The sequence below is a fragment of the Corvus moneduloides genome, chromosome 6 (genome assembly GCF_009650955.1).
Source record: "Corvus moneduloides isolate bCorMon1 chromosome 6, bCorMon1.pri, whole genome shotgun sequence".
NCBI lineage: Eukaryota > Metazoa > Chordata > Aves > Passeriformes > Corvidae > Corvus > Corvus moneduloides.
The window spans coordinates 1-71,265 of record NC_045481.1 but is presented as its reverse complement, the minus strand read 5'-3'; the positions used below and the strand labels follow the sequence as shown (position 1 = coordinate 71,265).

The following is a 71,265-nucleotide window of genomic DNA, read 5'->3' as shown; positions in this document are numbered from 1 at the left end:
ATTGATTAGTTTAGCTCTAGTGATTCTTCACTGCCTGAAAAAGAAATCCCTCAAAAGGCTGGGAAAAGGCTCTTTATTAATGTTTTTCTGTGATTACGCAATATGTATCTGCAACCATCCTGTATTACTTGAGGAGCAATTATGCTAAAATGCCACTTCCTGAGATGGCAGTAAAATTGCCATGTAAAGTGCCAGTATAACTGTTCCAATAAGTCATATAATATATTTAGCTTTTTAAAAAGTGTTCAGCTTTATCTCTGCTTTATTAAAACGGGAGGACAGAGTCCCAACTGCAAAGGCTGTAACTGTGTGAGAATCCTCTGGAGTAATAATCACACAGAGATCCAAAGTACTGACTAAGAACAGAGGGTGGAGTGGTTCCCTGGAGTGCCCAGCCCATTAGTTTGTTTGCAGCATCACAGGGTCTAGACTCACAGAATACTCTGAGTTGGAAAGGACCCACAAGGATCATGGAGTCCAACTCTTAAGCAAATGGCCCATACGGGGATTGAACACACAACCTTGGTGTCAGCGCTGGGACACAGGAGGGTCCCTGGGGTGAGGGACGCCCAACATTGGCACTGGGGCACAGGAGGGTTCCCAGGGTCAGGGAACTGGTGCTAATGGGGCTGTGCTGGACTGCCACATCCACCATGTCCTCAGGAAGATGCTGCAGCTCAAGGATGACGTGGAGAGCAAAGGGCACTGTTGTTACCTGCAGTGTGACCAGCAGCTCTTATGGACATTTTGTAGTGATTTCAACGTCTCCCAAAAGACCTCTGAAAAAAACTTGTGGAATCTCTTAACATAGCTCTTGCATTTTCCCAGTAATAGCACTCGTTTTGTTCTCCACAGTTGAGGACAGCCAGACTTTTTGCTATTGGATCTCACAAGTTTACTTTTAATTTTTCATCTGCAGCTCTTTTGCTTCTGACAATATGTCAGTCATCCTGAATATGGGGGATGGATGTGGGAAGCCATTAGCATCAGTTCAAAATGCATCATGCCAAGGTTCTCAGCCTGGATTTGTAGAGCTTTCTCTCTATTTGTATCCTGTCTGTTGGTATTATGTCATACAGTAAATTACAGAAAATTTAGTAATTTTAATCCAAAAAATTTTAAAAATTTCTGAGTCAAAAAAGAAATAAATGGTTTCACCCTTTATACAGTGTCTATTTTCCTAACTTATTGAAAAATTAGGTATTTTTAAAGTTGTTTTCCAGGCCCACTGAATTCCCTTTCCACCAGGGAATTTAACAGACTTCTGAATGGTTTCCATATATCAATATTGCCCGTGTCAGTGGTATAGAGAATGTTAAGAAATTAATAGCATAGGAAACTTGTGATGCTGTAAATGTTAAATTCTGCCACTGAAATTGTATTTTTGGCAGTTTGAGATTGATGACATTTGCCATAAATGTCCTGCTTTTTAAATGTTATGTAAAATATGTTTCCAGGCATACAAAGAAAGAAGTCTAGGAATAAAGGTTGATTTATTTGGCTGTTGATACTGGATTATGCAGCAGGATTGCTTTTACCTTTCCTTTACAGTAAGAACACCTCTGATTATACAACATTCCTGTACATGGTTCCACAAATAGAGACACATATGTTGTACACAGAGTATATATTTTATATCCATGTAAAGAACATGTAATATTACATCATTATGAAATGAGTACATACAGTGTTCATTGTATATACATGTAAATGGAATTGTCAGTATTTATTAACTAAGTACCAAGATGTCCCCGAAAGGTGGGTCATGTTGGGAGAATAAATGTATTTTAAATACTAAGAACTAGGAAACAATTAAAATTTAATTAGAGAAGAGCATCGAAACTACCCATTTTTAATAGTATGTATAATCATGCAGAGCAACAAAAGGGATGCTGCACTGAAAAAACCACACCCTGATTTTCAGAGCTTAAATATTCTCGCAGATACTTGAGTAAAGGATACAGAGGCTTTTAAAAAACACATTTCAGTCATGTTTCCTAAACTAGGCAGGGTAACGCTTTAAGTCTAGTTAACCCAAATTATTTCTCCAAAATGAACATTGGCATTTAGGACAAGTATTACTGTGTGCAGTTTGGGACACCACAATATAAGAAAGATATAAAGCTATTAGAGAGTGTCTAAAGGCAGGACACAGACATGGTGAAGTATCTGAAGGCACCATAGGAGCAGAGGTTGAGGACACTTGGTTTGTTCAGCTGGAGAAGACGAGACTGAGGTCAGGAGGCTTCAGGCTTCTCCTAAAGGACAGCAGAGGGGCAGCTCTGATCTCTGCTCTCTGTGACCAGGAACACAACCCGAGGGAACGGCTGGAGCTGTGTCAGGGAGGGTCAGTCTGGAGATCAGGGAAAGATTCTTTGCCCAGAGGGTGCTGGGCACTGAAAGGGCTCCCCAGGGAATGGGCATGGCCCCAAGGCTGCCAGAGCTCCAGAAGCATTAGGACAACACTGTGGAATAGCTGGGGTGTCCTGTGCAGGGCCAGGAGTTGGACTTAATGATCCCTGTGGGTCTCTTTCTACTCAGGAGATTCTGGGTGACGCTATTATCTCATCAGCACTCAGTGCCACATCTCCACAAGGGAAAACACTAGTGTTACTTTTCTCCAGGAGGCTGAAAAGTACAATCAAACACTTGTGCAATGATCTAAACCAGAACCATACAACGATTTGTAACACCATAAATTGCAAATAAAAAGTAGCCAATTTTTAAGTCTGTTAATTCTAAATGAGCTGTTATTCTGCTATGTAGTCCCATACTCTTACAGGGAATTAGTCCTTGGCCATTTTTATCCCATGAGCTGCCTTTTCATATGACATTAAATTTTAAATTAATTGTACAGAAAGCTAAAGTTGGGGGAAAAATTTTTTTAAAACGTCTGATGGCTTGACACTTTTCTCCCCTGGGTGGCTCTCTGCTCTGCTGAGAGGCTGGACTTTCCAGGCTTTGTCTGCACACAGGGGTCTGCAGGACCCCATTCCCAGCACCCACAACCTAAATCCATCTGTTCTTCAGCACCTGGTAATCACTTAGTACCCCCCTTAACCTGGGTGTAGAAGCAACCGCCTAAACTGTGCTGAGCCCCCCATCCTTCACTTGTGTTGCTTTTCGCATGTTTGGTTCACACCAGCCAGTTCACACCCTGTGCACACAGAGTGCAGCTTCCCAGCTGCCATTCCTTTCACTGGCTTTTATACAATGTCTGCACAGCAAAGTGCTCATTGGAAACAGGATAAAAAAGGGGTTGGAGTGGCTTTTTATCCTAAAAGTGAATGCGGAAGCCAGCTCCATTTGCTTTCACAGAAAGCATCTTCCTTTGGTGCATTGGACAATAAAGTTCAACTACTTCCAAGTTCCACCTCTTCCCTAAAAGCAACTTCTCAGCTGAAGTAATTGTGTGAAAACATAAACAAACTGTTACACTCCCTCAAGAAGCCATTAAACATGGCATGGTGAGTCAGGAATTTGCATATGGCTGATTGTTTAGTAAACAAACTGTCTCCTGAGAGGACTGTAATTAATCTTTTGCATCAAATCTGTTGATTAGTCTTTCTGGGAATAATGCTAGACAATACAAGCAGGTGTGAGTCATGATATCACTTTCTTTGAAATTTAGGATTAAATATGGCAATAAACAAAATTTTAAGTGCATTTTTAAAGCTTTGGAATCTTTAGTAAGAGATTAATTCTGCTTTTTACATCAGAACTGAAGTTGATGTAACCCTAACCCTAACCCTAACCCTAACTCTTTGTTATTCTTTCTATTAGGAAAAAATTTTAAGAAATCTGAATTTAACTTCAGATTGTTTAACAACCGACAGGCTGTTGTATTTGTCAATGAGTGCAACACTGAAAGTGCAACATGAGATGCCTGTTTAGATGTACATTACTGCCTGTACCAGGTTTAAACTTTTTTTTGCTATTATTATCAGCACAGCTCAAAGGTAGCTGACACTGACCCTGTGGACCAGGACTAGTGGAGACTGCCCACACAGCATGGGGACCTTAGTGTCCCGCACCTGTCCCACATGCACCAGTGGCATCATGACACCTGTGGGCCTGGATCCAGAATTTCCCTCAGGAAGGTAATTCAGAAGAGGCAAACTGATAAACACCTCAGTAGCACAGGCTGAGACCAAGGTGTGCCTGTGGTCAGTCAGTTGAGCAGCTTTTATCAGAACAGGCAACTGTGGAGACAATCTTGGTCTCACAGGGTCATATCTGGGCTGATGACATCCCTGTCACCACTGCAGCACCAGCCCACACCACCCTACCGCCAGCTGGGGACCCACAGTGCTCTGAAAATACAGCAGAACAGCTCTCCTTGGCTTCAGCTGAGACCTATGCTGGACCTGGAATCACTCATGGTATTTGGCAAACTTATTGCTTTGCCTTGTTAAAGAGTATTTGTCAGTTTCTTTCCCTGGGTCAGTTATTTTCAGTGACAACCTGTCAAAGGACAAAATCAGGCAGATTATCATGCTCTTCCTTGCTTTAGGAGAGTCTTGCTGAATTTCTCTGAGTTCCCCAGAGCTGTATCTGGTGTGGATGGAAATCACCTCCCCGGCATCAGTGCTGTCCCATTTGGCAGATCCCAGCACCCTCCCTGCAGCAGCAGTGCCTGGATCCACACACTATCCCAGTGCAGCTATGAGGTTTTTCACATAAGAACCCAAGATAAGCAAAGGTTTCATTTTTGAATAAAGCACCAGGAGAAGGGCCAATGTTTTCACAACATTTGGTTTATCAGCTGTTGATTTCCATCACACTCTTGTTCACCTCTGTTTCCCAGAGGCAAAGCACAGGACAGCTCTGAGAATCTGCAGAGGGAAAGATGACAAAAATACAACCTATTGCAACCAAAGTCTTCAAGCTGCTAAGAAAGTCTGGAAGGTACCATGGAAAGGTTGTTATTTATAGAGACACAGCTGCCAGCTATCTTAGATTTTAGGCTGCAGATATTTATCACAAATTGTTGGAGTGGGTATTTGTGAAAATAACAAGGTCACATCAAATCTACCAAAGTAATTTGTTAATTAATAAACTTTAAAAACAGAAAGCACTTGAACATTAGGTTAGGAAAGTAAAAAGGAAACAGTGGACTAAAAGCTTTATCATCATGCAAATATACAGGAGCATTTCTTTTCTCCTGACAATATAGGACAGAAGGGTAAACGGCTGAGGAATAAGGTGTATAAAACCACATCATGCATCTGTGTCAGAATTGTATATGATGCAAACAAAAAAATCATGTTGGAGTGAACTGCAAAATTGCAGCGCAAGGAATCTATTTTCCCACAATAAATCTATCACACCTTTCTAAAAGCAGGAGCTCACAATGTCAGCCAAAGTATATACATTTTCCATGTCCCCAGAAAATCCCCAAAACAGCTCTTCTGTGCTCTGTAATTCAGATAAAAGAACAATCAGATAACAATGCCAGGCTCAGACCAGGCAGTCCCTGGCAGCTCTGTGGGCACTCCAGGGAATGTTTCTGGGGCTTGTTGCCTCTGCAGGGCTGGTAAACCCCACCAACCCATGAGCAGCAGCAAATCCTCCAGGACAGATGTTTCCATAAGGCATGTAGGGTTTAATCTATTGCTGTTTTGCATTCTGACCCAGGGCATTGAAAGGATAGCAGATTGCAGCCCCACTGGGGCAGAACGCAGAGCCATTGCTGTACACTTACACCCATCCCCTGGTAGCACAGCCTGACCTCTTGAGGGCCTAATGGCCAATTAGTGCTAATTACATAAATGAAGATTGCTATTTTAGACAGCCAGTGGTGCTGGGGTAATGGTAGGCAAGGTGCTTGCACCAGTCTAGGTTCTGTTGGGGGCAGCAGCATAGTCAGCCACCCACAGGACAGAATGGCCCAGCTCCACCGGTGCCATGGGGGAGCAGGGGCTGTGCCCAGGCACACAGACAGCTCGGGGCAGGACAGAGGGGATGCCGAAGCCCCAGGTGTGCCCCACTTTGGGTTTCTGTGGGTGCCACTGACCCCGGCAGGAGCCAACAGACACAGCAGAGATCTACCCATGCAGCAGGATGAGGGGATGGCAGGAGATCTTAGTCTGACCTGCTACAAACTGCCCTCTGCAAAGCTGTGCCAGGTGCCTTAGCTGGCCCTCGAGGCATTTCTCTGTTCCTGCTTTAGTGCTTGTGGCTGCCACAGTTCATCGAGAGCTTTGCCAAGAGAAGTCCTGCACGGTCTTGAGCACTGTGTGAGAAGAGGCTGCTTTTCCTCTACCTTGCCCACAGAAAGAGGATTATATCATGAAGTTGTGCGCAATAAGATGATATGGATTCAAGTTGCCTGTTCCATTCTCTTGGGGGGCCAGAGAACAGGAACGATATGAGAAATCCTATGTGAATCATGTATACAGTAGACAAGAAAAACAATCTGCTGCACCTCTGAAAAATACAGGTAAGACACAGTACTACCAGACAGTTGAGCTCCTACACAGAAGGACTATGTGGATAGTCATCAATCTCTGGGAGAATTCTCTCAAGAGAAGCAGCCACTTTTTTATGATGAAGGGGCAATTACAACAAAGAAAATGAGCTGTCTTCCCATATTTCTATGAGCTAGCTCCTCCCTTACCTGAGATAAAGGTAGTTTAGTCCCAGTGGTTCAGCCCTGAGGCTGCAAAGTTTAGTTGATCTTCTTGCTGCTGGGCCATAAGGCATCTCCAATAATAACTGAGAAATACCCCACCACTTTAGAAGGTGACAAGCTTCTTCCAGAGCACCTGCCAAGTTCTGCTGCTCTGCATGCCATGAGTCCATGAGCCAGCCCGAAGGCTTGACTCAGTGCAGCTCAAGCGGCTCTTTAAAGATCAAAGTAAAGGTGAACACAAAATGTGAGCAGTGATTAAACACTTGAAAATGGTGATGTTTAATTTCTTATTTGCTGGTCTCAGGTCACACACTGATGATCCCTTCTCACTTTTAGCAAGCCCTCATGTGATGGGCAGCTGGAATTGAGTTTTTTCAGGGCAAGAACCTGTGTTCCTCTTTTACAGACTGAGACTGTAGTCTCTTAACCACCTTGGGAACCCATTACACTTTGCCATACGCTGTACCTAGGGAGGATCTGAGATGTCTAGGCACCAGCCTCTCACCACACTGCTCTAGATGGCTAAACCTGCTGTGCCAGGTCCTCTGATGAGCTGTGCTTTCTGTTTCCCTGAGGAGACGTCAGAACTACATCACCTTCCCAGTACATCATCTGCCTACAGAGCTACTTTGGAGGGTATGTATAAGTTGAATTCGAGAGGTTTTTGGTTGACTTCGTTTAAAGAAAAAGGCTCAGAAAACTGGTCAAATCACATGGAATATCTTTTGCTGAAAGCAGAATTATATACAGTGGCTTTAAAGAAAATCTTCTGCATAAATATTCCTTTCCTATATAATTAATCTTTAGGGACTAAAGAAAATGGAAAAAGGTATATAGAAAACAGTTTTATTGTTCTAGCTGTTTCAGTTTTAGCTGAGAAGAAAATATTTCTGCATGTATTGTAGAACACGTTTGTCAGGTATTTCTTTGTTGTCACTAAACTGTGAATAGTGACGTTCTGGACCGGTGGAGGTCAGGATAAACTTTGGTACTGTTTTTTTCTGTACTCTAGAGAGTCCATCTGAGTGAGGCTGTGGAAGCTGAGAGGTCTTGTATGGCATGTCACTGTCTGACTGCTCAAATGCAACCATGGAAGGATGTCTCAAGGGTGCCAACATTGTCTTCCTAAATTTCAACCCCGTTGCATATTTAAAATTTGGCAATTAGTATAAGGAATCAAAGTAATCTTAATTTGAAGTATTTTAAGTTACCTCATTAGATTCAATATTAATTTCTTCATCATCTCCTCTCAATTACATTTCCATTTCAAATTATTTATCTCTGTTAATTCTAATCAATTTTATATTTTGCTAACAACAAGTATGATCTTGATGGGTGGCTGGAGCACTTGAAGGTCACTGCAGCAGGCAAGTGACCCTGTGACAGGCCATTGCAGTGCGTGTCCTGCACAAGGGAAGTTGCCTGTGGGAATGCACAAGCTGTCAGAAGATGTGGGTATTTTTATTGCTGCACTTTCCCCATCTTCTGGGGTTTGAAACAACTGTCACAAAATCAAAGGCTCTTCTTGCTGGATCAGATACTGAAGATGGCAGTAACTGGAGACAGTGCCTTCCCTGGCTCGGCAAGGCTCAGTGTGCAAGGTGGTTCAGCTGGCTGCACACGTGTAGTTTCATTTTTAATTCCTTTTCTACCACAGAAAAAGGATCCCTGAGTGCCAGGCAAATCTTGCGCTGTGTAATTCATGACCAAGGCTGGGCCAACATGAGAACCATCCTGCACCAGGGCAGCAGGTGTCCTGAGGTATTGACTATGTTTGCTGCAGCACTAGAGACCCCGGGGAAATCCACCTGCAAATTGTATTCAAAATAATAACCCACTGGGCATATTGTGCCTCAGGAAGAACTGTCTTGAGGGAGAGAGGACTGCAAGAGACAACCAAAGCCTGCTGGTTTGAGGACCAGCTGCTTCAGCAGAATCCCTGCAAATTGCTTCTGGTTTCTGGTGTCTCTTGCTGTCCCTTATCCTGAGGTTTTCCTTGTGTCACTGACCATCACCTGGCCAAGAGCTGTTGTAGGTTTCATTTGCATGCTCAAAGCACATTTAAAGTGATGCTGGCTTTTTTCCAAACAGAGAAAATTATCTGCTTATATACTGGATAATGTGTTACACTGTAACAAAATGTCAGAATGAGCAATTGTTCTGGAAAATCATTAAAAAGAAAAATTAAACTATAAAGTACAATCAGCCTTTGAATGTAAAATCACAATTTAAATTCACACTTTATGAAGATGTAGACATAAAGAGAATCAGAAATGTTTAAAATAATTACGTACTTTAACAGAACCTAAAGTATTCTTTGATGTCTGAAGTTTTAACAAGTGAAATAAAAGTGCAACGGATTATGAGACCGCATCTCCAGAAGCTGGGTTTTGAAAAGAAAATATGATCATGCGATTTCCCATCAGAATTACAAAAATGACAGCACTGAGAGTGCTTGCTTCCAGAACTGAAATGTTAGCCTTTTTTTGATGTGAAAATGACACTGTCAGAGAAAAACAATCTCTGTTCTATGTTTCTGATACATTGATAGACTCCTTCACTTTCAGATAGAGCTATCTAGCTAGGAAAGACAAAGGAAGATATTTTTTGTAAGGAAAGATGGATTCAAAGTGCTGTTATTTGTAGTTTATTACTGGCCTACCTATGTTTGTATCATTACAGTTATGTTGACTGTTAAAAAGTAGTGGATTACCCCATGAAAATTCCAGAGTGTATTATGAAAAGTAAGGACATAGAAATCCCCAATAAACGAAAAATAAACTTATGAAACCCCATCAGTCTTAGAGCTAAAAAGCATGACTGAATTTAAACTTTAAACTTTGAGTGAAATATGTAAAACGTAACATAAGATACTTGAAAAGCGATGAATGCCAAAGGATCTGAGTATTGGCTCTGTCCTCAAAGAGAATTTTTTTCCCTAACATCTGCATGCCAGGAGCTACAGTGGAGCACCAGGGAGACAAAGGAATCCACCAGTGCTGAAGAGCTTTTGTTTGTACTCGGTAGTGTTCAAAAGAGTGATCTGAACAACCTGTCTCGACAGACACTTGTTTCCTGTCTCAGCACCTGGGGACTGACTTTAAATCACCAATGTGTGAACAATTTGAACTCACCTGGTGTATGAGAAACCTCTCAAAAGCAGCAGAAGCCCCAAACTGTATCTTGCAGCCTCCACTGTGGCAACAAAATATGTAACTGCAGCAAAAGACAATACAAAAAAATTTTGAAAGAGTTATGCAAAGAATCTTTGCATAACTCTTTTAGAATCTTTGAAGAAGATACTTGTATGAGCTGAATTAAAGAACTGATGATCTATATCCAGCATAAACTACAGGAAAAACAGTGTATAAAATCAGTTTCTTTTCAACTCCTTGATAGAGCAACAAATTAAAGCCTCAAACCTTCCCTCTTGAACTTTAATTTTTAAGGCAAAAGGATAATCCTTTTCTTATCTATGGAGCACTTATTAGCCTCTGTCTTCAACAGGTGTCTCATCTTGACTTCATCACTTGATGGGTAATTCAAGAAATTTACTTCTTCCTGAGCCAGTTTACCACTTTTCGATGTATCACTATTTCTTAAGGGTTTTATAAAGAGCCATAATCACTTGTGACTCTAGTTAAAGAGAGTAAATATCCAACCCCTTTTGTTTTCTTCTAGCAGGAGAGGTTCTTAATTAGAGTGAGTCACATTCTAAATAGACTGTCTGTATAATTTGGGGGATAGAGTGACAAGCAGTGAATATTTGTCTAAGAAGTAAACGTGACTGACAAAACCTAATTCTTGTGAGCATCCTTTTGCAGGCTCAGAGCTGGAGTGATGCCGGAAAAACACCTCATGAGGTGGTTATGCCATGTTTCTGTTCTCTGGCTCTTGGGTACAGACAGGTTCCCTGCATGCACATCCTCTCTTCCAAAGTAGCTTTGCAACTCAATAATAATCAGAAAAAAAAATGTTTGGCACTAAGAAGCTTCTCTCCTCACCTTATTCTATGCCACTCCAGATTCCTAGGCAGGATCTAAATCTGCAGGAAAAAGTCCCACTAAATATCCTTCCATTCATTTGTTTTTTAATGAAACTAGGAACAGCTTTGCCTTCTTGAAAATCCATCACTCATAACTACAAAGCAGTTAGCAGCTTTATATCATCAAACATAAAACAAAAATGGAATTAATGTCACAGATAGTTTAATTCAGTCTTCCGTGGCAATCTGTTGCTCAAATTGATTAGAAGCAATATGAAGCAGAAAAACATGAACTGTTGTTAACACCTAGTAGGCTGGTTAATTGAAGATTCAAAGCAGAGTAGTATATTACAGCTTATACTACTGTAGTTCTTGTGAAAGTACAGCCATCCCAATGTGACTGAAAGCCTGCAGCTTGCGGTGTGGGGCACTGACATGGTTCCATCTGGGCTGCCCAGTATCACATCTGCAGAAATATGCTTTTCAGTTGCTCTAGCACTGAGAAGTGAAGAGGTCAGGGAGAAAGGTCCCAGCACAAAACCTCATGGAGGTGTTTGCATCAGCCTGCCTGCTGTGTGCCCTGGAACGACTGCTGCTGCTGCTATACCTTCTGTAAGGGTTTACGCACACTAGGAGAGTCATATTGCAAGAAAAAAAACCTAACACCTGTGTGGTTTAAGACCCCAGGTTTTATCAGCAACTGAAGAAGGGGTTCCCAGACTTTGATTTTGGCTGGAGGAAGCACTGACTGTGTGTCACTCCCACTTCAGACTTCCCTATCACCCTTCTCCATCAGCTCCTCAGCCCTTGCTTTGCTGAGCAGGGTTACAGCAACAGCATCTTCAACAGGTCCTGAGCTGTCGCCCTTTGCCTGCTGCTCCTCAGCACTGGGACACCTCACTGAACACAGCTGACCAGGAGTCAGATGAAACAGCAGACACAATGGAGTCTGTTGATGCCCAGGACATCGAGAGCACAAGAGGAAAGTGATTCCTGTTCTAGCAGCATCACCCCTAAAACAAGGGCCAGAGCCAGACCAAATCCAAGGGGAAGAGTGCACTCTCCACACTGATGGCTCTCAGCTCCTACCATGCTTGCTCATGACTTCTGCTGATATCTGCTGGATATCTGCTATCTCTAACACCTGTATGAGCTAGACAGAATCTGATCCTGCTGATTCTTGCCAAAAGAGAAGCATGGCTGTTTGATGATTACTTCAGCTGGAAGCTTATATTCTGCTTATAAATGAGATTTTGGAGCAAGGGCAAAATGAAATACTGTAGATACTAAACCAAACTAAACAAATCTAAAACCCTATCACAAAATAGCAATGAAAATTTATAAAGGTGACTACCTCTGTGTGAAATGCAGGTCACTTCTTCAGTGGTCTTACTGGCACATCAAAGGTGCTTGATAAATACTCTGTGTAAAGGGCGTTCCTACTGCTGAAGGTGAAACTGCAAACTAAATTAACCCCTATTACAAAAAACATCACAATAAATAAATACGTAATTTCTTTTTTTGTCACTTGGTCTGGAAAATGGTATGGCACAATTAAAGTCTTCCCTTGTGGCAGTGATTCAGTGAGAAGCTTAAGTTGCCAATACTATGATCAGTGGTAAATTCGTACAGTCATTTTAATTTCTGCCACATCAGTAAAAGAACCCATCTGCACTTGCTTTACCACAGTAATTACTTTATCCCATCACAAAGACTTACAAGATAAGTATTGCTGAATGTAAGCAGATGGCAAAAAGGTTTGTTCGAAGCACTGCCACAGTTATTCCCTGGCCACCACCAAGCTTCAGAGATGCCAGCTCTCCCAGTGTCTGTTTCTTTCTTACTTGCACTCACATTTGTTTATATTTTTCTCCCTGGTGTTTTCTTCAGTTGGGCTTTTGAGCCATGTAAGGCTCTTTGAAGGTGTGAAATGAAGGTCCATCAAATTCTTACTGCTGGAAGTTGAATGCCACCCAAAACAGCAAATAGGTTTTGACAGGCTCCAAGCAACAAGTCTTTGCATTACTTGTGATTTCATTTTGGCAGCCTGAGTTTTATAGATAGTATCCACTTTTTTGACCTATAGTAAAGAATACACTTTGTAGCTGAAGAAATCCACCTGTGTCTGTAGAATCTCAAATTTACACTTGGAAACACTCGTGTGGCAAATGAATGTGGGCCCTTGAAAACTGTGTAATGCCAACAGTCTAGCAAGGAAAAGGTGCCTTTGTCAGAAAAACAATCCCGCTTAGCAATCAGCTCTAACCCTGGCTATTTCCAAAGAACAAGAATATGCATCCCCCATGCACCTCCTGGGAGTGGGTGGGAGGGCACAAATCACTCTTCCAGGAGCTGACAGTGTGTGGGGCAGTAGGGTTGGGGCGCACTATGACAGGCCATGGCTTCGGCAGCAAAAGCCCACCCTGACGTGTGCTCTTGCACATGTTTGAAGGGGGTCATTATCTGGGGGCAGGGAGGTAGTATTTGATTTTATCATTCTCCACTGTTATTTTGAAGCAGTTATTCAGCACTGATATGAATTTTTATTCCCCAAAGTTACTGGGGAACTCATTAAATAAATAAGTGGATTTGTTCAGTGGAAAGATACTGGATAAAGACATATGGAATGACATTGCATCCAAATTTCCTGTCCTGTCAATTAATTGTTTCTAAAGTAAGTCCTATAAGATACACCCATTTGATTAATTCACCCATTTTCCTTTTTCTATGACAGTGCACAAGACAAAGAAAGGACAAATCTAAGGGATTACTGATTGATTCAGTCAGCCAAAGGAAGAAACAGCCTTTACACTGAGACTGGCTGTTTTTGTGTCAAAGTTAGGTTTCTCATTGGTACCACATATAGCAGTGGCATTTGTTCACAGACAAGTACCAGAGTAATCCCAACCTTACAGATGTCTAAGAGAGAGCAACAAGTAGAGAGATAGACAGGTATTTTCTTGGTATTGACACACCAAACTTCAGGAAAACAAACATACTGAAGATTTCATACTTGAGATAGTAGACATGACAGGAAGCTGGAATTTTCTATTTCTGAGCTTTAGGTTTAGCTGCTTTATCTGTTTTGGTGTAAATAAACAACAAAAATTGAAACCTGTGTTCACAAAACACCTGTGAACACTATGCGAGGAAATATGAAAGTAGCTTTGTTTGGCTGAGGTAGTTTAGAAGTACTCTGATAGTCTACACTGCAACTGCATTAGGGAACATAAAAAGACAAGACAAAGCAGGGAAAAATGCTACACAATTGTACAACAAAGTTCAGAAAAAAAGTCCCCATTAAGTCTTTATTCATCTCAAGGTAACACTACTTTCAATAACAGTTTATGCTCTAAAAGTCACTGAGAAAATGAAAACTTTTCTCCCCTCCTTGTTATAATAAAAAAAGTAGTAACCAAAGAAAGGATAACCATATCTCTGAGTTTCCTACTAGCGAACCTTCTGTGTCAAGGCAGAAATCTCAATCCCTGCTTAAAAGAGCATCTCCTTCACTGACCCATGACTAGCACACGTAAGGCATCTGTAGTTACCTGCTATGTGCCCAGGTAGCCTAAAAATCCATCCCAAAGCAGAAGGCACATGCTGAGGAAGATATTTTACCAAGATTAAGGATGGATTAATAGTTATGAAATGTACCAGCAGGAAAACCAAGGCCGTGTGTTAAACTTGGACCATCTGCTAAGGGGCAGCGAAGGATCAGCGCCTCATCCAGTCCCGACACTCACTCCTTGTGCAGGCAGGTCCCCTCTGTGTCAGCACATCAAAGCCACGGAGAGCTTCAGCTGGCTCTGAAGAGCCCAGTTAAACATGACTGGCACTGTCCTCAGGTGCTGCAGCTCAAAACCACCTCTTCTTCAATGCTGAATTTGCCTCATTCCAGGACAGCTGCTGCAGATGATACCTCCTGATCCATCTAATTCCCGAACCATGCCCAGGAGTTGCTTGGAACAATGCTGAATCTCACAGATGACAGCTGCACAAAAGGCCCGTGGCATTATGGCAGTGCAGAGGACTGAGTTCCTGCGAATGTTCCCTGGCATTTTTTAATTGACTTACACAGTCTACCCTGTGTGGTAGCCTGGCTGCCTAGAGGAACGGGACTTGAAAACTACACCTTCACATGAGCAGTATAACTTGCTAATACCAGGAAAGGCAGAAAATATTAAAATTTCAGTTTACTACAGCTTTGTCCCTTATTCTAAGAATATCCTTCTTGAACATATCTAGGAACAACACTTGAAGATTTTTTTAAGCTCTTGTCCCTGGATGTTTTTTGCTGAGAAGTACTTGACAGAGAAGCATCACAATCTAATTCTACAATCTAGCCAAAGATTATTCATACAAATTAATTGCAGAATCACTATCATTTATGTTTTACTTGAAAAGGTTCCCTAATAGAATAACCAGCTTCTTTTGGCGAAATAAAATTTGCAGTTTAGTTCTGTCTGTATGGGCACTTAAAATTTCCTGGAGTATAGTCTATGGCTTTACAGACAGGGGGTAATTGCTTTCCTAATGAGTAATACAGTTTGCAAAATAATCATTTTCGAACCTTCATGCAAGCTGATCTTGTTAGCTCCATTTCAAACATTGGAGTTTTATAAGTTTAAAAAATCGAAAGGCTTGACTTTTCTTTAAAACAAAAAAAAGTAAATCCCACTACTATTGCTGTGGAAATTTACTGCTCGTTTTGTGGTAATCAAGACTATTCTAATTATTAAGTTCATAGTTTCATTAAAGAAAATTCAAGCACATAAAGCAGGGATATTACAAGTTCCTGATGACAGCCATTTAGTCGTAAAACTATTTTGGTAACAGCCTTCTAGTCATAAAACTATTCTGAATTCATTTTTAAATTAATTAGAAAATACAAGTTATGGGTAACAACAAGGAGCTACAAAAAAAAATCCTAGAAAATATGCAAGTAGAAAGATGAGCTTCCACACTTTGTTTCATTCTTGCATTATGACATCATTTGTAATTAAGCACATATCAGATTTAAAGCCTGGTTCTCTAAAATTTTGAAGTAAGAAGATTATTCATTTTGTTGGGTATTTTTCTTGGTGATCTATCCATTGCACCCCTTCCAGTGCTAAAAATACTGTCATTCTACTGGTACACTGCAAACATCTCTAACTCAAACCAGAGATACCAGCCCTATTTCCCTCGCTGAAAAGTACTTCAGTCTCACTACAGCATTTTCTAGAGCAGCAATTTTGACGTGGTGCTTCACGGGCTATTTCAACATGTTCTTTGGAAGGTAGATATGTTTGGACAACACTCTCAAACACACGGTGGAATTCTTGGGGTGTCCTGCAGAGCGCCAAGAGTTGGGCTCAATGATCCTGATGGGTCCCTTCCAACCCAGTATATTCTATGATTCTATGATTCCATCATTCTACGATTCTTTGATTCTATGATTCTACACAGAAGCTCAGGCCTTCACTGGAAAGTCCATTGTATTAGTCCATAAATCTGAAATGGTGATGAAGTATCCAAGGAGGGCTCTTGTCCCTCCTTTTCCACAGTCCCCTATGTGCCACCCATGCTTGCTTTTTCAGTGTTTGTCCAAAGCAGCTACAAAATGTACTCTGTTCTTTGCTCCCTTGACATTTCCAGTAAGCGGTTTTTCTTTGCAGGGCTCTCACAAAGTGCCTACCAAGCAGCACAAACAGCCTAGACCTTTCTCAAACAGCCTTATAGGAAGACTGAGAATTCATGGGTAAGCATGTTAGTTTAGGATTCAAAGTGACTTGTTTCAGTTGTGAGGAAAGGCTGAAGTTCAAAGCACACTAAGCATTCCATTTGGCCATCAGCTCAATAGCTCTAAAACTGCTTCAAATAACAAGGAATTTGGGGTTCTGTGAGCAGAAAAAATTATTCTTCCAAACAGAAGGTCAACACACATACAGCTACCCAACTGATATGTTCATACTGCATGTTCTTACTTGCAAATATATTTAAAAATTCTCTCAGGTCATTGCATATATAAATTTTAAGAAGTCCTCTAATCACTACTCAGTTCTGAACAGAAGACTAGAGGGTGAGACTGGCCTCTTTGATTTAAAATGATCTAAAGATGTTAAACAAATGTAGCTGAGACAGTCTGTAAAAGTCAGGGAACTACTTTTAAAAATTCTGATCTGGTAGTAATTCATCAAACTTAATATGGTCTGCTCCTCCAGCACTTGCAAAATAATAGAATGAGAGTTTAAAATGTGTTTCTTGACTATTCTTCTGGTCTGAAGAAGCAGGAAAGCGTATAAACTTTCTCACTTGAAAGAAACTGTTGCTAATGCTATGCAAGACTTACAGTACTTGGACTATGATAGTAATTAAAGTCGATTTCCATGTCAGCCATGTGAGTAATTATGCTAATACCTCACTGTGAGTGATTTTGATTTCTATGTGTTGAATATGACTATTTAACTAATGTTTTCACTGAATAGTCATACTCTGTTCCTTTATTATGTTCTGTGGGAATGTAGAGGCAAAAAAAGATGAAAGAGTTTGCATGATACACTGTAGTTCTGTAATTAATTATTTATTCACCATAGATTTTTCTCACTTTTTCTTATGATAAAACAGTTGCTAGCATAACCTTAGCCAGTGTAATAATTCTTCATTATTTCTAAATGTCTTCAGTATTTTTGCTTCATTGTGAATTTATTGTTGCACTCAAACTGCTGGACTTAAGCAGTCTAGAACAGCACCATCACAACAACACTGCTGGTTTTGTGGCTTATCTGAAGGATATTCACAACACACAATGGTTCTGAATGTATATGATGCCAGAGATACAGGCCTAATAGTCCACCAAAACATTCTGTAGATGACAAGTAACAAGGGATTTGTCTCCTCCCTCTATAGCAGCTTGCTAGGACAAGTGAAGTTGGCCGTGTGGACACCATGAGGATTGACAAGCTGAAAGGAGGTGGCCTATAATTCACTCAACACAGCTTCTCCAGGAATAAAATAGACGCCTCAGAATCTGAGCAGAAGGTGGGTCAGATCTGCGAGTTGGAGTAAAGAGAAGGATCTGCCATGTTTTTCAGGGATTGGGTGGTTCCCACAGCCTGACCACCCCTTGCAGAACAAGTTATTGCTGGAAACCACCAAGGGAAGGATCCTGACCTGTCAAAGAGTGACTGGGGAGGGGGATCCTTTTTTTCCTGGGCTTAAGTTTATTTTCCTCCTTTCTTCAGCTGTTGGCAAAGACAAAACCAGACAGACAATACAGATATGGTTTATTTGCATTTCAAGGCACAAAAACATGTGAAGAATGTGCTAAAATAAACAAAACATACCAGCCTTCTCAGATGCAAAGGCTGGAGGGAACTCCCTCTCCACCTGAAGTTTTAGACGTCTCTAACTTGTAGGACTACAGGTAAGATTCAACATCCAGGGATGTGGCATTTGTGATGTCATGAAAGATTCTGCACATGTACTTAAGGAACCCAGAAAATGCTTTTTAAATGCAAATGCTTTTAAAAACGGCTTCAGGAAGCGAAGATTTAGCGATTCTGCCTCTTTTCTGAGCTATGGGCAAAACTGACAGTAGAGATGACACTTGGGGAAGGCAACTCCAAGAGGTCTTATCCAGAGCTCAAGAAAACATGTTAACAGTCTCATATTTCCGTAATGAAAAATGTTATTACATTCCTCATGAAAATAAAAGTTTTTTGGCAAAAGGAAAATTCATTAGAACTGTCACTGTTGTGCTGGGGATGGTGAGAATAATGACATAAGTTCAGTCCAGGAGGAATGGAATCATTTAATAAATTACAAACTCATTTATATAACTTGGTTCGCTTGAATGGCATGAGGCTGTTGGTCCTTTGACCATCCACCTCCCAGAGTGATTGGTTAAGACCTTACAACACCCATTTCAAAATATTTTCTCCAGTGTACCATAACAATACTGCATAACAACCTTGCACCTGTGAGATAAAGTCTTGGTTTACAAAACCCTCAAACTGTTTTCAGCTAGCCTGCATGAGAAAGCAAACCTTTTACAGGATGCTGGCAGAAAGCTGGAGAATTTCTCTGCTTCTAGCTTTTCAGCATCCACATAGAACTGCCAAAGGCAAGGGCAGTTTCAGGGAACTTCAGAAATTCAGATGGACACATGAAGGCTCTGTGGAAGGAACAATATAATCTTTGTAATACTTGTCAGGCTCACCATCACTGCTAGATCCTTCCTACTTTCTGTAAATTTGTGCATTGCCTTGCACATACCAAAACTTGCAGATGAATACAAATACACGTTTTAACTATACCTGGAGTTTAACTTTCAACTACTGTTACGTTAAGACTAGTTTTTATTACACTTAAATGATATTTGAAAACTCTAGTGTTTTTAAGATGTCTTTGATCAGTGCTTTGGCATTCACATCTGTTTAAACACGGAGCTGCATTATTCAGGATGAGCTTTGATGAGACAGAAGCACAGTCTGGAGGAACAGACTAGTTCTGAAGAGTCAGAAGAATGATGGCAAGCGAGGGCGCTGCGCAGATACTCTCTGTCAAAGCCAGTGCACAGGTCAGCTCTCTGGGTTTTTAACTACAAACAGGTTGCAAGGAACTACTGTGGTGGGGAAAGGCAGACACTGAATGAGCAGATACTCTTCAGTAAAAAAAAAGATGCAAGAGTGACCCTGCAGCAGCACCAAGCCAGGGCATGTGCTGAGAGGAGCTATTTTTTGTGGCATGGGCAGTAGGACAGTTGCAGGACTGCAAGACGTTCAGTGGCCATCATAACTGAGTTATGAGCACTCCCCACAAACGATGACTTTGACTGGTGGACACATAAGGGTGCTGCTGTATTTCGTTTGGTTTTGGGGTACTTTTTGCAACCATTTTAGTACTCATAGAAAAGTTGTTCATCAGTATGTCAGCAAAATCTACCAGGAGATCAAGTCTGGAGGCTGACACATGATGGTGCAATCTATGTGATCATGGGAGCACTTTCCAGCAGAATGCTGCCAGGTGAAACATGCATGCATTCTACCCAAAAACTTAGCAGAGCTGTTGAATAATTTATATGGTTTATAAGATTTAATGTGAACTACTGAAAAAAAAAGAAAGGAAGGGTCTTGTGCAATGTGTGCTTTCCACTGAGGACAGGGATGCCATAGGAAGAAGCAGAGAGAGCTACTGAGAGCTAAGATGGTTAACAACCACAGGAGGAGGGGAAGGACATGCAATATTCTGCCTGAAGAATGATGGGCAGGAAGAATGAGAACCACAGAGGCTGTATTTTAATTGCACTTTGTTAAATATATGCACAGAGGAATGATTCCTGGGACAGAGCGGATCACAGGCTCCACAGCTGCCCTCCCTCCTCCATGGATGCTACAGTAAGAGGTTTACCCTTCTGAGCAGACCACTTTGAGACACCAGCACTGCCCTGCACTGTCCTTTGCCAAGTTATGGCAAGAAGTGCTTGTGAGTTCATGCACATCACACCCTGTTCACAACTACATGAGTTTTGCTTCAGAACTCACAGACCTGCAGGTAGATCACTGCATGGATAGACAAAGACTCTTGCAAAAAAATGTGCAAACCACCTCTAAGGGAGAGAGCAAAAACCTTTTGCAGATCACAGTGTATCTGATGGACTCTTTGGAATGATCTGCAGGACCATTTTTTTCTACAGCTGAGCTATAGGATCCAAAACACACAACTTTGATGCTCGTGTATCATGCATCTTCCACTAGTTTTTCTGTGACCCTTTATTGAAAATATGTTAAAATATCAAGGTCTAAATTGGTTCTGACATGTTAGATATGGAAGCACTGCTTTAGGAAGAGGATTTTCCTAGATTATCATGAAGACTTCTTTCTGTTTACAAAGGAATGAGAAAAAAATGGGGAAAAAAATTTGGAATTTCACAGAGCAATTCCATCATAATAGTGACAGGAGAGGAAAATAGAATGACTTTGAAATCTCATTTGAAGTCATATTCTTAATGGATGAGTGATTAACTTACTCAGACTCTGAAGCAGATCACTTTCAGACCTGCTTTGATAGTGCTGCTCTTTTAAGGGGAGAAAGGCACTTTCCTTGGTTGGTTGGTTGGTTGGTTGGTTGGTTTTACCCTTGGGAAAAGAGCTTCTCTCTTTTCTCTGACTGCTGCATTTTTCCCCAGAGTGACTTAAAAGTTTAGGGAATTAATTTTGTATTTAATTTTAAAGCTCAATTAGCACATACATTGTTAAGAGACTGCAAATGACCTCGTTATTTTTATTTATTTTTACTTTCTCTCAGATAAATTAGCCTGGACCTCATTAAGAGGGGAATGTGCTGCACAAGGGATAGCCCAATTGTGCAAACTGAAGGATGAAATGAATAGTCACTAAGCAATGCACAGCTCTTCTCCTAAGCGTATCAGTAGTAGAAAGGATGGGGAATGGTCAGATAAGATGGTCTTGGGAGGAACTGGGAACTGTTACCACTTACCCCTAACCTTAACTTGCTCAACAGGCTGAAGGAAAACACAACTGTTAGAGCACTGCAAGGCACAGGAAACTGTGTGTGTCCTGAGAGGAGTAATAATATGCAAGACAGATCCCAATCCTGTGGTTATTTTAATATTTCAATGTTTGCAAACTAGGATTAGAAAACTTGGTGAAAAGGAATTATTTTTTCTAGAAAGACAAATTACTGTTTTATGCAAGACAAGGCCTACCCCATGCAGGATCTGCACTGGTGTTCATGTAAAAGCAGGCAGAGTGTTTGCTGTGTTTGTGAGGGCATTTCCATCCACTTGTGCCTATGCTCAGTGGAGATGCAGTTCACGGTGGGATGGGCACCTGTCAGCTTTGCATCCCAAAAGGCAGTTCCTGCAAAGGGGTTGGCCAAGTGCAGAGCAAGGCCCAGGTGGGAGTAAGAGCCCACAGGAGCTTCAAGCCACCGTAGGTGTCTGAGGAAGCAGAGGCCATGCAGCCAGGTGCTACCTGGAAGGACGGACATGTCCAGAAACAGAGCAGCTCTGGGGGCAACCGAGGGGCTGCTCTGTGGCCTTTGGGAAATGCCAGCAGTGCGTGCTGGGCTTGCTTGGCCACCCAAGGTACAGCTGCAGGAGACTCTGAGTTCCCCTGCATGGTCACAGACCCAGGCCAAAGGATCAGTCACTGATGCTGCCTTCCAGCTTTCCCCCTACTCCAGCAGCCACAGGGCCACAACATCATCTGTGTGTCCTGGCTGGGGCCTGTGCTGCAAGCACAGCTTGGGTGATGGCTGTCTGAACCCATGGGGGCTCGGAGGGAAAGGGAGCGTGGACACAGGCCATCCCTAGGATGCTGCATGCCATTTCAGTGTACTCCAAACAAATACTGCTCAAACTGCTTGCATTTGGCAGTAAATGTATCTCATGGAATCTGGTCTGTATGAATTGGTGGTCTGTAGACTCATGATCATTATTGATGAAAGCAATTTCCTTCTCGCACACTTCACCCTCCACTGCTTCTCACCCTCTTGCAATGCAGAGCACTGTGTCAGTCTGCACAGGACACTGCAAGCTGAAGTAAATCTGAGTAAAAACTCAAACTGTAATTTGGGCTGGTGTTAGCAGATTAAGTATCTGCTAACTCTGTTCATACCGAGATAGTTTTATGGTATATTAAGTGCTAGAAAATAAACTTCTACCTTGTTTCTGTTTATAAAGTGGGAAAAAAAAAAATCTATGAAAGGGCAACAATTTTCTCTTGAACTTCACCATCCTCACTTAGAATTTTATTTTGTACTGAATAAAGCTGGTAATCTGATTTAGTCACACTATACAGAGAAACTAAAAATGCATTATAAAGCTAATTTTCAACAGGTCAAAAGTTTTAGGAGAAAATTTAACCTTGAAACAGTGAGTGAGACAGTGAAACAGGAAACCTTAAAGAAGACAGAAACAAGAAAGTTAAAACCAATGCTGAATGTTTCATCTGTTTCATAGTAAACTGCTGTAGTGAAGAAGTAAAAAGTCAAGGATCTTTCCTTCCAATGTACTTTCTGGCATGAACCCAGATGGAAATAAAGTGATAAAATACCAACCCACTCCCAATCCTCGCCCCCCCCTCCAAATTAAAATCAGATATTTACACAGTTTGTATCACAGAATCATGATAAATTATCACATGGACAATCCAGTTCCTGCTAAGTTGGGTGAGGTCCTTACCACCCCTGGATTCATACCAACATCAATAAACTTTTCCCTCTGACTGCATCCTCAGCTCAGTAGCTCTTAATTTGGGGTTTTTCCTCCAGTACCCTCTGGAACTGCAGTCTTACAGAGGTCATGCTAATGGGCAAGCCACAACAGTCCTTTCTGCAAAAATGGAACCAAGATTTGTCTTTATGTGCAGAGCCCACAGTCTGGTTTCTGAAATCAGTTAAGCACTCTCACCCCCTATAATTGGCCAAGCATTCGGGACCATCCGTCCATCTCCTTGAGTACACCTCTAGCTCTGTCTCCTCTGAGAATCTTTTTCAGATTTCCAACCTGTTTGAGATTTTGAACCCTTTTCTTCCCGTCATCTCTTCTCATTTTTTATAGACCTCAGCTTTAATAGATGAAGTTTTCAACTGTCACAAGACAGGTTCACAAAATCTCTTTGCACTTCAAACAGTGACAGAGAGATAAAATGCAGCTATGAAGAGAGGTTATTTGCAAAGAAGAAGTTGCTAAGAATTACAGAAATCAGGTATGACTTGGGAAGAACAAGAGAATGGAAGTAACAAGCCATTGTTACGCTATGCTTGGGACTTACTGGTTCCAGCCCTTGTGATTTTAGACAGGTTTGGATTGTCTCTTCTAAAACTTGCACCCCTGTTTTATGCAGATCTTTAGCCTGGGTTAATAGAGAAGCACAACTGCTTGGTTTCATCAGGTTATAAAAATCTACAAATGAATGTCTCCTTCGGAGAAAGTTAGTTCTTAATTAGTTATGCTTAGTTCTCTAGCCAGCTATAAAAATCCTTTTTATTGGAAATCTTTAGGTATTGCTAAAACATGCTTTCAGAAAGAGATTGATGCTCTCAGGAATCATTGCTAGGGCTAATACCTGGTTAAAATCACTATTTCATGATAGATGTAGTCCCCAGCAACCTACAGGGGTGTTCAGAGCATGACACAGAGGTAGCATAGAGACTCAGGAGGCTGGGGCTATATGTCCTTCGTCTGAGCCACACTGGCTGCTGCATGTCAGCTTTCCCTCCTTCATGGGAACTTCTACCTCTAACAAAGTATTTCTAATACAGTTATTTGTCTGGATCCTTGTACTGGTGTTGTCTGGGACAGAGTTGGTTTTCTTCACAGTAGTTTGCATGGTGCTTTGGATCTGTGCTGGAACCAGTGTGGGTCCCATGGGGATGTGTCAGTCCCTGCTGAACAGCACTTGCACAGTGCCAGGGGTTGTTCTGCTCCTCACCCACCTCACCAGCGAGGTGGCTACAAGTAGCTGGGGGCACACAGCTGGGACAGCTGATCCTGACTTACCCAAGGGATGTCCCAGACCACAGGACATTGTGCTCAGCATATAAAGCTGGGGAAGAAGTCAGGGGGGACGTTCAGAGTGATGGGGTTTGTCTTCCCAAGTCACTGTCACGTGTGCTGGAGGCTGGCTGTCTTGGGGACAGCTGAGCACCTGCCTGGCATGGGAAGTCAGGAATGAATTCCTTGGTTCTCTCCTCTGGGGAGTGAAATTTTTGCTTGACGTGTTAAACCATCTTTATCTCAACCCACGAGTTTTCTCACTTGTACCCCCCCAGTTCTCATGCTGAAGGCTCACCTGCCATTTTGCTAAGCTCCCCTATTGGCTGAGGGAGTCTGCACAAGCAGAATCATAAAGCAAATACCATGGCCTATACACCCATTCTTTTGCAGTCATAAGATTCTTCCTTCTAACTTCATCAGAAGGGAATATTTGGCAGAAAAAAAGCCTCTTACTGGTTCAATAAAATGTGATTTATTTTTATACCAATAAATTATTGAATTCCCTTTTACTTATGTAATCTGTAGATGAATTAGTGTCCATTAACAATGAAATGGTACAAATATCTGAACATCAGATTTAAGTACAAGGCAGCTACCAGGCTAGTGTGAAGCTGACTGACTTTTATGCCCATACACAAAAGACTTTCCAGCCAGTTTTTAGGAGCATCGAGCCTGGAGCTTATCTTTATGACACACATTGCTCTTCTACAGGCGTTAAATTACTGACTTCAGACAACATGTAATAGCACATTTCCTCTTCTCCAGATGCTGATCATTGCTTTGAGAGAGCTAGTGGTAAGGCAGTGACGTTTTCTGTTTCTGTTTAGTCACTTAGGTGATGCCCTGTGTGCCTGAACATCCTTGGATAATTGAACTCAGGCCCCAGTGTTTCAGGAGAAAACACAAAATAGGAAAGGACGCCCTATTCTGCTCCACCTGGTAAAAATAATGAAAGTGGTTTTGGTTCTGGTCCCACCTAGTGGAGCCGGAGTGGTGTCTGCTTCTCCAGTGCCCCATGTCTCACTATGGTTGCACCTGGGAACTTCCTCAGAGGAGGTGTCAGCCTTTATGCACTGCCTGGTCAGATGGTCACAGTGGTCATTCTGGTCTTGGCCTCTGTGCTGTGTCTGAGCTCCCTTTTTCACCAGCTCCTGAGTCCTGCACAGCACAGAAGCACTTAATGGGCATGAGCATAACAGTTTCAGCTCTACATTGAGGCAATGGCTGCAGCCTTATGTCAAATTTGTCACTTCAGCAGGACAACTGCAATGCTCAGATTCCTTTGATGTACAATTAACCAAGCAATTAAGGTAGGAAGAGAGAAGAAAGACCTAATCCCTCTCCTTCTGCAGCAGAGGGATTTTCAGCACCTGGCTGCAGTGGGTGATGAGGTGTTAATGACGTGAGTATTTGTCCTGAGTGGTGTGAAGATCCCTCTTTTTCTCTCTCTGTGCTGTGCAGCGGGAGCTGGAAAGGAAGGGAGCCCCTGCAAAACCCCATCTCTAACCCTAGTCTGTTTGACAGGCGTCTTTGGGATTGTCACTTGTTCATTTATACGGTTCAGCAGCAAGGGATACTCAAGCCTTCACTTAATTTACTCCACAGCATTTTCACAGGCTTCAGACATTGCTGGAATTGACACCTTCCCTGATTTCAGTGGCTTACCATCTAGTGTCCCAAAGTCTGAAATGCTTTAGCCCAGTAAAGATTTCTGAGATACAAGGCACTAACTTTAGAATTTCATGTGCCATGGCTTATGATGACAAAATAATTCAATTTTGTCATCTGCCTTTCATTTATGAACTACGTTAACTGCTTTAACTCATCTCCACCTCCCATAAAGATTATGGCCTGATGCAAAAAAAAAAAAAAAAGAGTCCACTTTCAAGCATCTTTACAAATGTTTGATCATATTTAAAATATTCTTTATAGTAGTCAATCACATTTTGAATGCTTTTAGTTGCTTGACCTCTAGAACTTCCTAGAGCAGAAATTTCCTCAGTCTAATCGTATGTTGCATAATGAAGTCCCTTGTGTTCATTTCAAACTCTTGCCTCTGTTCAGTAAGTGTCCTTCATCTTTCTGATAGGAGATGCAGAGAATATATATTTCCTCATTATTACACCCAAGTGACTATTTTATATATAACCGCCACTTCTTCCTATTTCTCTTCCTCAGTAGTGCATCAAAGTCAGCATAGGCCATGTGCTGCAAAGATTTATGGCAGAGACAGATGGCACCGGTGTGAGTTTTGAATCCAGCCCTCCTTTTACGCTGTTTTCTTCCTGTATACGCAGATCATACGCTCTTCCTTTCTCTTGCAAGAGAGACAGGTCTGAAATCCAAGAGAGACAGGTCTGAAGCCAAGAGAGACAGCTGAAGGAAGATGTTAGAGAATGCATTAAGGAATGAAAAACATTGGTTTTATCTGTGTACTAAAGTGGAAAGCACTGTTCCTAGAGTAGCAGTTTCAGTCTCCCTGAGCTTTAGTCATCTCAACTTTCACTGCTAGTTTCAAGTGAACTGCCTAAAGTGCTATGGGCATACTACTTCTGCAGGGTGTATAATTTCTTTAAAGAAGAGAAATGCTGCCCTTGCCATCAGTTCTCCTATTAGGATAAAAACCCCTAAAGATCCATGTTTGTTTTGGGGTCCAAAACACTCCAAGGGACTCATGGCTATGGTTTTTTTATGTGTATTTTCCATTATTCTTTAAATGCCTTTCAATAGTGCCCGGTATAATTTACTTCATAATTTTTCCAGAAATTGAGATCAGATTAGCATGTCTGTAGTTTCCTAGGACCTCCTTCAAGCCCTTCTTATAAACTGAAATAAAATTGGCTAGCTTTCAGTCAGCAGGAATTTCCCCATACTCCCAAGACCTACAGTAGATTCATTTATCAATTTTTATTTGTAACTTATTCTTTTTTTTTTTTTTAATCCAGGAGTTTTTTCAGAGAAAAAAAGAATTCTTTCAATGTGATTTGTTCCAGAATCCTTCTACATTCGAGATGCTTCTGCTTTTACTGACCCTCAGGGTTGCTTTTGGTAGTGTTTTCAATTGACTCATGTCACCACTTACAAACTCACTTGATATGTTAGGACCATGTTTGAAGATTCTTTCTGAAACTTGGAATTAGATATTGGTCAGGAAAAGGTGATGGTTTTGTTTGCTTTAATTAATTTGAGGGAAAGAAACTAATGCTTTCTCTCATTTTGTAATATCATATTTTATTAGAAACTTTATATATTTGCCAGGACATGGAGTCAGGGCCCAAGCTCTCTGTGGCTGCCTGTTCTCTAGTACTGAGATGGCAGAGAAACACACAACATTACTTCACCATTTTCTCCTCCTAATAAATGTAAGCAAAGGGTCCATTTTTAAAGTGGTTTTATCTCTTTTGTCAGATAGACCCATTGGAGGCTTAGCCCATCCCTGACATTTTGTAGCAATTCCTCCCTTAACCTCTTGGTGACTCGATCCTTGAAATTGTTAAAACCATGTTGCCAGTCAGGTTGCATTTATGGTCTAAACAGGGTCTCTGTTCCCAAGACCAAGCATATTCAGGGGGTGAAGGAAGGATTCATCCAGGATTAGTTCATTTTTGCATGCTTAATCTGAAAACCTTTTCTCAAGGCTGAATAGAGCACTTGTGCAAATCTGCTCCAGAAGGTAATTTTCTGTCTCTATAAATTGGTGTGAAAGAAAGAAATCATTGTGTCAATTGACATGGAAAAAGAAATCACTGCACAAGTTCACAGGCCCAGCATTAGCCAGGACATGGCTTACACATCACAGCTCATTCGTGCTCATTTTTCCCTCTCAGACAGCTGCAGTTAATGAGCTGAATACAAGAGGCAGCAGCTCATGGCTTGTTTCTAGGTAACATGAAAATTCCCATCCTTTCCATTCTTTTTTCCTTCTTTGTGGTTATCTATACACAGTTACCTATACTGTGTGCAGACCAACTATTATTATTGCTGCCAGCTCTAATTGTATGATATCCAGGAAATTCGGGCATGAACTACAGCCCTGTTCTTCTACTTGCTGCACAAGTACAGACCAGAAAGGATTCTGCTCAGAAACATCAGCACAGATGCTCACTATGAGAATAAGGCAAGTGGAGCAGACAAATAAGGGGAAACAAGGAAACAATGAGTCAAGCAAAGGGGGAGTTTATGTATTTTCTATATTGTGCTCACTGGCTATCTAGGTCACAGAATCTTACCTCACTTTCAAGTACCCGTAGGCTTAGGTTGTCCATTAGCAGCCTTGTCACCCAGTTAATCAAACCCAGCTCCCTCCACTGCTCTTCATATTCCATGTGTTCAGCCCCACCTTGGAACCCATTTAGTACACTCTCCCCAGTTCCTTGGTAAGTTTTTCATACTGAGAGGCACACACCTGTGGACACACGTGAGATGCAGTGCTGGACAGAAGAGTGTGCTACCTGCCTTGGACCTGCTGACGGTAGTCCTGCTAAAGCAGCCTAGGGATGTGGCGACTGTCCCGCCCAGAGTTCCAGGTCTGTGAAAAATGATGGTTGTACAGATGCATGGTGACTTAGAAAAATTGCTGTCACAGCTCAACTGGACAAGAAGGAGCTGCAAGCAGGTCACGCCAAGTTTGGGCAGAGCAGGTGTGATGAGCCCTGGTGCTGAGGCCTGGCAAACTGCAGAGCTCAGGGCATGTTATTAGCAAAAGCAATACCATGTAACAGAGGTTATAATGGTTATAATATGGTTATAAGATGACACACGGATTGGTATGAAATTTTCTTTCTTCCTTCCCATCCATCTCCACCTTTCTCAGTCCCATGACTCTCCCCTAGTAGGATATTTTTTGAGGGAAAGATGTTAGAAAATCTTTAGACAAATATTTCAGAGAGAAAGCCGTATGTGTTTTTGTGACACTGATTTTCTTGCTCTTTGTTACCTGAACCAATGTGAAAGTAGGGGTGTAATGGCCACCAGGCAAAGCCTTTAGTCTGCAGGGTCTGAAAGGTGACCTGGTCACTGCCACAGTGTGTGCTTTGTGATGTATTTAAGACAAATTGAAACTAATGACCCTGCAATACAGTAAATCTGCACATTTGTTTTACAAAAGTAAATAACAGCTATGAATCTCCTTCTCTGGAGCATGTCGTACTGAAGCCATAAAATGCTGCGACACAGTCTGCTTCACAGCAAACCCAAGGTAATGCCAAATACCCCTCTACACTGTGGAGCCAGAGCCCTGAGCACCACTATGCCAGGCAGCCACAGCGCAGGATTGCCATCTGCAGGGCAGCCTGGCATCTGGCTCCCTGGAGGCTGGCAGGCTCCTGATCCCCGTGAATTTCTTTCAGAAATATTTCTCTTGCTCTTGCAGTTTCCAGATGTTCAGATGCCTGCAAGGATTCCCAGGTTTTGTGCCTGTACTGTACCTGTAAAAATGCTTGTTGTCTTTCACTGCCCTGGAGCTGCAAGTGACATAGAATCATAGAATCATTTGCATGGGAAGGGACCTTCCAGACCACCTAGTTCCAATTCCTCTGCCATGGGCAGGGAGACCTCCCACTAAACCAGGCTGCCCCAAGCCCCATCCAACCTGGCTTTGAACACTTCCAGAGATGGGGCAGCCACAGCTTCTCTGGACAACCTGTGCCAGGGCCTCACCACCCTCACAGGGGAGAATTTCTCCCCAATATTCCATAGGCCACATGCAGAAACACACATACAGTTTACTACCATAGATTTACATGACACTATTAGCATATCTAGCATGGAAAATAGACTTCTTATTTTTTAAGGTTTCAGTGACTTTTATTTGAGTGCACAGCCTTGTTTCAGCTGAAAATGCAGCAATGGAAGCATTAGGTAAAGACAGTAAATGCAAAGGAATCTGCAAAATCATGAGTGATCTGAAGAGCTGAGGTTCTCATTGTTGAAAAATAGATTGAGAAAATGAGGAATTATTATGGAATTTTTATGGGCCATTCTCCCCACTTGGTCCTTTCCATTAAATGCACTTACATGAGCACACCCAGCATCACAGGCCTGCACTGGTGAGAGACCAGCTGTTAGGAAAACAAAACCTCACAGAGGTGCTCCAGTTCCTCTCTGATGAAGTCAACAAGAAAAAGAACATGACATCAGTGGGTTTTGAAGTTTCTTTTACATTTAATTTTTATTAGCCCCTGCAGTGTGAAACAAGATGAGAGAAATGGGAACAGAATTTTTCAATGCTGGAAGGAGAAGATGGAAGTAAAAACCACTCTATGAAGAAATAGAGAAGAGCAGAGAGTGCTGGAATGGAGGACAAAACTTAAACAAGCAGTAGTTGCACTTGAGAGGTGGCAAAAAATGACCACGGATATGGTGTGCTGTCTTCATACAGAGGTCAGCATTCCACAAAAAAACATAAGGTATATTAATGCAGAAATCAATTCCAGGAACATATTACTTAGGAGCAACAGTGTATCCCTACAGAAAAACACACCCATTAAAACTGGTGAGTAACAGTAGCAGGGACTGACAGTGATTTTACTTTGCATCTCTCAACACATGAACTTCCCTGTTTTGTTCTAGATTTTTCAATATGAAGGTGCTGGGCATATGATTGCTCTGTACTGCACATATGTCCATCACATGCAGAAAGCCCAGCTTTACACAGTGTGATGGTCAAAAGCCACTGTGGTTGTCCAGCATCAACTACAACAGGCTGCTCCTTTTGCCATGATGGGTAAATTGCTCCCTGCTCAGGCGGACCTGCCTGCTTCAGCCTCCTAATTTTTACTCCACCTTGTTCCCCCATTTTTTTCCATGTGAAGAAGCCAGTTTGATCAGTTCCCTGGGGCAGATCTCTGTGTGGTTACAGTCAGAGCTGGCAGGTTGATGTCTGAGGAATCTGGTGAGAGGGACATTGGGAACTGCCTTCTGTCAGCGTGGGTGCCCAGCAGCCCGGCATCATGTTGCTCATCTACTGAGAACCCAGGGCATACCACAAAACAGGAGACATTCCTTGAGAGACAGCTGAAATAGGCTAACAGCAGTGCAAGGAACCTGAGTGCAGTCCTTTGAATCAGTGACAATCACACCAAAGATCAGGCGAACTGGACAGGCAGAGTGCCACGAACTGGAAAGTCCAAAGTGCTGCAGTGCACTGAGTTGCCAGACACATTTGTTCACTGTCAGATCACGTCAGAGCAGAGGCAAACTCCCCCTGACAACTATGAAAATGCATCTCTTCTTTTTCCAGCCTATTTTTTGAAAGGATGAGTGTCAAATCTACATAGTCTGACTCTGCTTAATCTTGCAGCATACCAGTGTACTGTATGTCTGTGGCACCTGTCTCAGCAAAAACCTGCCAGTTCTCTGCATACTGGCGAAGCTGGACCATGCTGAAGACAGGTTACAGGTGGCACCGGGCTGTGTTGTGTCACCTCACACTCTCTTTCCCCCTTGGACTGTTTCCTAATGTCTTGTGTCTCAGAGTTGCATAGCCTTATTAAACCATAAAGAACTGAAAATATTTATAAACTGTCCTATGGCAAAGTGAATGCTGGCCATACATTATTCTGCACCCCCTCAGCTAAACTGCATGCAAAACCTCACAGTGAGTTTTTCAAAAGCTGCAAGTGCTGGAAAATATCCATGTCCTTCTTGTTCAGGGGTCCCACAGTTGGATGCAGGACTCCAGGTGGGATCTCACATGAACAGAGGAGAGGGGCAGAATTCCCCCTTCATCTGCCCACACTGTGGGGATGCAGCACAAGACACGGTTGGTTTCTGGGTTGCCAACACACACAGCTGGGACATATGCAGCCTCAAATCCAGTAGCACCCTCAAGTCGTTCTCCTCCTTTGCAAACTTCTGGGGCAGCAGTCCGCATTACTCAGCACCCTGCTTCCTCCAGCACTACTCAAGCTGGCTGAGCACTGAGCCACATCCCGGGAGAAAAGCAGCACATCCTACTGCAGCTGAGCCTCTTGCTATTCCCCACAGCCTCCCAGAGGCTGCTGCAGGGTCTCTCCCTGTACATGTGTGGGATTTGGGTGCATCTGCAGGAAGCACAGTGGGGCTACATAGTGCCCATGAGGCAGTGGGAAACCGGGCTCTGGTTGTCTCCTGCTGATCATGTCAGTCCTTAAGGAGGGGTTGAGACATCGAGGGCTGGGACTCTGGTGAACTGCTCCAGGTTCTTTATTGCTTTCACCTTAATGAATACTGTCTCTCTTTTTCCTGTTTTGTACAGAGGGCAAAAATTTAATACTAGTAATAATATACAGCATTATATTTATGAATATATGAATTATGAAAAATAATTCATTTTTTCAGCCATTGTTAATTGAACAAGTATCATAAATACAGATAATGTACCTAGCTGAATTATTCAGAAATGCTTACCATTGTCATTGGTGGCAATCAAGGCGTGTGTCTATGAATATTCATACAATATCAAGATAAAATGCCCAATAATGAAAATGTTATACTTTGAATGTTAATACCAGAGTTTAATTCTTAGTTTCTAAGGCCTTTATAAGTGTGTTGTTAGCCTAGAAATGTCATCATATCTATAGTGCTTAATCTGATAATGCATATTTTCATTTTTACAATGCAATACCGGTCATAAGGTAGAACTTTCCAGTGATTTTTATTGTCTTTACTAAAGGCTTAAAGTACAGAGATGATTGTTTAAATGCTGACTTTTGGAATGTATAACTTACAAACAATATTTCTGTAAGATAAAGTCACTGTAATATGTTCAAAAATAAATATTTGCATTTCATTTTCAATTCTATTCAATCTAGGTAAGTTTACAGTGCCTTTTTCTCATCTCTGTGTCACGAGGGATAATGAAGTACTAACTTTGTACATTTTTTACTCCTTTTAATGAGCTGAAGTGTTTGTCTAGTCTGGTAAAAAGGAGGCTGAGGGGCAACCTCGTGGCTCCCTGCAGCTTCCTAAGAGGGACACATGGAGAGAGAGGGGCTGAGCTCTTCTGTCTGCGACCCAGGGACAGGATGCCTGGGAATGGCCCAAAGCTGCACTAAGGAGACCAGACATCAGGAAGCATTTCTTTACTGGGAGGGTGGTCAAACACTGGAACAGGCTTCCTAGAGAGGCAGTTGATGCCCCAAGCCTGCCCATGCTGAAGAAGTGTTGGACAATGTCCTTCACAGCATGCTTTAGCTTTTGGTCAGCCCTAAAGCGATCAGGTAGTTGGACCAGATGATCACTGTAGGTTCCTTTCAACTGACCTATCCTATCCTATCCTATCCTATCCTATCCTATCCTATCCTATCCTACTCTATTCTAACAAGGTACCACTTCCTGTCTACACAGGAGAACAGTGTTGGTTGGACTTCAGCAAAAGATTCAACACCATTTTCCATAGGCGTCTTCTGGACAAATGGGCAAGACACGGGTTGGATGCCTGGTCTCTGAGATGGGTAAGACATTGTCAAAGAGTCTGCACCCAGAGCACTGACCAATGTATTTTACTCAGGCTGGCAGCCTGTCAGAGGTGGGGTCCTCCAGGGATTGATACTGGGTCCCACATAGTTCAACATCTTCATAAATTATTTGGGATGGAAAACACTCTCACCAAGTGTGCTGACACCTAACTGGTTGGTGAGGAGGACACATCAGAAAGCAGAGACATCTCACACAGAGACCTGGACGGGCTGGAACACTGGGCTAGCAAGAACTGTGTAATGTCCAACAAAGTCAGGTGCAAAATTCTGCACCTGGGACTGGGTGCAGAATAACCCTAGAGCCCACTACAGATGAAGGTCTGGGAGGAGTCCTGCTGAAAGGGAGAACAATCATTCACTGGAACAACTTCCCCAGGGACAGGCCAAGTCCCCGTTGCTGGAGGGTTCCATACACAGCTGGACAGGGTGTGGGAAAAAGTCTCCAGGCTTCCTTTCCCACAAAAGGCTGGAGCAGATGATCTTTCAAGGTCCCTTCCAACCCAGGCTGCTCTATGATTCTACAATGCTCAAGTCTTGAATCCCTTTCCTGTTTTTCTGGGAAAATGATGGTAAATCTTGAAGAGCCCCAAAGCTGAAAGATGAGCACAGAGAGCCCAATGGCCATGGTTCTTTACATTGTGATTCTTTTCCATAATACAGTATTTCTTAATCTTTTTAACAGCTCTTGGTAGTAGAAATTAAACCATTAAAGACATCTGGCCTTTCTTGCATACTTTCTTCTATCAGTGCTAAGTTGTAATTATTGTATTTTTACTATATGGTAATTTGGGGGTTGATTCTTTAATGTATGATTTTCTATCTAGAAAAAGTGGACAGTAGTGGCACCACTTCCTCTCTAGCAAAACTTTTAGACTACAACTTTTGGAACATCTAGTGTTCTTGGAGTATGGCTTCTACTTATGATAAACATAGATAACAAAGCACATGAGTCACAGCAAATCTGCTCTTTGATTTTATGTCTTTGAGAGCAGGAAAATGGATTCACATGAGTAGGTTGAGCCAAAACACAAGTAAGTCAGAAGTTGATGAATTTGTCATCTGCCACAATGGTCCAAAGTTTAAGCACTCCTGCATTTAGAGGGAAAAACCCATTGGTCTTCCTGAAGTTCAGTGATTTCAAACTGAGTAGTGTCCCCTAAGTGAGGAGTGAGAATATCAAATTCTTCGCTTCAATGATGAAAGGTTGCCCAGAAATCCAATCAGAGATCTTTTCAGCAGAAGATCCTGAAATAATTCAAAAGAAAACATGTCAGCTTGTCCCCCTGCCGTGTTTTTCAACATCCCTATTTGACTTTGAAGGACTTGTAGGACTTGTAGTCCTTGCAGCTGTCCCTGAAACAATCAGAGTTCATTTTCAAACACAAACACAGTTTTCATGTCAGGCAGCAGTTTTTATGCTTTTTGCCGCTTCATATTAAGTTCACCCAAATGAAGCAAGATATAATCCAAAAATGCTCTGAAATCCATGATGGTTGATTAGTTCAGAATGTTCTGTGTTTGTCTTTAATTAATAGTTTTATGCATTTAACAGTTTTTAAAATAAGTCGATTTTTTAATGACATGACAGCTGTCATACAGTGAGTGCAGTGAAATACCACTTCACAGGAGCTCTTTGATAAGGTTTTCAGGTGGTCTGTGCATGCACCTGACAATTTCCTGGACAATTTTTCCAATGCAGTCTATATTCACATATTTCCATGTTAGCAACACATAATCTAATAGTGCAGTCAAGTGTCCAAAATTCAAGAAAACAAGGGTAAGCTATACAAAATGCCGCATTTTCACAACCACTTGGATACAGTGAAGCCCCTGGTCCTGGGCAACCCTGAGACGTGCTCTGCTGGTCCCTCCTCAGGAGCAGGCTGCAGGTGTTTCTGCAGAGACCCAACGCCCTTTGCCCTGCAGCCACAGTAGTTAGTGGACATTTAGTCCTTCGTTTTCTTTGCCAATCTTGTTCAACTTTGCAAGAAAAGGAGGTTCTTTGTAAGCAGATGTTACTGTTAGCCACTTTCAAAATAAGTAATCATATCTTACTTACATATTCTGTTCGAGGGAGAGAGTGTAGACATGTTCTGGCCCTGAAGGATGCTCAAGAACACATAAAGACATGCAGTATTTCCAGTGTGGTTACAAGAGCAATACTTTCTATCACCTTGAGCAATGTAATTTCCAAGTAAGATAGTATTTATGTCTTGAAATTTTTAAAATTGTGGTGCAACTGACCATAAAGAATAGGATAAAATGTCTGGTTTTTTAAATGAAAACAGCAGTATACTATGAGAGAGTGAGTACTGGTGGAAGAATGCCAACCGACCTTAACTGTAATTCATGCCCTGGGGCTGTTGGACAAAGCACTCCTCACAAAACCAGGCAGTCACTGAGGAAGGTGAGGCTGCACTCTGCTGTTACTGGAGTCACAGTGGGAGGGAATACTCACATGGAGGAAGGTCCCTCATTTGGGATATTCAAGAATATACGGGAGTGGGAAGAAGATTCTGTGGGTGGCACAGAGTTAGGGTTAATGCAATGTTGGTAATCATGAAATACTACCATCCTCCTGTGAACAATGACTGACGCATACTAGGTCAACATCTTCATAAACTCAGATGTGATATGCCTTTAATAGTTGTTTCTGTGAACAAAGTACATTTAAAAAGGAAACTACATTCTTTAAATACTTTTACTGGTGTTTCATTCTATTACACAAAGCCACATTTTTTTAAAGGTTTTATATATACCTGTGTATGCTTTATTTAAGTATAATATTTGGAGTTCTTCATCAGCCTTGATGTGCATACATAGCGTGTCATCCTTGAAAACGTTATAGCACTGAACACAAATATGGGACTTCACTGTGTATAAAGACATACTGAGCAGCCCTTGTTCAGAAGGAAGAGTTCCCTTACCAGTGCAGTGGGATTCAGTCCGCCCAGTGTCTGTTTTCTCCCTGAAAACAGCAAGAGTCTCTGTGAGAGTGGTGCAAAGGAACAGCAGGAGTCAGACAGTTCTTGTGGCTTTGCTTCAGTAGGATTTCCCATTCGATGATTCTGTGATTACATGATAGTTTGCAGAATAGGAATGACTGCTCTTTGGAGGTTTTTTCCCTGACATATACAGAAACATTTTAAGGGAGGGTAAGAGGAATAAGAACCATTTGTCATAGTTTTCTACAGGCCTGGATAATGAAAAAACTGTCAAGACACTATTATAAAATTATTATTCCATATATGCAAAAAAGAGAAGGACTGAGGGGTTTTGAGATGGTTATAAGAAAATGCATGCTTAAAATACACCCAAACATGTCCTTGATTTCCTATTCTGTGTACTCATGCCTCGAACACTAATAAAATGCTTTAAAACTTGGCATTGTTGGTCTTCTGAGCATTTGTAAAGAATCAACAACAGTGAGGAAAATAAGGGAAATAATGAAAGTATTGTAAAAGGGCAAACCACACATTCACGTAAGCATGTGACACACAAGACGGTCTCCAGGAGCTCCCACCACAATTACTGTGTTCAGCAATTAGGACAAATGAGAACTAGAATCATTTCCAGCAGCCTTTCAGATTGTTAAAATTGAATAAAGGATGATGAACAAGTATATACACAAGATGCAATTTAAACAGTCACATTCAATCTGTCAAGGACACAGTGAAAAAGAATTGCATAGCAGTATAGAACAATCAAAATATGTGTGGAAGCAAACCAAAATATTCAGGACTCATATGGCAAAAGACGACAGCTGTTTCTTTAGTAAAGAGAGTTAGAATATTAAGGCTTGGGTTTATTTTAAAGAAAAGTTATTTGATTGAAACAGAAATTCTCTGCAATGTAAGGAGTGGGAAGGTATGTATGACCAGGGAAGCAGGCAGTGATCTTCACTTAGGAAGACCATAGGAGCCACCACTTAGAGCCCAACATCAGATCTGCAGAAGCCTATCTTCAGTGAAACTTCAAAATTAAAGGGTCAGGAGGGAGATAAACTGTCCTTGAGTCCAGTTCTGCCTGCTGTAGCTTAGATGAGACTTCCAATTAGAGATCTTGCAACTTCTAGAGTGGAGATGACACAAAACATTGCAGATGTGTGGAGCTGAGTTCTGTACAGATCACACATCAAGGAGCCGGCTGCCAACCCAAACATTTCTTCCAAAGGTTTCCTGCCCAAGACGACAGGAATTGAAAGGAGGCATTGGCACTGGGCATCACAATCTCTGTACAGGCGTGGCAGCAGAACTCTTGTAGAGACTGCATGGCTTATGACATGAGCATGGGCCATCCCTGCTTCAGAAGGGCAGCAAAACCCGGCCAGGTGGCTGCAAGGGACTGCAACTTCTTCATCACACAGGGAGAATCTACCTGATTGGCAAAGATTAAAGGCCAGAATACAGAATATCCTGACATGAGTTTTCATATAAAATAAGTTCCTGCAAAGTTATTTTAAGTGAAAGATTCATGCAGACATGAACAACACCACCATAGTTCTTGAGAAAGCAACTGAGTGCAAATTCTGAAGCAGCCACTACAGTATATCTTGCTTAGACTTCAGCATTATGTAGAGTCTTTAAATGTAACTTTGTTGCTCCTGTGTTTGTATTTCTGGAGATACCCTTTGTTAAACGTGATTATTTTCTAATTCAAAGACATCCAAAATTGAAGAATCAAGCACTTCTCCCCAAAGTTGCTTCTGGTGCTTAGTTGTGGTTGGGATTAAATGCACAGACAAATAAGGTACACAAATTTGTGCGAGATGAACTGACCGTCTCTGAGCATTTTACACTTTCCCTCCCTGAGTTATTGATGCAGACAAAGGTGGTTGTGTGTCATCCCTTCTAGGAGGTACAGAATTTGGCCTCTATATTTATCATTCCACTAGAAGTAATGCAAACCTACTTTGACGGGCTTGTAGGTAAATATAAGAAGCTATTGCACTATAGCAGGGCATCTTACCCCCCACAAAAACTTATCTATTGTTTGTTAACCAGTCAGATAAGTCAAGCAGGACAAGCTGTCTTGTAGTGAGTCATTCTGGCACCATGGGGTTGACACTGCTCTGGCATCTCTCAACTGCCAATAAAAATCTTACTCTTGAAGTGAGAACTGGAAGATAAGCTGAATTTCTGAGTGACAGCTATTCGTTTTACAACTATAAAAGCCACAGCAAACTTCCACAAAGCAGAAATCTTCTATGCATTTTCCTGGAAACATGTATTGTTGCTGCCTGTTCCGAGCTTCCCTTCCCCCTCCCCAACACACTTGCCTCTGCCATGAGTTCTGAGCTCCTTTGTTCCAAGCACGGGCAAAACCCAATGTAACTCAAACGCTTTAGCAGCAGTGTCTGACTGGCCGGTCACCCCGGGTCCGCCCCCAGTCCTCCCCTTTCCCATGTGGAGTTTCTCCCATGAGCAGCCAGCAACTGCTTCACGGTCACTCACCAGGGGTTGAGTGAAAGAATCTGTGTACATTATCATCATTTCAGCAGGAGATTACATTCGACTCCTAATCAATATTACTTCTTTTCCTAGCTTTAATATAGGTACCTTGATATAGTGCACTGTTCTAAGTTACGCTATAATCTACTAGTAGTTCTTTTAGTTTTATACTGGACAGTAATTATGATTAAGAGCTTTTGCCTGTTATGGCTGTATTGCCGCAGGCCTGGTTCCTACAGTATATCACCGTGTCCCACAGCCATAGGGAGGAGGAGGAGAGAAGATCCAGCAGGCAGGAACTGTGCAGCAAGATTGATTTATTTAATTATTTTACAAACTCTTTTATAGACTTTTTTCTTTATAGTCTAATTGGACAAAGGACCAGCCACCCCTTGGGGGTGATTGGCCAAAATCCTAAAACATCCATTATCAAAATATTTTCTACTATACCATAAACAAGACTTTCCAAGGTTGCAGGTGGCTTGGTTGTTTACATTCCCTGCTACCTCTTCTGTGAGAGAGAAAAGTCTCTCATGGACTTAGAAAAATAACAAGAAAATCCTCGCTAGCAGCATTTTTGTACCTACATGGCTGTTCATTTGTCCTAATAAATAATTCATTCTTATGTAAATATATCTGATTTGCCATCATTAGAACTTGCGGGACAAAGTGCTTCCTTAAATTTAAACTGTTGCCAAAATCTGAGGCTAAGAAAGGATTTACCTTCATTTAAACCCATCTCCGTGAAGGAGGTTAAATACACAAAGGAATTCTTTCTGTCCCTCAGACAAACTTCACAGACAGCAAAGCTTCTTTAGTAAACTTTTTCAGAAGCTCCCACTCTCCCTGTGACATGCCCTCTTTCAAGTTTTCACATTTGCAGTATTCACCAAGACATAGTGTGGAAATAAGTCAAATATTCTCTCCACGTCATCAGTAAACTGTTCTGCACTGAATTTCTGAAGAGCTGCAAAATTGCAATTAGTCTGACACAAAATATTCTAGCATAAACAATGCACTTCTGAGATAGTCACAACTTGTTCTCACAGCACCAGTCAGAGAAAAAAACAAAAGCTCATGCAAAATGAATTCTTTGATGGAAAGGTCATTGAAGTGGAGTCTGGTCAGGATAAATCAAGGAATCTTAGTTCTATTTTTAATCTCATTTTTTTTAATGTAGATATATAAACAAAATCAGTGTCTTTGTATGCTATGTAAATAAAGCTGATAATGTAGTCTCAGTACACTCCACAATCCTGTTAAAATGCCCTCATATTCTATTACTTTATATTCTATTACTTTTTAAAGGAATACAGGAAAACTTGCACTAATATTTGAAACTAGCACTAATATTTAATGACACTCTGAGTATAAAATTACCCAGTGGGAAGCATTTTTGTCACCCTGGATTACTCAACAGAACAAGTAACACAGGTGTTCAATTAATCACTGTTGAGTTGTCACCTAACAGTTTCTCAGTGAGATATTTACACTCTGCTTGTTACCCTGAAATTGTTATGCAAATTTCTCCATTTATAAGAGTAAAATGAACACTAGCAGCGCTATCTCCTGCCAGCAGAAGGTTTAAACAGAATATAGCAAGACCACTCATGTTATATGTTATTCAGATTGACTTCTGTGCCAACAGTCACAGTATGAGCATTTCACATTACAAGGAATTTATATTATTATAGATTGTTATTACACATAATACATATAGATAGATAGATTATACATAATGTACATATAAATAATGGCTGTAATATATGATACAATATAATTAACATTATAATAATGCAATGATATCTGTAATGGATTCAATAAATTATAGATACTAATTATCATTATTAATTTTACAAATACAATTCAACCATATGCTCTCTGGATCTTTGCTGAGTGAGGGTTTATACTTAACAGACCAAGTCCATGGTGGGCTCATTGATTTCTGGAGATCTCTCCTGCCCTTTTTTGGATTTTTTCCTCAGAATTTTCTAATCTCTTCCTTTCACATGGTCCTGTGAAGCTTAGGGTGCTTCTCTTTTGGCTACAGCTGTATTACTCATTTCTAAATGAACAAATGACAGGAGTTATAACTGTATATTAAATTAAGATACAAAAAATCTTATTACATCATATTTTAGTTCCTTACTTTTCTCCCTTAGTAAGCTATCTCCTACTTTTTTCCAATTTCTGGTCTTCTCTTTTTGATGTTACAGATCTGGTTTTAATTCTAGCAAGGTCTGTAGCATGAAAACCAGTCCAAAATAGAGGCGCTTACTTTGCAAATGACACGGATCTATGAGTTATCAAAGGTGAATCACGCCTGAGCAGTTTGACTGCTCTCTGTGCTGAGGTCACTGGCTCTGTGCTGAGCAGCGGCTTTTGTTAGTTTTGATCTTAGCAAGTCGTTTGACATAGCTTCCCATGAAATCCAAATGGTCAAACTGGCAAGAAATGGAAACATGCTGTTTTCAGAAATTAGGGAAACACAGATTTATGGCCAGAATGATGAGAATAAAGAACATTTCAGATTCATCAACTGTACTAATCTAAGAAGGATGGCTCTATGTCACAGTTTGCAGAGCTGTTGTATGACTAGTTACAAGTCTGACCTCTTTTGGTAAGAAGCAGCTGCTATATAGGACTCTTAAAGAAGCAGATGTGGAAAGAGGAATTAAGGTCCAGAATGTCTGTTTTAAAATTTTGGGATTCAATTTACTAGGGAGAAGAGGGCAGGGTCCTGATAAAGTACTGAGCTGAAAGGTCTTTGCATTTCACCTTCCTGATTTGTCTCACATTCCTGACTGCTGATGGGGTGTGCTGGCATTAGTGCATGCAGCAATTTTTTTTTTACATTAAATATGATAAAGGAAAAAATGTATAGAATGCTTTATTAAGACTGAAAATGCTGTCTAGGAGTATGTGAAGACTGACAGAAAGAAACCTAATAAAATGTAGTTTGGCTTTGAAGTAACATCTGTGGATCAGCCTGCACATTTCTGTGCCAGAGTTTCAGTATTTACTGCTGACTCTTACAAAATCTTGAAAGAGATACAGAATTACATGAACAGAGAAGTAGATTTGTTCTTCAGGTCTCAGTTGAAACAAATTGAGTTGAACACAGACTTTGAAAGGAGTACTGAAAAGCAAATTATGTATTTAGGGATTGAGATATTTTAAGTAGATGGCAAGTAAACAGCAAGCCACCAAAGCAACATGTAGGACATCTGGCAAGAGAGCACTAGCCCCAAATTCCAAGTTTGCTGCAAGGCTGTTGTCACCACAAGCGGTAGAAATACCTGTAAATGGTCAGTAGCCTCTCACTAAATCTATTTTATGACTGATAGGAATCAGACACAGAAGGCAATCAAACATTAGGATTTCTTCTGTGAGTTACCTGGGTTTAAAAAGGTTTGACTTCATGAGAATGTACATTTTCTTCAAACCAGAGCCTTTTTTTTAACAGACACTGATTAATGTTCCAGCACTGACTTCATTTCACGTGGATTTGTGAAGTACTTTCATATAAATATTGGAATTCCCACAAGGATCCAAATGCAAGTTACAGATTGTAAAATAAGTAAAGTGACACATTTATCAATGACAGTTCAGCTTTTTTCTCTTCTTAGGCTTTTGTTTCCCATGAGTCTACCACCAGCCTCCCAAGGACCTTCCTTTGTTTCTCACTGAGTTCCTCCTGTTTGGACTTCCAGGATTTTGAAGTGCATTATCAAATGAAGCCCCTTTTTCCTTAGGTAGTGGCTCTTTCCCCAGACTGTAATAGAATTGTGAGATGTAGTTTCTCTGTAAAGGAAGCTTTGCTGCCTCCACTGCTTTATATTCTGTTCATCCTTGAGTCAGATGGTTCCATTATTTATTATAATCCCTCTTTACATGGAAGTTAGACTGTCAGGTTTTGACCCTCCCCCTTCAAAAATCTGAAACATAGCAAAATATCTGGACCCCTGTTATCTTTTGGTACTAGAAGAAATCATTGCACTGTCATTTCCAACAAAGCCCCAGGAGAAAGGAGACTTTTCCTTGTCCTACACTTGCAGCATCACAACTCATTGCTTTTTCTCTTTAAATTGTTCTACTGCAAGAACCTCATCTCTCTCCCCAAATACCTCTACTGCCTTTAATTCATGATCACAACCAGGGTAGCTAAAATCCCAAGAATTTCTGAAAGCACTAGCGTACTCGTGCCGCTACTCCAAAGCACAGACTCCTGTAAAGCCTCCATGACAGGAGCAGCAGGAGAGCTAGGGTTACTGTCTGGTACCAGCTGCTCTCCCCTGCTGTCCCTTGCTCCTTTCTTGCCCATCGATGCCTGCTGCTCACTGGCTGTTTGGAGCAGAGACAGCCGTGCTCCTTTTTCCTTCCTCTCTCCTTTCACAATGTGACTAGGCTGCATTTTAGGAAATAGAGGTAATTACTATTGGTGTGAATAGCATACAACAGTGCATCCAGAGAAGGGCAACACAAATTTCAGTTCCTTCAATGCTTTGCAATCAAGTTACCTTCCTGTAGCCTAGTTAGGAGATACTAAATGGTCTAACATAAACCATGAAGTCTTAGGCATTTTGCCACCAGTTTCCCCACAAACTACACAAGTTCATGCAAAATACACCAAGTTCTTCAACATCTTTTCTGTGGTACGGACAGCTTATCATTTTACAGTTTTGGTTTTTCTGTTGCATTTTTTGCTAAAATCATCTGTTCGTGGAGAAAAAAATCCGCTTGAAAGAACTAGATTTTTATTGTCCTGACAAATATTTATGTTGAGTTTTAAAAGTATTCTGATGAGTTTAAAGTATTTAGGACAAATCTTTAAAACTGTCAAAGGAAGAGTTGGAAGAAGAGAGGAAGAGAGGAAGAGACGGCTGAGGATGGACAATGCTTTGAGAGACAGGGTTTGACTTCTAGGTTGCCCTCTATGGAGTCAGGAGCAGGACTCAATGATCCTTGTAAGCCCTTCCCAACTCAGGATATTCTATGATGCAAAATGTTAGCTCACCTGGTAGTTCCCAGGACAGCATGCTCCAACAAGTACTGTGGGGAAAAGGGCCCAGGAAAGCCAGAGGGTACTTAAGTCAGTATATGAGGCGAGCACACGTCTTGACCCTACCTTTCCTTGGTTTCTGTATCAACTGAGACACTGCTACAACCCAGGAGTGGCAGCTATATTTGTCCTTTTCTATACCTTTTCTCTCTTTCTCTCTCTCTTCTTCCAATTACCTCTTCTCAGAGTTATGAGTAACTTACAATCAGGTAGGCTTGGAGTTTGTCAAGTTGACTGGACTAAATTAATGCTCCATTAAGTGTTTTATGTTGATTGAATGCTGCTCTAAACCTTTTGCCAAAGCTGTCTGATTTTCTGAAGTTGCCAGTAAAGTTTTTTGTTGTTTTGACTTCTCGAGAATACCTTGTCAGTATTTTTTTTTCCCATGTGTCTAACTCAGAGCATATAAAAAAACCCATAAGCCCTTTCAAGAGGTTCTTCGAGCCATGTTTCGGTTTTGGGGCCTTACACACTCCAGGTCCCTTTGTTGGACATGTTTGAGGCATATGCCATAGCATCAGGGGATGCTGAAGTGGACAGGGCTTGGACACGAGAAAAAGCTGTGAAAGAGGTGATAAGTGAATGTGAAAAGTGATCTCCCCTGTTTGAAAAAAAAGTTCTTTGGCCAGAGATCGCCCTTTGGAAGGGGCTACATAGCACACTGTATGTATGTCTGCTCTGGGACAACCAGGAGAAGGATCAGGTACCAGACCAAGCAGGACAAATCTGGCGAACACCAGCGGTGCTCTCTGCACCTGCAAGTACAAAGCTATCAAGAAAATTACCATCAGGGTCATCATTCAGGCCATTGCATTCAGAGTCATCCTGCACAACATGTACGCAGAGCTGCATGACAGCATCAGCTGCACTGTTTACAGCAGGATGCTGAGCAGCCCACCCTGGGATGTCAAGGGTAAACTTAAATAGTGTTTGAGATTTGTGTTTGGGACAGTTTGAATAAATGGTGTTGGAGAGGATGAAAGTTTGGTAAGAAAGTTTCACAGGTATGTAGGCTTGGCAGAAAGATCTGTTAATGTAGAAACTGGGGATGAGGTAGAAATGGAAGCAAGTTTTGGTATAGAGTAAAAGATGTTTTGCTGAAACAGTGATCGATGAGTAACTGAGAAGGCAAAGGTTGGAGATGAGTTGGAAGGAGATTTTTAGGAATAGGACAAAGGTATGTGACTACAAACAAAGACATGTTTTTCACCAAGTAAGTCTCAAGAAGAGCATAAGTAAATAGAAAACATGTCTTTACCAAAAAGAAAGATATGGCAGGCAAACAAGAAATGTTGATGTAGCAAGAAGAAGAAAGGTCTGAGAATTTTCCACTGTAAGCTTAAATTGTAACTTACTTACTCTTGTGATTGGATAATAATGACTATAATATGGTGATGGTAGTAGTTATGATAGGCTGTAGGCAAATGTAAAGGTATTGTGTTGTTATGTGTTAAGATACTCTGCAAAGAAAAGTATCTAATGCTTTGTAACTTGAACAGCGGGTGGCTTCAGGTATGCCTACAGCTGGAGCTGGCAGCTGTAGGGCTGGCTCTGGATACCCACTCCCTGAAATGCTGTAACTTCGCCTATGCAATAAACAGCTTTCAAGAGAGCTGCCTGAAGTCCAGACATCCTTCGTGAAACTTTCTCCTATAAATTGGCGCCCAGCGTTATAGAGGAGCAAAAAGGGATTTTTCTGCATATAGGAGACTTCTTGGTGAACGTGTGGTCGGTCGCTGAAACGAAGTGACCTGAGCATCTGCAAACGAGACGCTTGAAAGGAAAGCGTGTGCAGCTGCTAACGAGAGGAGATGCCTGAAAGGAAGGCGCGTGAAGGCCGGACGGACACTGCGATGGGTCAGAGCCTGGACCGGACCTCAACGAGAGACACCTGCCGCGACCGGCCGGCAAAGGTGAGCACCGAGTAATCCAGTCATGGGTCAGCATGTGTCTGCCCAACAGAAGGATGTCTATCAGCACCTAAAACCTCTCATTAAGTCCCGTCCAACTAAATTGGCAAAGGAAGAACTGAAGGATCTCATAGCATGGACTGTGACCCGTGTCCCAATCGCTGATTCTAAAGCAGTCTACACCAGAGACTTTTGGGACTCAGTGGGAATCAAATTATTTAATGCCATATCACGCCGGGACAAGAGAACCGCAAAACTCATCCCGGCTTGTGCAGCGTTAGTGGAACTATTCGCCGCGCCCCCCCCCCCCCACCCACCGCCGCGCAGCTCCGCTCCGCCACCTCGCCCGCCGCCGCCTCGATCGGCCGCACCGCAGCCACGGAGCCAGTCCCCCGCAGCTCCACCGCCTCCTCGCCCGCCGCCGCCTCAATCGGCCGTGCCGGAGTCACGGAGCCAGTCCCCCGCGGCCCCACCGCCTCCTCGCCCGCCACCACGGAGATCGGCCGTGCCATCGCCGCCCCCGCCGGGCCCCATCCCCGCGCCGCAGCCGCCCCCGCCGGAGTCCCCCGGCACCGTGCAGTCGTATCCCGGCACCGTGCAGTCGTATCCCTCCGCCGCCCAGCGACATCCCTCCACGCAGCGCAGCCTCGCCTCAGAAGCCGCGAGCAGGGGGGGAACGGATGGGAATGATGCAGCTCCAGTGGCAGGGGAGACGGAGAGCCGCTCTGCCAGAGCTGATGCTTTAAATCTAACACAAGGAAACCCTGAAAAGCAGCCAGATTTGTTTGCAAAGAGCCCCAGAGTCCCGCCAGCGAGCGGCGGGGATCTTGCGACCCAGAAAGAGAAAACGAGTTCCGAGAGTTTGTCAGCGCTACTTTCTGAATCAAAAAGTCCTCCAAAGTGCTCAGATTCTTCTCAATTAACAGATTGGCATGAAATAAGACGCCAAATCTGTAAAGATGAAAGTCTTAGTCTATTAGCTAAGCCTGTGATAGCTAGCCAACAGCATGACAGTCCTAAAACGTGGGTTCCCATCCCCACTCTCGAAATCAAAGAACTAAGAAGGGCTGTAAGATACAGTGGTATTTGCTCACCGTTATCTTAAACAACTGCTAAAAAGTACCTTAAAAAGAACACATCAAACTTTAAAACGCATTTTAGATCAACAGAAAGGGGGAGAAGCCCAGGCTACACCTCAAAGAAGGTTGAATAAAGCCTTGTATGTTTATAATTTCTTGAGCAGCTCTGCAGAAGAGCCTCACCCTCCCATTTACAGATATTTCTTGAACAACAAAAAAGCAAAATTGAAAGAACACCCCCCACTTTTAATTAAGAATTTAGAAGCAGGAAAAATAGAAAGACCATATGATCTTATAACGTGGGGAAAGGGATTTGCATGTCTCTCCACAGGTGAAGGAATCAAGTGGATTCCGGCAAAGAACATGAAGCCGTACATTGTACAGTGACATGGCTTAGCTCTGCATGCCATGCAGGAGTTCAGTGCAGGAAGTACATACTTGTACATACTTGTATTGCATAAGTGCAAGTGAAACCAAAATGTAGTGGCAGGATTGCAGTTAAGTTGCCGCTTTTTTAATTGAAAAACCCCTAGGAGCCTGCACAAGTCTGTGGTGTAGAATTGTCACCTTTGTACATTACCAGGAATGCAAAGATAGTAACAGAGCTGACCTGATGGTCACTGGAGCATGGGAGAAATTAAAGAATATCTGCTTTGGTTTTTTTCTGTCAGATTCATGAGACAATTGAGTCCATAAATCAGCTAAAAATACAACATGATTTTATGCTGAGTTTCTCCAAGGATCCTAAAGGATACATCCAAGACCTTCTCCGGTCCCAAAGTAGGGATCTTAAGGTGAGCTAAGGTTTGAAAAAGAATGAATAGTGGAACCAGAATGGAAGAATTTTATCTAAATGTACATACAGTGTATAGCCAAACATCGAGGATGGATAATTGGTGGAAGATAGACAATGAGTGGACTACGGCAATCCCTGAGTAGACAGTATGCAGGAAAGACAGTTTAGGTCGTATTCTGGTTCCAGTAGAACAGTGGTGCTTCATGGGAGTGGTAGGTCAGCTTGTGGCCAGACAGTAAGCTCAAAATGCAGGGCTTTGTTGTTGTATTCTGTAAATTGAAAGCTGTGTAAAACTCAGCAGGAGCATCCTATAGTACAAGAACACAATTTGGGTGTTTTGTTGATTCATAATTTAATCTATCAGCTGTTGTTGACCTTATCTTTGAGATATGCAAGAAATGGAATGCAAAGAAGTTCAGTTGTTTCTTTCACACCTTGCAGTAGAAATATCTGCTCACAAATAAAATATAGAGAATGGTCTGAGAAATAATAACAGCACCGCAGCAGGAGTAGCCGCTTCCTCAGGATAAAATGAGCTGCACCGAGGCGCAGCTGGGGCAGGGGGGCTGCTTCAAAGGTGTCACGGCAAAGGTCACATCTGTGAAGGGAATAAAACAGAATGGTCGAAAATGCTTTAATAGTACAGCAGAAGAAGTGGCCGCTGCCCCGTGTCACTAAGAGAGCTGCACCACGGGACCCATGGTGGTCCCGTGCTCCCAGTAAGGCCCCAGTGCCCTCCCAGTGCTACCAGTACGGCTCCAGTGCTCACAGTATGGCCCTGGTGCCCTTACAGCACTCCCAGTATGGCCTCAGTGCCCTCCCAGTGCTCCCAGTATGGCCCCAGTGCCCTCACTGCTTCGGCAAAGAACCAAAGGCGCACCTGTACATCCAAAAGATCCTCTTTAAAAGTACATCGCTTATTTTTATTCATCACCATCATGCATCACTCATTAATTCTTTGGAGTTGCTGAGTATCATCTTATCAGTCTTATCTTTTTCCTTGGCTCCATTCCGTCTGGTTTCGGGTTCTTTTCTTCTGATAAGATTTTCCAGGAATGCGAAGAACCCCCCCCCCCCATCCTTCCCAAACTGAGCACCCGAACTACAGACATTCTACAGCATTACATTACAGAACCCAGGCAAAGCTTCTCTCACATTAAGGACCATGAAAAAACCAACATCACAATCCATTCCTAACAATCATGGAACATGCAAAAAGCCAACATCACGATCCCGTTCAGAACAGAGGGATCGGCGATAATGCGGTCCTGCCCGCGGAGGGATCAGCGGTAATGCGTCCCCGCCCGCGCATGCGCACTGATCCGCGCACCCCCGGCCATCTGCGCATGCGCAAGGATCCGCGCACGCGCAGCTGCCAAAATGAGCTTCACTCTAGAATTTGAAGGAAAGTTGAAGAAAAGGGACAATTTAATAAAAGTTTAAGGAAATCAGGAGACAGCAGCGCAAAGGGCGCTACGGCCGGGTGCTTCACACAGAGACAAAGGCGCACCTTTACAGCCAAAAGATCGCCTTTAACAGCGAGCTCCCGCAGCCAGCTCACAATCCCAGCCCGCCTTCCCGGGCAGGGTTTCTTTCGGACCAGGGCTGCATTTCCATCCCCCGCTCTGGGAGTCACCAGGTGCGTTAGGAGCGAGCCGATCCTGCTCCCTGAAACACAAGGGCTTGCTCGAGGAGACTGTTCCTGTTCCTCTGTTCCAGCCACTCTGCTCTCCCCAAAACACCATTTCCTCGGAGCTCCTCTGAAACTGCATTTCCATTGGCCCAGGGCTCCAGAAGCTGCAGAGTCGTGCAGTGGGGTTTTTTTGGGAAGGGACCTTAAGCTCTTGCAGTTCCACCTCTGTCATGAGAATTTCAGGGCTCTAAGACTCACAGAACGATTTGGGCTTGGAAGGACCTTAAAGCTCATCCAGTGCCAGCGCTGCCACGGGCAGGGACACCTCCCACTGTCCCGGGCTGCTCCCAGCCCCAGTGTCCAGCCTGGCCTGGAACATTCCAGGGGATCCAGGAGCAAATCCCCCCTCTCTCGGCAGACAGAATGAGCTAAACCTGGCTATTCCTGAGGGAGTGATGGCAGCACAGCCGAGTCCTACATCCCTGATTCCCACTGGGAATCTCCATCTCCTTCCTGCTGTGGGATCCAGGAGTTGCAGTAGGATTTTTGTGTTTTGTGCTGCATTCCCAGCACGGCAGAACCTGTCACGCTCGGAAACACGGCCAGCGTGACAAGTTTTTGCTCTCTTTCTGCTTTGTTTTTGCTGTGTTTTGTTTCTCTCGACAGCTGGTTTAGAACTTCTGTGTTGCTGTTTAGACATCAAGCTTTGGGGCTGAGGTTTTTTTATTCCCAGGTGCTTGCTGGCAGTAAAAATACACTTCACATCTGCAGTGTGTGCACGTGGCTTGGGCTGTGGATTCTGGGGCAAAAAAAAATCAGGAATCAGGGAAAGAAAGAGATGGAAAAGAGAAAGAGAAAGGGAATGTGAAGGGAAAGGGAAAGGGAAAGAAAGAGGTGGAAGAGAGAAAGGGAAAGAAAAAAGTGAGGAAGAGGAAAAGGGAAGAGCAGGTGATAAAAAGTGATGCTTGAATGTTATAGAATCTCATTTAAATTAAATTCGAAGTTTCTGTTTGCTCTAGAGATGGAACCAAGGATAACAAATGGTGCCAGGTGACATGAGGGGAACAGGATTTTCTGAGTGATCCCAAATGAACTGGATCAAATAATGGAGCAGGGAGGCAGTTTAGGGGACCCCTGATACCCCCAGAAACTCCTCCAGGAGGAGGAAAAAATCCAGACTAAATCAGCCCTGGGATGTTCCGGGGCGTTCCTGCCTCAGCTCTGTCCCACTGCTCTGCTCTGGGCTGTGGGATTGGACACAACCAGCGCTGCAGCACCTGGGGGGACTCACTGAAAAAGGGGTTTTTTCACTAAAAACCAGTGAACCAGCAGTGAACGGCAAAAATGGACAATTTCCGTTCCTGTCTCCGGGAAAAGCAGCAGGGATCAGGCCGGAGAGGAGGTCGCTGGCTCCGGGAAGGGATTTTTCCAAGCCGGGAATGAGCGCGGGCAGCAGAAGGAAGAAGCTCTGCAGGAGCTGCCGCGCCGCCTCAGACACGGAGGGGCTGCGCTGCCCGAGCAGAAGCGGCGGGAACAACGGGAACAGCGCGGGCATGGGGAACAGCGGGAACAGCGCGGGCATGGGGAGCACCGGGAGCGGGGGGAGCAGCGGGAACACCGCGGGCACGGGGAGCACCGGGAGCGGCGGGAGCAGCGGGAACACCGCGGGCACGGGGAGCACCGGGAGCGGCGGGAGCAGCGGGAACAGCGCGGGCACGGGGAGCACCGGGAGCGGCGGGAGCAGCGGGAACAGCGCGGGCACGGGGAGCACCGGGAGCGGCGGGAGCAGCGGGAACACCGCGGGCACGGGGAGCACCGGGAGCGGCGGGAGCAGCGGGAACAGCGCGGGCACGGGGAGCACCGGGAGCGGCGGGAGCAGCGGGAACACCGCGGGCACGGGGAGCACCGGGAGCGGCGGGAGCAGCGCGGGCACGGGGAGCACCGGGAGCGGCGGGAGCAGCGCTGCTCCGGGCGCGCAGTGCGCAGGCGCGGGGCCAGAAGCGACCAAGGGCAGGCGGCGGCGCGGCGGTGACGTCACAGGGGCTGTGAGGGGGCCTCGGTCCGGGCAGAGGAGCCGCGGGAACCGGGAGCGCTTTTGGGGTCGGGACTTGGGCCGGGGGGGTCCCGGGGGCCACGCGGTGTCTTTGGTGGCCTTTAGGAGGGTCAAAGGAAAGAGTCTCCGGTTGTGGGTGAAAAATCTCCGTTGAGGGACACCCCGTGGAAGAGGCTGGCGCTGTGCTCGTGCCGGGTGAGTGTTCCAGGCTGGATCTGGTTGAGGGATGTGGGAGAGGCGGCCGCGATCCTGTCCGTGTCCTGGAGCTGGAGGTCCGGCCGCGGAGGTGTGAAAAACACTTACGGAGTTCTATTGGACTCAAGCTCCTGCCTTTCCGTGGCCATTCCTCTGTCATCAGAGGCCCTCCACAGACCCAGCAGTTGGTTACATTCGGCTCCTTATCTATCCTTTCCCCTAATTCCACAAACAGATTTTTTTTCTCAATTTTGAGATTTCATTTTTTTAATTGTTGTTTGAGTTTCAACTACATGTCTTGAACTGGGGTCGATACAGAGTTAGATTGTTGTGCTGGCTTTGCCTCTTTATTTACTAGTTGTTCTTTTACTAAGCTTGAGACTTTATTCCCAACAATAGATGCGAAACAAACCCATCTCTCCCCTTTTGGACATTTACTTCCCAACCTGCTCTCACTCGTTCCTAGGTTTTCTACAGTCCAGTGCTTTTTCCCATTTTGCATCCAGTTTTCTACTTTGGATGGGTTGTAACAGAGACTGTTGACATGGGTACGTGCAATGAAAAAGGAACCTGGGTGTTTTCCATGTACAGCTTTGGGTAACACCCATGGCATGGCTGTGTCGGTATCCCCAGAGGGCAGAGACAAAAGAGGAGTGACAGATAAAGGAATAACAGAGGTCCCATATGGCCGATACCTCCACCCCCCGTGCCTATGGGGCTGCTGCCCACAGCAGGGGTATGTGATCTTCTTGGTGGCAGCTACAGTGGTCATCGGGCCTTGCCCTCTATTTCCTCGTCACTTCCTTTTCGCTGATTTCCAGGCAAATTGCTTTTGACACTTCTTAATTGTAGCTTCCCACCGTTCCTCAGGTATCTCCCATTCAACAGGCACTAGTAATTCCCATCCACAAAGCAGGGTTACTGTTTCAGCTGTTCTTTGCTCTGCCTGGATTGGGGAATAGATTTGGCGTTCTACACTTCGTGCAGTGAGAGTGTCGTTTCTGTGAACTACAATAGCAATATTTTATCAGTCTAGACATTTACATTTAACCCAGCTAGCATGTCCAGTAATGGGATGAATTAGACAGGGTATGTGGTATGGCACTGTTGGAGGTAGCAATTCCTCCTCCTTTTTGAATAAATCACAGGCTAAGGGCAGAATATGAGAACCCTCAACCCAAAATAGTCCTGATCCTCCTGTTTGGAGTGGAAGGATTCCTCCTCAAGGAGGGTATCGGACGTGTCTCAGGACTTGTCCAGGCAACACTTGAAACCACTGCTATAAGCTTGGCCTTATTTCCCAGTCAGGTGTGATTCTTGGTGTATCTCTTGAATCATTTGGGTTTTCCCAGCGCATTAACCCCCAGTTCCCTCTTAAGAGTTACCTTGGTATCCCCAGGCTTAGATGTTCTAGTCCACTCCTTAGGTTCCTGCATGGGTCCTTTGATTCTGCTGCTGTGGATCCACCCTCGCTCCTTGGCCCGGATCGCTGCCTCAGTTGTCAGTAGCACCTGAAAAGGACCTTTCCCTTGTGCAGCTAAAGATTGCTCCTTCCATGTTTTTACTAACACCCACTCCCCTGGATGGATGTTACGGATTTTAAAGTCTAAAGGAGTGGTTTGAGGGATTATCCCTTTGAACCGCAAATCTTCAAGGGTCCTTGCAATTGTGTTGACATATTCTTTAACACTCATTCCCCTAATTCATAGGTAGCAGTTTCATGTTGGGTGTTCAAAAAGGGTAACCCAAACTATAGGAAAAGGGTTCATGAAGGATGTCTGGACTTCAGGCAGCTCTCTTGAAAGCTGTTTATTGCATAGGAAAAGTCACAAAAGCATTTCAGGGAGTGGGTATCCAGAGCCAGCCCCACAGCTGTCAGCCACAGCTTGTAGGCATAACTGAAGCCTCTTTCTGTTCAAGAGAGCATTGTACACCTTTCTTTGCTGAGTATCCCAAGACATAACAACCAACAAGCACCAGACACAACACCTTTACATTTGCCTATAGCCTATCTTAGGTACTACCACCACCGTACTGTACATATCCTATAGGACCCTAGAGTCACCACCATCCAATCACAAGAGCAAGCAAGCTACAATTCAAGCTCACAATGGAACACTCTCAGACCTCTCTTCTTCCTGCCACATCAACATTCCTTGTCTGCCTGCCATAGCTCTTCCTGGCAAAAACATGTTTTCTATTTACTTCAGCTCTTCCTGGGACCCACCCACCCGGTGAAAAACATGTCCTTGTTTGCAGTCACATACCTCTGTTCTAAGCACAAAAATCTCCTTCCAGCTCATCTCCAACCTTTGTCCTCTCACCCATTCAGTGATCAATGTTTCAGCAAACATCTTCCACTCTACATCAAAACCTGCTTCCATTTCTGTCCCATCCTCAGGCTCCACACTCAGAGATCTCTCAGCCGAGCCCACATATCTGCAAAACTTTCTTACCAAACTTTCATCTTCAACACCAACCATCATTTTGTAAGGTGACACTCTCACGTCTGACCTGGTTGTGTCTGAACTCTCAATAAAGCCAGAGGTTGGCATTTTACCCATGACACTTGAGTTTCAATTATTAATTCAGTTGTTAAGGTTCTCTTTAAAGTTTGTTTCATCCTCTCTACCCGTCCTGAGCTCTCTGGGTGCCATGGGCTATGTAGTTCTCGTTTGATTCTTAAGGCTTGAGTTAGTTGCTGTAAAACTTTTGATGTAAAGTGTGTCTATCTTAGTAATCATTCCATACCTGGGAATAATTTGTTCTAAGAGGGTTTTACATTCTACATTGGCTGTGGCTCTGACTCTGGGAACAGCTTCCACCCAATGGGGAAGATGGTCTGTTATTACTAACAAGAATTTCCACCTCTGCACGTGGGGGACTTCAGTAAAGTCCACGTGGATACTTTGAAATGGTCGGAGAGCCAACTCACGACCTCCTGAAGTTGTTTTTCTCATCACCTTCTTATTTACTTTCTGGCAAACCATACATCTTTCAGTTATTTGTTTAGCCAACCCATAGATTCCAATGCACCCATAATTCCTTAGAAAGTGATCACACAAAGCCTTAGTACCTCAATGAGTTTTTGATGCATGGTTTCTAATATTTTTCTGCTGAGTGACTTATGAAGTAACTGCCTTCCGTCAGGAAGTTTCCATTTTCCACATTCGTCTGGCCTTCCCCCCCTTCTTCCTTCATTCTTTTTCCTGTGTTTCACTGAATTTTGGAGTCTCCAATTTTTCGCTCTTCGAGGCCAAAATTAACACAACCCTTTTTATCCCATTCCCTGCAGCATCCTCAGCCCCCCCGATCTGCCACGCTCCCTCCTCCCATCTCTGAGGCCATCCCCCTGCTGTCCCCCCATATGTACCACAGCTCTCTCTTCAGGCAATTCCAATGCCTCTAAAACCTCCAAAACAAGTCTCCCATGCATCAGCCCCTCTCCCTCTGAACCAAGCAATCCCCTTTCTTCCCGGATTTTCCCAAAGGCGTGCACCCCTCCACAAGCGTACCTTGAATCAGTAGATGTATTTCCCTTCTTGTGTGCTAAATCTTCCAGTGTGCATAGTCCCCCCATCAACTAAAGCCTACCCTGACATTCTTTTTCCTTGGACACATCTGGAAGAACCGTCTCCAGATATTATTTCTTTCTGCAAGGGCTCGTTCCTCGAGCTGGAACTTTGGTGTTTTGCTTCTCCTTTCAGAGGAGCAGCAGAAGCGGTCGTTGCCAGGGGAACGGTGCAGGCGAGGGAGGGAGGGGGGGTAGGAGGTGGGAATCCTCTCGGAGGCCGATTCCTCCAGGAGCGGGGGAGCAAAGGCGGAGGCTGCTGCCGGCACCGCCAAGGGCACCAGCTCTTGGGGCCGGTACCAGAGGCTGGCGTGGAGCCTCTGCATGGGTCCGCAGCAGCCACGGCGACAGGAGGCCGAGCTGCCGGCGGGCCCAGCGCGGCCCGCGGGGCCGAAGCCGGGTTCAATGGAGCCGCGGCAGAGAACGCAGCGGGGGCAGGGGCTGCTGGAACGGCCGCGGACAGCGGGAGCGGGGCGGGGGCCGGGGCGGGGGCGGGGCCGGGGCGGGCCCCAAAAGCGGCGGGCTGGGCTGGTGTGGAGCGGAGAGCCGGGCTAGGGACGGGCACAGGGACACCGAAAGCGGCTTTTCCTGATGCTTCCAAGTCCAGTCTTAAGTGCACCATCCAGTTGAACTGTGTTGGTTTGTTACTGATCAATGTAGTGCTTGTCCTGCCCGCAGGCTCTGGGCTTTTCACTGCCCTGTGGCCTTGGTTCGTGTGTTGGAAGTGTTTGTTGAGACACAGAGTGCTGGTGTTGGGAAGCAGCAGCTCCGTGACTTGGGGCTGCTGCTGCTTTAGAAGTTTCATCTTTGTGCCTTTTTTTTGTCAATTCGGTGTGCCCCAGTGAGACAAGGGCTGCAGTGGGTGTTCTGCAGAGCTCCAGCACAATATTGCCACGCAGCAAAAGCAGAGAAATAATAACAGCCACAACTGGGCACTGTTCTCACTGGATGCTCAGTAAAAAAGAGACTCCTTGAAATAAAGGGCTCAAAGGAAAGTGTTTCCCTTTGGATGTGTTTCCTTTTGGATGTGTGAAATGCAGGATTGCCGAGTGACAGTCTGCAGAAATTCAGTCATTCTTTGTTTGTGGGAACTGCCCTGGAGAAGGAAGTGAGTGCAAAAGCCCCACAAGCCCTACAAAAGCAGATCCAGGCAGGCTGCAGAGCAGGGATTGCTGGATGCAGAGTGGGAATTCTTTGTTCTTCTGGTGCATTGAAGCAGTTGCCATTAGGATTTTATTTGGTGATGCAGTCTCCTGAATTTCATCTTGTCGGAGTGCCCTTTGTGGGGAGGGGGCATCACTTGTGGAAGAATTCTCAAGTATCTTGGTTTAGGTAAAATACAGTAACTAAAGTACTTTTTATAATTTTTATGGAAAAAGTAGTGCGTAGACTTCCTTTGGAATAAACTGTACTTCTTTAAATGTTTGCAAATCCCTGTGTTTTGTGTGTGTGTCTGTGAGCACTCCTGTGTTTTACAGAACACGCTGCAGACTGTAAATAAAACTACCAGAAAGGTGTTGAAGTCTTGTGCACTAAATGTACCATTTAATGGGAAAGTGAATAAATGATTAACCAGCAGTTGCTAAGTGGATGCTTCCTGCAAATATCTGAAATCTTTGTGGTGTTTGTGTGCAGGTTTCAGCTGGAGTTGCCCGGGCATTGCCTCCCAGAGGGGCAGGATTGCTACCCAGGAAGTTCTCCAGCCAGAAGTCCCTCTGGATCCGGATTATTTTTTTTTAAAAGTTTAGTTTGTCTTGGCTTTTTCTTTTTTTTTTCCTGCCCTTTCTGGTTTGTCTCTCCATGTTCTTATTTTACAGAGGAACCCCTCCCCAGCCTGGCCAGAGCCGCAGCCTCCTTCATGTGCCGCTGCCTCACTCGCTGCTGCCGTGCTGGCTCAGGAATGTGATCAAAGCCCGGCTAAGCAGGAATCGTTCCGGGCCTGCTCTGTTTAATCGCTGCCGCCGCGAGCAAAGCTGCCCCTGCTCCTTGAGGGGAGCGCTCGCTGCAGCCCGGCAGGAAAAGAGCCCAGGAAAAGCCGTGCTCTTTGCAGGAGAAGCGCTGGGAGCAGAGGGGAGAGCAGGAAAAGGGAGCGAGAGCAGCTGGGCGGGTGGGGCGGCATCAGCGCTGATTCCTCCGCGGGCAGGACCGCATCACAAATAGTCCCTCGGGCGGATCCCTCCGCGGGCGGGGTCGCATCACCGCTGATTCCTCCGCGGGCAGGACCGCATCACAAATAGTCCCTCGCGGATCACTCCGCGGCCAGGACCGCAGCACCCTGCGCGGGTGCCTCCGGCGGATCCCTCTGTTATAAATGGTATTGTGATGTTGGCTTTTCGCATGTTACATCATTGTTATGAATGTGAGGTAAAGAAATTCAGCCAAATTAAATTTAATAAAGAAATAGATTTTATTCTGCGGCCGAAAGATCGGTCACACAGAAAGCCACGATGGAGAAAAGCAGCCCGAGCCTGGGGTCGGAGCTGGGTGAACACGCATAGATCTGATCTCTATCCCACCAGAGCTCCCAAGTTCACGGGTGCTGCTTCGGCTGGTTCCTTCTTATACAGTTTTTGGGCAGAGTCCGAATTAATTCTATTTTTCTCGCAATTTAGCATATTCATGATGTTTTCTTGTCCCGGAGTTGGGCTGCACAAAGCCTTTCCTGGGTCTGATTAATTGTCCATCCTAGATGATGAATGGGCCATCTCTGAAGATGCTTAAGAGAGTTTTGTGTGCTCCCATTCAGGAAGCAGCGTGTTTTCAGCTGGAAATTTGGGGTGGTTTTGTTTCTTCAGGGTCTGGGGTCTTTCCTGAGAGAATCAGCCCTCCCATAAATCCCCCGGGTTGTTCTACACAGCTGCTTTGGCCGTGGGTCAGAGAGAGAGAAGGGGAATGACTTTTTACGGGGTTGAAATTTGTCCAGGCGGGAGTGGGACGTCGTTTTGCCCCTCCCCAGAGCCCTGCAGGCGCATGGGAGTAGCTCAGAGCCAGCCCAGCTCTCTGAGCAATAACAACGCTTGGGAGGTTCGAGTGTTGATAACAGCTCTCCTGTCTCCTGGGGCCAAAGGTCTCACGGTCCCAGACTGGTGAGGCAGAAAAGGAACTTGTGCTGTTCCTGGAAAAGCTTCTATTATTCCTTGTGCAGCCTTTTAATTCTGTGTTCTGATGGACTGTCCGCTGTCTTTCTAACAGGACTTGTCAGAGATTCAGATTTAGGAACTGAATTTGGGTCTGTTCCCTACTGGATCTTGCCAAGCCTGAAGGCCTGGGGTGATGACTGCTCTCAGCGAGGGCTCTTTATGAATCCTCTGTCAGATTTCCCTCAGTGCTGGACAGGAAAGGCGAGGGTTTGGATCAGGAATTCTGCAAGCGGGCCCTGTGTGACCATTGGCTTCTTGTGTGTGTGTGCATCAGTGAGCCAAAATCAAGGGCAAAGGCTGGTTTGGTTTTATGAACTTAGAGTAACTTTAAAAAAAAGAAATCAACTTTTTCTTCTTTTTAAATTTAGGTGCTGGAATTGCCTGTCTGGATGTGTGCTGAGCTCTCGCTGCTGTGGACTGTGCAGCCTCAGTTGCTGCAGGTTCCTGTTCTTCTCACCAGCTCAAAGTACACGTGGGGTTTTTTTGCCCTTCTATATAGAGCTGTTGAGTTTGGGTGATTTTCCTGTATTGAGGATATTGAAGGTCGAGAAGGAAGACTTGTCTCTTTTTGTGCTTTTCTGTTGTTTTTAGCACCTGCTCAGCATCTGAACGTGGTTGGAATATTGGAAACATAAAAGGTTTTGGATTCAGTGCTTATTTGTGCAAACCCATTTTTTTTATCTTTTCTTTTTTTTTTTTTTTTTTTTTTTTTTTTTTTTTTTTTGAAAGGTCTCCGCTGTTCCTGGTAGTTTTATGTAGAAAAGGTCATGTGAACAGCAGGGAGCAGTGAGCATTTGGAAGGGGGGGTGCAGGTAGTTCCTTCAGGGTGGGGGAGTGAATGTGGCCTAGGAACAGCTCTCTGGTCAAGTGAGCAGCAGAGGAACTGAAGGATGCTCTTCCCCAGCAGAGCTGCTGCTTTGTGCTCTGGGGCAGCGCTGCCGCTGCTGGGCTTCCTCGGGGAAAACAGCTCCTTTAGGATGTGCTTTGCTGCAAAGGTTTCCCTGAGCTGGGTGTCTGCAAGAGGCATCGGGATACCAGTGTCAAGAGTTTTCCATGGTTTCCAGGCTGTTGTACACAGCACGTTCCAGGCAATTTGCGAGCGTGAGGCAGAGCAAAATGGGTGCAATTGGACCCTGCAAATGCAGTTCAGGCAGACGTTGATCTTTTAACTTTTCCATTGTAGGTGCGAATTCTTGGGCATTTGTGAGTCTGCCTTGACTTGCAGGGATTGAAGGGTTTAGGTGTGGAGTTGTTTGGCCAGCTTGCTCCAAGGCATGGTGTACTTCTGGAAGTGCCACACACCTCGCAGGACCGAGGGGCTGCTGGCTGGGTGCTGGTTCTGCTCTGCCCTGGGAACTGGGAGCCCCTGGGAGGGCTGGGGGTGACACCTGGAGATGGGCTGGGGAAGCCTGGAATTGTATCTCAGCACTTTTCTATGCAGCTCTATGGACCGGTGTGTGCTGAATGAAGCGGCTCTTCAGCACAATAAATTCAGCAGTTTGGAAAAACCATGGAATATCTCCGAGTTAATGATGGGAGAGGGTTGGGGCTGCTCCCTGATAACGTGCAGGGCTCGGGGGTGCGAAACGAAGATGGGGAGATGAGTGGGGGCTGCTCCTCGTTGTCGGGGCGCCGCGGGCGCTGCGCAGCCTTCCCGTTTTACTTCCCAATTCCTCATTTTGTGCCTCCTTTTCCCTTGGGGATGCGCCCGGCCCGCATTCCAGCGGCCGCCGTGGGACAGCGCCTGCGGGCGGCGGGGTTTCCCGCGTGATTGACGGGCCCAGCGGCCAATGGGAAGGCGGGGCGGGCCGAGGCCTGGCCAATGGGGAGGCGGCTCGGGGCGGCGCGCGGCCAGTTGGAATCGGCGGGAGCGGTTGGGGCGGGCAGGCATGGACGGGCCCGGGCGGTGAGCGAGGAGCGGGAGAACGGGATGGGGAATGGGATGGGGAACGGGGAACGGGGAACGGGATGGGGAACGGGATGGGGAACGGGATGGGGGAGCGGGGGGAACGGGATGGGGGAGCGGGGGAACGGGATGGGGAACGGGGGGAACGGGATGGGGGAGCGGGGGAACGGTATGGGGAACGGGGAACGGGATGGGGGAACGGGGCAACGGGGGAGCGGGATGGGGAACGGGGGAGCGGGACGGGGGACCGGGGAACGGGATGGGGGAGCGGGGGAACGGCGTGGGATACGGGGAACGGGATGGGAGAGCGGGGGAATGGGATGGGGAACGGGGAACGGGGAACGGGATGGGGAACGGGATGGGGAACGGGATGGGGGAGCGGGGGAACGGGATGGGGGAGCGGGGGAACGGGATGGGGAACGGGGGGGAACGGGATGGGGGAGCGGGGGAACGGTATGGGGAACGGGGAACGGGATGGGGGAACGGGGCAACGGGGGAGCGGGATGGGGAACGGGGGAGCGGGACGGGGGACCGGGGAACGGGATGGGGGAGCGGGGCAACGGCGTGGGATACGGGGAACGGGATGGGAGAGCGGGGGAATGGGATGGGGAACGGGGGAGCGGGGGAACGGGATGGGGGAGCGGGGGAACGGGATGGGGAACGGGGGAACGGGATGGGGAGCGGCATCATATTTATTTTTATTTTTGGGTTTAATATTATTTTTATGTCTAATTTTTCCCTTCCCTTCCCTTCCCTTCCCTTCCCTTCTCTTCCCTTCCCTTCCCTTTCCCTCTTCCACCTTTCTTTCCCTTTCCCTTTCCCTTCACATTCCCTTTCTCTTTCTCTTTTCCATCTCTTTCTTTCCCTGATTCCTGATTTTTTTTTGCCCCAGAATCCACAGCCCAAGCCACGTGCACACACTGCAGATGTGAAGTGTATTTTTACTGCCAGCAAGCACCTGGGAATAAAAAAACCTCAGCCCCAAAGCTTGATGTCTAAACAGCAACACAGAAGTTCTAAACCAGCTGTCTGGATTTGAAAAGATTTGAAAAGACATATGTCTTTGGAAGTTAACATAGAGTTCAACTTGATGTAGTGATCGACTTAGGTTCAGCTTAAAAAAGGCCCTACCGACATTTTATTGTATCTAATCCCTGCTTTCCCCTGCGTTTTAGTTCTTGCCTCTCGGCCCACTCTGTTTCACGGGGCTGTACATGGTAAAACACTTCCCTGTGTGCTTTCTGGGTTTGAGCTGCCCTGCCCCGGCACGTAGGGTCACGGTTAAGTAGAAGAGTTATCAAACTTAGTGGTTCATCTCTTTTTCATGGGTTTTTGGGTAGAAGACTTACGGGCCCGGTGTGGGAATAACTCCCAGCCCTCGGCGTCTCATTGACTGCCTCCCGTTGTCTCGCAGGTCCCCGAGGCGGCTTCAGATCTCCGTGGTCGCCGACGCTGCCGATTTTCCTGGCGCGCGCCGTTCGACGTCGAGGAGCAGCATCCAGAAGCTGTGTCGGAGCATCTTCATGGCTGGAATGTTTTGAGTAAGGGCTGCAGTCAGGGTGTAAGCTGAAGGGTGTGTGACTGTGTGTGTGTGTGTGACTGTGTCTGTCTGCCTGCGAGAAGAGTGCGGGTGTGGAATGGTTCTGACCTTGTGTGTGGGAGTTTTGCCTTTCAGCTACTTTTTAAACTTAGAGTAAAAACAACCCAGCTGCGCTGGCTGGGGATTTTTTCCCTCCCAGCTGGGTTTTTTTATCTGGGACCCGGCCGGTCTGTGAGGTGCCGTTCATCGCCAGGGTTTGGGTGCCGACCGTGCCGGGGATTTGTCAGGCGGGATGATTTTGGGGCTCCCGGGAACCGCGCTCCCATGGGGTGCTCTTGAGACGAGAGCGAGGGTGGGTTTGTGTGTCAGCTGAAGGAGGTGTGTGGTGGATGAGTGTTTTCTTCTCCGTGTGCTGCTGTTGCTTTGGGTTCCTAGAACAATAAAATGTAATGAATTTTCCAGAAATAGAACAATTGTTACATTGTACTGATAGGGGGTTGGCTTGTGTTGCTCTGTGTTCGTGTTTGCTGCTGCACTTGCACATATTGCTCTGTATGTCAATTGGACTTTGACCAGTGTGCATATGGATTGTATTTGTGCTTGTGCTTGTGTGCATTGTTGTTTCCACTTGCTTTGCTGAAGTGTAAATAAAAAACCCTCGTTCAATAAAGTTGAATAAACCCTAATAAAGATACCCCCCCTCCCCCCTTTTGGTTGCTCTCTTCATTTGGTGTGGTTTAGTAATTTTTCTCGCCGTATTTCTTGCTTTGCTTTACTTTTCAGTCTATTCCTCACTTGACTTTTTCTAAGTCTTTATCTTTTTCTCACTGTTTAACTGTTTCTGGATGTCTCGGTCATTCTATTTCTCAGTTTCTCTTTTTCTCTTCAACACTAATTCTCTTTTAAACTCGATTTCTTTTTCTCTCAAACCCTATTCTTCTGTTTCTCTATTCCTTTTTCTCTCTATTTTTCTTTCTCTTTCTTTCTGACTCTTTCTCTCTGACTTTCTCTCTGACTTTCTTTCTTTCTCTCTGACTTTCTCTCTCCGACTTTGACTTTCTCTCTCCAACTTTGACTTTCTCTCTCTCTCTTTCTGACTTTGACTTTAGAACTACCTTTCTCACCTTCCCTTCTTTGTTCATTTTTACCTTTCTACCTTTGTTTCTGTAGCAGCTTGGAAAAAAACAGAGACCACTCTTTCTTCAGGCACGATCTGCCCCAGTCTTTGTGTTTCTATTTTGGGAAAGTTTTAAGAGAGTTTTGGCAATGGGCACAGGGAAAGACAAAACAGATCCATGCCCACACACTTGTCAGGGCAGACTTTCTGCCCCTTCTAGGCCACTGACTCAAACATGAAACCCCCCAGCTTTCTGAGAGGTGAAGGAAGAACAGTCACACCTGGTGCTTCTACCTGTAGTCATTTGCCTGCTCTGCATCTTTCCCAAGAAAGCAGAAGGCGCTTAGCAAAGTGAAGATCAGTGTAACAAGTTGCTCTTCCACTCAGGGCTCTCGTTAAGGCTGGAATGGCTGCTGCCAGCCTCTGCACTTTCTGCCTCTCCAACTTCCTACCTTTGTTCATTTCTACCTTTTTAACTTTCTACCTTTGTTTGGTTCTGACTCTCTACCTTTCTATCTTTCTACCTTTGTTGCTTTCTACCTTTCTAAATTTCTAACTTGACATGTTTGTTTGTTTCTACCATTTGAACTTTCTATCTTTCCATCTTTCTTCATTTCTAACTTTCTACATTTCTACCTTTGTTCATTTCTGCGTTTCTACCTTTCTGCATTTGTTCATTTCTACCCTTCTGACCTTCTGCCTTTCTACCTTTTTTGTTTCTACTTTTAAGACTTTGTACCACCTTTCTAAGTTTTCTCTCCTTTTACCTTTGTTCATTTTTACCTTCGGTAGTTTCTAACTTTCTACATCTCTGACTTTCTCTCTTTGTTTGTTTCTACCTTTCTGACTTTCTACATTTCCAACTTTATACTGCTTGTTTCTACCTTTCTACATTCCTACCATTTTTGTTGCTACCTTTCTAACTTTCTACCTTTGTTTGTTTCTAACTTTCTAGATTTGTCCCTTTCTCCTCTGTTTGTTTGTAACTTTGAAACTTTAAACCTTTGTTTTTCTCCCCATTTTTACCTTTCTAGCTTTGTTTGTTTCTAACACTCTACATTTCTAACTTTGTGCCTTTCTAAATTTGTTTTTTACTTTCTAACTTTTACCTTTCTGTTTCTAACCTTCTTGTTAGAGTGAAGGCTCCTCTGGCCTCGGGCCCAGAGGGAAGCCAAAGCACTAGGTTTGAATTAAAACCTTTGGACAAGCTGACATCCATGAAGCCACACCAAAGTGAAATAGAAATACAGATTTTTAACTTTTAGTAGAAATAGATGCTAAGTGCCTTAAACCTGAAAAAGCTGTAGCAGAGATCTTAAACACAGCTCTTGCTGCAGCAGTGTTACCTTTTCACAGAATTCTTTACTTTAGACAAAATATAGATAGAATTACACTGTTCATATTTTTTAGATGGAGTGTTCACATAAACAATAAGAGCTGATCGAAACTGTATGTGCAAATCTGTGTAATACAGATGTAACACTTGTGTGAGGCTTACGAGTGTTAGAATTAGACCAGGATGGGTTAAGAAAAAGAAAACTAGAATGGTGTGTTAATCTTACTGGTCAATTAACAAATAGAATCCACACTTCTGTAAGAAAAAATACAGTGTATGGAGCATATAGAAGAAGCTGGTTTTGCCTGCTGCTGCTGCTTGGCTTTATCATGTAACCCCATTCGAACTCTGCCTTCAAGACAGCTGTGAGACTGTGAAATAAGAACTCAGCAGAACAGCAGCCTCCTCTGCTCTTTCACCCTGGTCCGAGAAGGAAGGGTACCCTGTCAAAGGCTCAACACTTGCCTTTCTGAGTTTGTTTCTAAATTTCTACCTTTCTAATTTTGTTTCTAATTTTTTTTTTTGTTTCTAACTTTGTTTGTTTTTAACTTTGGACCTTTGGAAATTTGTTTGTTTGTTGTATTTGACCTCTTTGTTTGTTTCTAAATTTCTGCTGTTGTAACTTTGTTTCTAACTTTCTACTTTTTACATTTCATTCGTTTTTAACTTTTTACCATTCCTCCCAGCGAGGGATGTGTGCAGAATACTAAAACCTGTTAAGTTCTTCACTTTTACATCTATAGGCAAGTGCTACTGATTTAGATGTAAATTCATTTTGAAATGAGCCAGCCCTCTCTCTCTGCTCTGCCGCATACAGGAATATAAGAAGCTGGGAATAGAGATCAGCAAGTTTTGCGAATAACGAGCCGGCGTTTTTCTGTAGGAAGGAAAGAAGCAAGCGCCTGGCCCCAGGAGCCGAGACGCTCGGGCTGCAGGAGCTGCAGAGCGCCCAGAGCCGGCTTTTCCCTCTGCTCTGTCCCTGCCCCCGGGCTGAGCTGGGCGGCGCTGCTGCCGCCTGGTGGCGAAAGCGCGGCACTGCCCGCCCCCGACACGGCGCCCCGGCGCTGCTGCCGCCCGGTGCCGGCTGAGCCGAGAGGGCGGGCGGCGGCCTCGGTGGCTGCCGAGCGTGGCAAGGGCAAGGAGCGGGAGCGAGCGGGGCTGGGTCTGTCAGCGGAGGGGAGGGGCGAAGGACGGTTCGGAGCGCCGAGGGACACGGCCGTGCATGAGTGGGGCCACAGCTATGGAAAGGAGTGGGCGCCCGTGCGGGGCGGTGACCGCGAGGAATGACAGCGCGGGGGGCGGGCGGCCTGTTTTGCGGGCAGCAGAGGCCCGCGGTCGCAGCGCGACCCGGGCGGGGAGCACCAGGCGGGCACGGTCGGAATCGAGCCGCCCGCGTGTCGCTCTCAAGGAGGCGGCTCGGAAAGGAAGGCGCAGTTCCGCGCTCTCGGGACGGCGTTAAGTGACGTTTTTATTAGAACCTGCCAGGACCTTGCAGAGGGTGGTTTACACTTCCGCCACACTCAAGATGGCGGACGCACTAGGCCCCTTTGAGAGGTGTCCCTGCCGATGCCTGCCGCCGGTCGCGGAGCAGTCGCCCGCCTCCGGCGCCGCTGACCCCACCAGCCGTGTCCTCGCACCGGGAAGCACCGCGGAAAATCGCGCGGAAAGCGCGGGGCCGGCGTCGGAGTCCGGGCCGGATTCAGGCAGCCGAATAGACGCCCTTGTGAGGGGCGGCGGGGGCCCTTAAGTGTACCACACTAAAGATGGCGGCTCGACCGGAAGTGGCTTCTGCCAGCACCCAAGATGGCGGCGAAGGGCGGAAGTTGCATCACCGCCACACTAAAGATGGCGGCCGTGTACGCTGCTTTCTGACCTTCTCAATATGGCGGCAAGGAAGGCCCCCCCCCCCAGGTGCGTCTATTCGGCTGCCTGAACGCAACGCCGACGCCGACGCCAGCCCAGCGCTTGCACGCAGATTTCTGAGGCGTTTCCCGCTATGCGGACACCGACTGTGGGGTCAGCGGCGCCTGGGGCAGGCGGGAGCATTCAGGCAGTCGAATAGACGGAGCGGGGTCCTTCCGGCCGCCATCTTGAGAAGGTCGAATAGCCACATTGGTGCGGTCCCGGTGACTTCCGCCCTTCTTCGCCGGGAGCGGCAATGGCGGAGAGCCCGGGGAGCAGCGCTGCCGGGCCGGGGGCACCGGGGCGGGTGCTCCGGGCTCGGAGGTGAGCGGGGAACGGGGACAGCCCCGAGCGGACGGTGGGGGCCGCGGGGGATCGGTATTCCGGCCCAGGGATGGGTGTCCCGGCACAGGGATGGGTGTCCAGGCACAGGGATGGGTTCCTGGACTATCTAATAATATTATATAACGATCGTACAAGGAGATCTATATAAAAAAAATTCTCCATTGTCATCCTTCTCCCAGCCCCGCTGTGTTTTCAGGATCTTGGGGGAAGAGTTGGGGTCTGGACAAGGCTCTCGGGCACAGGGTGGGATTCTTGGGGTGCAGGGCCAGGATTTGGACTCGATGCTCCCTGCGGGTCCCTTCCAGCCCAGGAAATGCTGCGATCCTGTGCCTTTGAGGGTGAAATAAAGGGGATCGGTGGGGTTTTGTGCCCGCTGTGTTCACGGCCCCGCCGGCTCAGGGCGGGTTCAAGGCGCAGCTGCCCCGAGCCAGCGGGACCGGCCGGGGCTGCTCGCTCCCGGTGCTGCCGCCTTGTGGGGAGAGCCCGGCACTGCAGCCCGCACAGGCGCTGGACCACGGGATCGGCGTGGAACAGCAGCGCAGGGAGTGCTGAGGCAGCGCAGGGAATGCTGCGGTCCCAGGGAATGCTGCGGTCCCAGGGAAGGCTGAGGCGTCCCCTGCTCGGGGCACTCGGCAGCAAATCCCTGATGTTGAGCAGAAAAAGGAAAGTTCTGGGTTAGTGGGAGGAGGTTTCTGGAATGGAGCTGGGACAGGTGCTGATCCACGCATGGAATCACGGGCTGGTTTGGCTTGGAAGGGACCACCAAGATCCTTTACACTCTGTTTGTTGTCTGATTCCACAGCAAAGAACATCCAGAACTGCCACCTCACCCTCACGGACAGCAGGAATGTCTTCCACAGCTCTTGTTTTGGAATGGGAATGGCTGTTGGGAGCTCTGGCAGGACCAGGTAAGAAGAGAAATGGGATCATTCTGGCTGCTGCTGGAGGTGGTTTTCTGCTTTCAGGCTGTTCTTCTCATTGATCCTCTCACAGCAGTGTTCTAGGGCACATTTGAGGGTAATTCCAGGAATTTCAAACCAGATAAAAACTGGTGGGGCAGAAATGTGAACCTGATCCATTTCTGGTAGTTCCAAGCTTCTCCCACAGCACCGTTCCAGGGGAAACCTGATAAAAGGGTAAAGATGCAGAGGAACAAGTGCTGTAAACCCTCCATGCGCTCTGACAGAGCAAACCTTCCAGTACTCCCAGCAGATCTCTTGGAGAAAGTGTGGGATCGCAAGGTTTTCCAGGAAAGCAAAACAAGGGCGGAGATGAGGGAATAGGCTTCCAGTTCTTCCTTTAGCTGAAAGCCTGGGGGAATTGAGAGGGGCCACAAGAACTGTTTGTGTAGGAAGATGGGAGTTTGGGGGCTGAATCTGAGTTTCCCTCTGGGGCATTTTTGAGGGAAAAGCTGAGGTGCTGTTTAAGGGAGAGAATGCACATTTTTGGGGTGGAAAAGGTTTGATCAATATTGTAGAGGAAGTAAAATGTTGGGGGTAAAAGTGGATGCAATCTGGAGGGGACAGAAGGAATATTTTGGAGGCAAAATGGGGAACTCAGTAGTGGACAGAAGGGGAACATTTTGGAGGCAACACTTGACAAACTCTCTGGGGTGGAGAACGAACACACTGAGGGAAAAATGAGGTGATGAGCAGTGGGCACGTAGGGAAGGTCGTGGGGGTAAATGTTGAGAAAAGCCCCGTGGTATTCAAGAAATCCTTGGAAGCAGGACTGAGGAATTCAGTGGTGGAAAGATAGGGGAATTTTGCGGGGGTAAAACTTTAAAAGATCTAAGAGTTGAGAGTGTGTGTTTTTAGGTAAAAAGGATGTCTTGTTGAAGTTGGGCGTCTGGATTGTGGCATTTATGGATCACAGGGTGTTTTTCCTGAAGTAGAAGATAAAGAAGACTCCCAAAGCCTCGGTAGCTGTGTTAAGAAATCCCTCGCAGGGAAGAAAGGTGCCTAAACCTCCTAGAAGTAGGGACTAATTAGCATGGGAAGGGGAAAACCCACCCCCAGTGGGAGAGAGCCCGCCGGGTAAGGGAAGAGAAGGATGCCCTTAAGAAGAAGCAGGGAAGGTGAATTTCTCGGTTTGCTGAAATGTATCAAAAAGTTTGGAATCTGGGTCTGTGTGGAGGCCGGGATTTTCTCGGCCATATGCAGAGCCCAGCACTAGGAATAGAGTAATTCCAGGCTTTCCAACGCCAAAAATGCAGTACCAGAGAGTTCTGTTATCCCGAGGACTTGGGGGATAGTTGGCAAAAATTTCCGGGGGCCCAGGCTGGACCGAGCTTTTAACGCTCCCCGGATTCACGGGATCGGGGATTCCAGCGTGCCCTGCACGGGTTTTTTTCAGGGAAGTCCCAAATCCGTGTGAGCACAAAGCAGAATCCCCTGGGAGCTGTGAAGGCAACAGGATATTTCTTGGGAATTTTGAAGGATTGGGTGAGTCCTCAGTGTTAGGTTGGAATGAACGCAAATTGTCCGGGAGTTGCTGGTTTAGGGATGGCCGGGTCTGGGTTTGGATTTGTGGGCACCGAGTGTTCCTTGTGTCAGTTTTAGGTCTGGATTGGTGGGAATTGTCAGAGAAAAGAGAAGGCAATTGAAATGTGGAGCTCCATTCTTGGAGAAATGATCAGGATGGGAGAGGAAAGGCTGTGGAGCTGCTGGGAGCTCCTGTAGAACGAAAGGATCTGAGGTCTGGAGGCAAAAGCTGTGGAACAAAGCCTGAATAGGGTGCGGGTGGGGCAGGGAGGGGGAGGAGGGCACCGTGGGGGGGTGAAAGAGGGAAAGAATCCCTGCTCCGGGAATCCAGCAGGGACCAGGAGAGGATCATTTTCCATCCACTGCTCTCAGTGTAATCCTACTGAGGACGGTCAAAGGGAAGTGATTCATTTGTTCTTAGGTTTGGAATGAAAGGTGCTCTTGCAGAGGGGAATATTCACCTGTTAAAATTCTGTTGGATACAGGAAAAGAGGGAGGAAGCAAGCAGCTGGGGAATGAACGGGTGGATTTTTTGGTGGATACAGGGAAAGACACGGGAAGGGGCTGTTAAGTAAAATACACCTCACGGGCAGCACCAGGAGAAGCCTCAACTGCCCTTTTTTTCCAAGCTCTGACATTCCAGAGGAGTAAGCAGTGGTCAGCCCCATCACTTTCTGTATTCCTTGGATGCCCAGTGCTTTGTTGGGAAGAGATAGTATTTGGAAGTGAACAAATCCGGGGATGTAATTTCCTGATAGTAAAGCCCCAGAGACCCTGGTTTTGATATCCTTCCAGCACCCAAAAGCGCAACAGAGGGAATCCGGGCGGAGCTGGACAATCGCTGTCGCTCCGTCGGTGGAATTCCTGGGAAATGGAAAGCAGCAGAAGCAGCAAGAACAGAGTTGGAAGCGGGCTCCAGCCGGGTAAGGCAGACACCAAATCCTTTGGAACTGGGCAGGGGTGGGAAGAATGAATTCTTACATTCGTAGCCCATGGATTCCTGAGCAGGATCCCGGCAGGGAAGAGTGCAGGGATCAGACTGGGGACTGATCCCAGCTGGGGGCAGCGAGCCTTGGAATTGGCTGAAGGAAGAAAGAGGGATCCTTGAGCACAAGGATCAGCTGTCAAATGCGGAGATGGCATCAGACATTCCTCGGGAGGGTTTAGTTTCCTGGGCCAAATCGATCTCCTGCCTTGTGAAGGAGCTCAGAGACCTGGGAAGAGGCCCAAGCAACAGCAGGGAATGCAGTGGCAGATAAACTGCCGGGGAACGGTGGGGAAAGCATCCGAACAGGGGGCCTCGTTTTGTACAGGAACGGTACAAAAAATTGTCCGAAAGAATAGGAATGGAACGGGATTTACGTATTCCTCGGAGGCCACAATCCAGTGGGAAGGCTGAGAGAAGGAAGCAAAGCCTAAAAAGGCAAATGAGCCAAAGCTGCCCAAAGCCTCCAATGGCCACATTCCCTGGCATTGCTGAGGACTTCAGCCAAGCTCCAGGCAAAAGGTGAGCCCCTATGGAATCCTTTCTGGGAGACCATATCCAGCTGGGACCCTTCCTGGAGAAGGCCATGGGATATGGGTTATCCCAGGTCCAGAGAATATGTCATTTCCTTGGAAAAACACTTGGATCACTGCATCACTTTCTTGTTTTAGGCTCACCAGTCACCCGGGCTATCCAAGTCCATCCTCCCCAGCGGGGAGAGTGGGAGCACGTCCGGCCATGGAGAATTTCTGGGAGAGCCCGGGAGAAGAAAGAAGGCTCCAGCTTCACAGATCTGTGTCATAACCCATCGTGTCGGCCGCTCCTGTTTGATCCCGGTGCATTTGTCCTCTTGGATTCAACCTGAGCAGCGCTAATTGCTGGGAATGAAGCAGCCTTTGGTACTTCTTTTCCATGAAAGCTCTCCATGCTGCCCTTCAATCCTGTTGCAAACACGGGGAAAACCCAAAACTCCGTTTTTTCCCCTCTCCCCTTCACTTTGCCTCCTCTTTTCTTGCAGGCTTTGGGCTATCCAGGCTTGCATGTGGATTAGGCAGAGCACCCTGTAAGCTCAGCTCCAGGTGGGATTGCAGCGGTGTTGGAAGCACCAGGGATTCTCCCAAGGTTTGGTGTGAGGAGCTGCATCTTGGGAGGGGCTGGGATTTTGTGCACTTCTGGGG

At 45.1% G+C, this 71,265-nt stretch overlaps 1 protein-coding gene and 2 long non-coding RNA genes across 11 annotated transcripts; all 3 read left to right on the top strand.

The window, feature by feature from the left end:
- The first annotated feature begins 38,369 nt into the window (after positions 1-38,369).
- LOC116445757 lies at positions 38,370-57,743 on the top strand. 2 transcript variants are annotated; one of them, XR_004240871.1, is made up of 3 exons: positions 38,370-38,395; positions 41,269-41,272; positions 56,969-57,743. It is a non-coding gene; the product is annotated as an uncharacterized LOC116445757 (long non-coding RNA). The 2 variants fall into 2 exon arrangements; XR_004240870.1 differs by lacking the exons at positions 38,370-38,395; positions 41,269-41,272 and adding an exon at positions 51,439-51,762.
- Positions 57,744-65,833: 8,090 nt separating this feature from the next.
- On the top strand, positions 65,834-69,905 carry LOC116445756. 8 transcript variants are annotated; one of them, XM_032112724.1, is made up of 4 exons: positions 65,834-66,598; positions 67,422-67,527; positions 68,975-69,063; positions 69,181-69,310. In XM_032112724.1, the coding sequence occupies exons 1-4, from the start codon at positions 66,136-66,138 to the stop codon at positions 69,222-69,224; spliced, it is 702 nt and encodes a 233-aa protein (XP_031968615.1). In that variant the 5' UTR covers positions 65,834-66,135; the 3' UTR covers positions 69,225-69,310. The 8 variants fall into 8 exon arrangements, with proteins under 8 accessions (XP_031968615.1, XP_031968614.1, XP_031968619.1 ...); XM_032112723.1 differs by having other exon boundaries at positions 69,175-69,309; XM_032112728.1 differs by lacking the exons at positions 68,975-69,063; positions 69,181-69,310 and adding an exon at positions 69,874-69,905.
- Positions 69,906-69,953: 48 nt separating this feature from the next.
- On the top strand, positions 69,954-71,259 carry LOC116445754. The gene is made up of 4 exons (XR_004240869.1): positions 69,954-70,025; positions 70,416-70,609; positions 70,759-70,986; positions 71,106-71,259. It is a non-coding gene; the product is annotated as an uncharacterized LOC116445754 (long non-coding RNA).
- Positions 71,260-71,265: the final 6 nt, after the last annotated feature.

Bases quoted from the DNA above. Each gene is read 5' to 3' on its own strand.
- LOC116445756 (XM_032112722.1), top strand. From the start codon at position 66,136: ATGGCGGCTCGACCGGAAGTGGCTTCTGCCAGCACCCAAGATGGCGGC. The intron at 66,599-67,421 runs GTGAGCGGGGAA...CTGATTCCACAG, and splicing joins CGGGTGCTCCGGGCTCGGAG to CAAAGAACATCCAGAACTGC. The intron at 67,528-68,974 runs GTAAGAAGAGAA...GGTTTTTTTCAG, and splicing joins GGGAGCTCTGGCAGGACCAG to GGAAGTCCCAAATCCGTGTG.